This window comes from Populus alba, chromosome 5, assembly GCF_005239225.2.
Source record: "Populus alba chromosome 5, ASM523922v2, whole genome shotgun sequence".
NCBI classification, from domain to species: Eukaryota; Viridiplantae; Streptophyta; class Magnoliopsida; order Malpighiales; family Salicaceae; genus Populus; species Populus alba.
In genome coordinates this window covers 11650013-11704882 of record NC_133288.1, presented here as the reverse complement: position 1 = coordinate 11704882, position 54870 = coordinate 11650013, and the positions used below count along the sequence as shown (strand labels likewise).

The 54870-nt window shown below is 30.9% G+C and overlaps 4 protein-coding genes and 1 pseudogene across 4 annotated transcripts; 2 read left to right on the top strand and 3 right to left on the bottom strand.

The window, feature by feature from the left end:
• Positions 1-11256: 11256 nt before the first annotated feature.
• LOC118045821 (mitogen-activated protein kinase kinase kinase 20) lies at positions 11257-12583 on the bottom strand. Its single transcript, XM_035054537.2, has one exon. The coding sequence runs from the start codon at positions 12508-12510 to the stop codon at positions 11467-11469; it is 1044 nt and encodes a 347-aa protein (XP_034910428.1). The 5' UTR covers positions 12511-12583; the 3' UTR covers positions 11257-11466.
• A 5114-nt stretch (positions 12584-17697) lies between these two features.
• Positions 17698-19026, bottom strand: LOC118045820 (mitogen-activated protein kinase kinase kinase 20). Its single transcript, XM_035054535.2, has one exon. The coding sequence runs from the start codon at positions 18997-18999 to the stop codon at positions 17938-17940; it is 1062 nt and encodes a 353-aa protein (XP_034910426.1). The 5' UTR covers positions 19000-19026; the 3' UTR covers positions 17698-17937.
• Positions 19027-30732: 11706 nt separating this feature from the next.
• On the bottom strand, positions 30733-31137 carry LOC118045714 (protein RALF-like 34). The gene has a single exon (XM_035054407.2). It carries the CDS (start codon positions 31135-31137, stop codon positions 30733-30735), a length of 405 nt encoding a protein of 134 aa, XP_034910298.1.
• An 8011-nt stretch (positions 31138-39148) lies between these two features.
• Positions 39149-40274, top strand: LOC118045713 (transcription factor HEC2-like; annotated as a pseudogene).
• Positions 40275-50066: 9792 nt separating this feature from the next.
• On the top strand, positions 50067-52589 carry LOC118045712 (triacylglycerol lipase OBL1). Its single transcript, XM_035054405.2, has 5 exons — positions 50067-50523; positions 50657-50850; positions 50946-50979; positions 51274-51887; positions 52168-52589. Exons 1-5 carry the CDS (start codon positions 50223-50225, stop codon positions 52465-52467), a joined length of 1443 nt encoding a protein of 480 aa, XP_034910296.1. The 5' UTR covers positions 50067-50222; the 3' UTR covers positions 52468-52589.
• The last annotated feature ends 2281 nt before the right edge of the window (positions 52590-54870 follow it).

Sequence of the window (54870 nt, the reverse complement as noted above, 5' to 3'; positions counted from 1 at the left end):
CATTAAGTGAAGTAATCTATGTTTATTGAAAGGTTTTATAAGGAGATTAACTTATAGACCGAGTGTAAGGATTAAAGATGTTTTTCCTAAAGGCTAGGCTTGTTTAGTCAAGGTGATTCTTCTTATTAATGAGTTTTATATGCTTAGACCAATCATACTTCGCTTAAATAATAGGTTATTTCAGGTTATGGTAGGATAAGGCAAGGCATTTAATCATAGCCGATCATGAAGATGCTTTTACATGAAGAAGGATCTTGGATCCTGGATCCTGTAGAGGTGACTAGCCACAAAGACATGTTTTTTTTATGGAAAAGGATCTTGGATTCTTTAGAGGTGACCAGTCATGAAGATATGTTTGCATGAAGAAGGATTTTGAATCCTTTAGAGGTGATTGATCATAAAGACAAGCCTGTATGAATAAGGATTCTAGATTCTTTGGAGGTGACCATACAAAGATTTGTTTATATAAAGAGTGATACGGTTCAGCCATGTGATACGACCCAAGTAAGGTCAGATTCGGATTTTGGTGTAAAAAGCGCAACAGTCTAGGTTTACGGAAACAGTCATAATTCTCAATCTGACCGTTGGATCGGGATAATATTTTGTGTGGACTCTCCAGACATATCTTACTACCTTGGGTTAAAAATTTAGGTCAATCGGAGTTTGGGAAGAAACCGCAATACTGGTCAACGGAGGCTGTACGGATTTTGTTATTTACTTTCATTTGACTTGTGGACTTCCTATTTGGTTAGGATTATTTTCCTACAAGGATGTGGCAGCTGGCTTTGGGAATTTCCTAGTTCCATAAGGGTCTTTAATGAGATGCAATATAATCTACAAGTGTGGCAGTGATTCATTAATGTTTCAGAATCCTTTTCTTATAAGGATTCCTTATTCATCCTAGCTACACAAGAAAAGAAGGGATGGGGGTATTTAATGACATATTAGTTATTTTTATTATTTTCTTTAATGTTTGGGCTTAATTAAAACTTTGTTTTGAGCTAGGGTCCAAGGCTTGTTTGGATCAGATTATGGGCTTTTCAGTTTAGGGTTTTAGGCCAGTTTTGAGTGGACCTCATATAAGTCCATATAAGGGGTCCATTAGGGTTAACTTTTCAAGAACTATTTAAACTCATGTAAGCCACAATTTCGGCAGCTTTGATGAATATTATTCTAAATTTTTCAGTTTTAACGTGTGAGAGTGATTCTTGCATTCTTCAGTTCTTGAACGAACTGAATCTGACTTATCAAAGATTAACTGGCTTCGTGGCGTCATTCTACTCATTCCAATAGTGTTGGTGCCTTGGGGCAGGTTTCCATTGTGTCACACTCCTATCAGACCTATTTCGGCTTTCCGGGATCAGATCTCAATCTTGATTGTGGGTTGCGTGACCACGTGATCACGAGGTTCACATCAGTTGGTATCAGAGCTAGGCTCCGAAACAAGGTCATATCATTTTGTTATTTTCATTTTTTTTTCTTTAGTGTTTCCTTAAGTTTTTCAGTGTTTGTGTCCATCTTCTTGTTCTTCGAGTCTGCGTCATCTAAGAAAAAAAAATTATATTTTTTTTGGTTACTGTCTCTAATCATATCAGTTTATTAAAAAGAAAAAAAACAGAAAGAAATAGATAAAAGAGTGATTAGTTGAAATTTGAAGGATCATTCAATTTTTGCCGCAGAAACGCAAATCTTGGTGAACCATAAGCAAACCACCTCGGAATCAATTCAAACTTCATATTCAATCTATTGGGGGTGGGATAGCATAATATATCAAATTTGGGCTTATTCTGATATTATTTGCTTGAGGTTTTAATTCGAGGTTCAATTCTGCCGCAGAAACACTACTATTAGTGAACCATAAGCAAACCACCTTAGAATCAATTGAAACTTCATATTATGTGTATTGGGGATGAGATAGCACCATATATTAAATTTGGACTTATTTTGATATCAACTTCTGGAGGTTTTAATTGGAGGTTCAATTCTACCGCAAACTGATCATACAAGGAGTTTGGGTACCTAGAAATAAGAGAACGACCTATAAATTGAGTTTTGGTGTTTTCATAGTATTTTAATACTAGATATTAAATTCGAGATCATTTGGATATCAGTTTCTTTAGGTTTCTTAATTGGGTCTTGTTTTATCATAACGCGTCTGTTTGGTGTTATCTTTCAAAACTTGTTTTGTTTCTGTTGATTTTGTTCCTGCCATTATACTATCATCATACTTTGATATTTGGCTGTTGTTTGAGTCATTTTCATCACTTTCGTATTTTTTTTTTTTTTTTTCGATAAGTTCTGGTCCAAACAAAAGTCAGATTTGTAATCTCGAATCTAAATCAGTGTTCTTCCAGTTATAAACTCTATTCTTTTCATCATCTTCTTGTTTTTTTTTCCCTATCTGTGTCATGTATTCACTAAAGGAGAGGGAACAGAGAAGGATTGTAGATCAACGATGCGAAAAACTAAGCCATGGTTTGGGGGTTCTAGAACGACAAGTTGATAAATGTAGAAGATTAGTCTATGATCTTCAAGCTTCATGGAAAAAAGAGGTACAACGCTAAAAGGATGAAAGAAGAAGGGGAGTCGTTGTGGTTATCATTCAAAAGTATGTACGCAAGTGGTTAGTACGGCGTGCTTATTTGAAATTCTTGTCAGTCACTACTTCTATACAGTGTTGTTGGAGAAAGGAGTTAGCAAGAAAGGGATTCCGAAGGCTTAAATAAGAGGCTACTACAGTTATTATTAATCATATTCAAGATTTGAGGGTGAATCTTCTTGAAGAGGGAGGGAATGATACGGTCCAGCCATGTGATACGACCCAAGTAAGGTCAGATTCAGATTTTGGTGTAAAAAGCGCAACAGTCTAGGTTTACGACAACAGTTATAATTCTCAATCTGACCGTTGGATCGGGATAATATTTTATGTGGACTCTCCAGACATATCTTACTACCTTGAGTTAAAAATTCAGGTTAATCGGAGTTCGGGAAGGAACCTCAATACTGGTCAACGGAGGCTATACGGATTTTGTTATTTACTTCCATTTGACTTGTGGACTTCCTATTTGGTTAGGATTATTTTCCTATAAGGATGTGGCAGCTGGCTTTGGGAATTTCCTAGTTCCATAAGGATCTTTAATGAGCTGCAATATAATCTACAAGTGTGGTAATGATTTATTAATGTTTCAGAATCCTTTTCTTATAAGGATTCCTTATTCATCCTAGCTACACAAGGAAAGAAGGGCTGGTGGTATTTAATGACATATTAGTTATTTTTATTATTTTCTTTAATGTTTGGGCTTAATTAAAACTTTTTTTTGAGCTAGGGTCCAAGGCTTGTTTGGATCAGATTATGGGCTTTTCAGTTTAGGGTTTTAGGCCAGTTTTGAGTGGACCTCATATAAGTCCACATAAGGGGTCCATTAGGGTTAACTTTTCAAGAACTATTTAAACTCATGTAAGCCACAATTTCGGCAGCTTTGATGAATATTATTCTGAATTTTTCAGTTTTAACGTGTGAGAGTGATTCTTGCATTCTTCAGTTCTTGAACAAACTGAATCTGACTTATCGAAGATTAATTGACTTCGTGGGGTCATTCTACTCATTCCAATAGTGTTAGTGCCTTGGGGCAGATTTTCATTGTGTCACACTTCTATCAGACCTCTTTCGGCTTTTCAGGATCAAATCTCAATCTTGATTGTGGGTTGCGTGACCATGTGATCACGAGGTTTGCATCAAAGAGTTGATGGTAAGAAAAGTAAGATAAGTAATCAATGCCACATTTGGGTTAACCCAATATTATTTGTGGCAGCTTGCGCATAGCAAGTGAGAAATAAGAAGAGTCCTTTAATGCCTATTTAGGACACATGTAGTTGGATATAGGAGCACAAAGTATTAACTAGTTAGATCTCGTAAATAATGAAATGGATTCCACGCTTTTGGTATAGGCATGCTTCTAATAAAGATATAGATTGTTCCATAATGCTTGTCTTTGCATTTCCATTTAAAATGCGTAGACTAGATGATTTTGTCCCTAAAACATCATTATACAATTGTACAAAGACTAATTACATAGAAATAAACACAATCAATGAAACAAAAATGGATTTTACACATTGTTAAACCATGTTGAATTTTATGTTCTTTCTAGTTTCTCTCCTATTAAAATATTCATCAATAATTATCACAGGTTTCTTACAATAATTAGTATCAAAACCTGTCTACGATGTCAAGGATTTCTTCTGCAAAATTCAGCATGGTCAAGTTTGATGGATTTGGAAATTTTAGATTATGGCAAAGAAGAATAAACGATTTGTTGGTCTAATAGGGCATGACGAAGGCGTTATATGAAAAACAACTGGAAGGCATGAATGAAATATATTGGCAGGAACTGAAAACGAGGGTTGTGGCAACTATCAAACTTTGTCTGGATGATGACATAATTTATCATTTCATGGATGAGGAATCACCGGTAGAAGTTTGGAAAAAACTAGAAAGTCAACATATGTCCACGTCATTGTTAACAAACTTTATCCTAGGGATAAATTGTTTGGTCTTAAGATGTCGGAAGGCACAAATTTGAATAATTATATCAATGTGTTCAATTAGATCATTAATGATTTGAAGGGAAATGATATAAAGTTCGATGATGAAGATAAAGCATTGATGTTACTAAATTCCCTACCTGCTTCCTTTACGTTCAAAAAATTTGGTTACAACTCTGATGTGGGGGAAGGAAACCCTCGTACTGGAAGAGATCACAAGTGCCCTATTAAGCTTTAATTTAAGGAAGAAAGCTAGTGATGAAAATTCACAAGGCAAAAGGTTGGTGGTGAGCAGTAATCAAAAGTGTGGGAGAAATAAATCCTGAAATGAATTGAGAAACAATAAAGTTGGGTCCAGATCTAGGAAAAGGAAGGACATATAGTGTTATAAGTGCGAAAAAACAAGGCATATAAAATGAGAATGTCCTGAGAAAAAAAAAAAAAAAAAAAAGGGATACAAAGAATAAAGAGGGTTCATCAAAGTCTGTGAATATAGTGGAAAAGGACTTAGAGATCGGCGATAAAGATATGATTTCTATTTCATCTAGTTCAGATCATATCACATATTATTGGATATTGTTTTCAACATGTTCTTATAACATGAAACCAAATAAATATTGGTTATACACCTACAAGATAGTCAATTTTGATTCGGCTCTAATTGGTAATGAAGATCCACGCAATGTTTCAGAAATATAAAATATTAAAATTAAAGTATTTAATGGTGTTGTTAGAACTTTGTGTGATGTTAGGCATATACCAGATTTGAGAAAGAATTTGATTTCATTAGTCAGTTTAGATTGTAATGGGTTCAGTTGCAAGTTTAAAAATAGAGTATTGAAGCTGAGTAAATGTGTTATGACAATGATGAAGGGACATAAATTATTAGGAAATATTTTTAGATTACTGTCTCAAGGCAGCTCCAACGGAACAACCAAATGGAAAGCCAAACCTCATTTGCCTTTTATTTCTTCACTATTTGCATTCCAACCGAAGAGCTAAATGGAAAGCCAAAATGGCTATTTGTGCTCTTAACAGTCATTTCTACATTTAACTGTAGAAATGGCCAAAATGGCCAACGGCTATTTTTATAGCCGTTGGCCAACAACTCCTTTTTTTAAAAAAAATATAGAAAATTTTTTCTATAAATACATGAAGAAAAAACTTTTAGTTTTAAATTTTTGTATTGTGCCTCACCCTTCTTTCAAATTTTAAAAAACAAGAATCAATTATTCTCCGGTTAATTATTAACATCAGTTGTGTTAATTAGCTGAAATTAAAAGGTATGCTTGTTTAAAAGTTTTTTCTATTTTTGTTTTAATATCTCTTGATTTTTTAGACCTTTTGTTGTTAATTTAATATTTGTGATGAGTTTTATTTCTTTATTATTTTATGTTTTTAATATGGGTTAAGGAAGACAATTTTTATTTATGTTGTTATCTTTGATAAAATTGAGAGGAATTAATAATGGTAGTTAATATTGATAAAAAGATAGAATTGCATATTTAAAATTTATTTTTGATTGTCTGATTTAATTTGAGGTCAATTATATTTTGTCTTCTTGAAAATGCAATTAAACCAGTATATCAATTCTCTTTTAGTTCCAAAAAAATGGTCAAATTGTTATGTTAGAACAAGTAGAAGGCAATGCTTATTATTAATTCGCATGTATGAAAACTACAAAATTGTTAGACATTGAATGTGAGCTTCTTTTACACTTTCTTATAAGGTTTTAACTTGAGTTTTTTTTTTTTTTAATGTAGATGGATTCAAATTTTCCAAGCTCTTTTACCAACTTTCTTATGAGTGAGTCAGAAGATATTCTCTCTCAACCAAGTGATTCTAATCAATTAATTGATGACTTAACATGCTCGAATTTAAATGTTCATTCGTCAAAAAAATCACAAAGAAGTAAAAATTTCTCATTAGAGGAGGATTGTTTACTTGTCTCTGCATGGCTAAATACAAGCAAGGATCCAATTACAGGAGTTGATCAACAAACAAAACTGTTCTGGGCTCGCGTACATGCTTACTTTGTAGAGAATGGATGAAACTTGAATAATCGTTCACAAATAAGCATCTCAAGTAGATAGCAAGAAATAAATAGAGAAGTCAGTAACTTTATTGGATTTGTTACTCAAATTGAAAATCGTCAGCAAAGTGGAATGACCGAAGAATCAAGGGTAATGTTAATATTCATTTCTATCTTGAATTGTTTAACATATATTTTAACATTATTTAATTAATTTATTTTTTTACCAGATTAATGATGCTCGGCAAATGTATGCTTCTTGCGTTGGCAAACGATTTCAACTAGAACATTGTTGGGTTATCTTAAGAAAAGAACTCAAATGGCATTTTGAGCGTGCAAGTCAACATCAAAGGTCAAACAAGAAACAAAAAGGTCATGTCAATGCAAGTCCGGCTTCATCAACTCCATCTACCCCTGATTCTGTTAGTTTAGGAGAAGATAGTGAACCATTGATTTATCAAGATAGACCAATCGGTCAGAAGGCTGCAAAGGAACGACTTAAACGTAGACAAGGAAAAGATAAAGTTAGGGATGCAATTGTAACGAATCTGTTACAACAATTCAGGAATACTCTAGTTGAAATTGAGGATCAGAAGAAACAAGACAGAAAAATTATGTTAGAGCAACAAGCCATGCTGATTCAAAAAAGTCAAGAGAAACAAGAATTGGACAGGATTGAGAAAGAAGAAGAAATTATGAAAATGGATATTTCTAATTTGGATCCAATTTCTGTAGCGTATTTTCAAAATAGAAAGTTAGAAATTATGCAAAAGAGGGGTTTTGATTTTTAATTAACTTTGATTGATTTATTGTAATGTAATGTATTTTTAATTAAATATGTAGAAAATTCTTGGTTATTTTAAATACATTGTTATGAAATTGATATCAATTCGTAATACTTTTATAAGTTTGAATTTGAATTTACTTTTAAAAAATTAAATTTTTAACAATAACATATAAAACTTAAAATTAAAAATATTCATATAAATAAATTTTAAATTTAATTTTAAATTATATTTTTTAACTTTCATATTACTTCATTAATTTTATATTACTTTTATAAATTACTCATATTAATTATATAATTAATAACATCATAATTATATTATATATAAAATATCTAAATTAGTTATATAATTATATTAAAATTAATTTAACATGAAATATATTAAAATATAAATGACTTTTCTAAATAGCTTTTTACCATTGGAATACATATAATACAAAAAGCTATATTTATACTATTCAAAAAGTCATTTTCTTTATTTGGCTCTTCAAAATGGCATTTTCTATTGGAGATGCTCTTATAGTCATAGATGGAGTTGCAGTTAGAGGTGAGTAAAGCTTCTCATTTATGTAAATATAAGTATATTTTCAAACCGGCAAACTATAGTCTTTTCTAACTTGTAATATTCATCAATAATTATTATAGTTTTTTCACAATAATATTTGAACCGGCAAACTAGGTATTGCAGACAACTAAAGTTCTTTCAATCAAGAAAGAATAAATGCAGCTATCAATAAATATTCATATGGCAATCAGGCAAAATGAGTAAATCTGCAAAAAAAAAAAAAAAACCAGGCAGCTGGCAAAGTACCCGCAGTTGATTGTCAGAGAAGATTTTGGACCCATTAGAATCAGAAAATGAAAGAAAATGCGCGCAGGCTTCGTCGGTGGAATTTGCTATTAATTTATCTTTCTAACCACGATACTAGATTGATGCTTAGAACTTGTTTGTTTTCTGGAAAGTAGTTTTTGGGAAATTATTTTCCAAACTTTCCTGTGTTTATTTTTCATTAAGAAAGTTGGTCAACGGAAAACAATTTCCGATCAGCGGAAAACACTTTCTAGTCAATGAAAAACACTTTCCGGTCAACAGAAAACACTTTCCAGTCAATTTTAGTCAAAAAAAAATTTAACTTGGTTTTCAAGAAAGTGTTTTCCTTTTAGTTGTGTTTGTTTTCCGGAAAGTGGTTTCCGGAAAATCACTTTCCAAACTTTTTTGTGTTTGTTTGCCAGTAGGAAAGTTGGTCAATGGAAAACACTTTCCAGTAAAAGGAAAATTTGGCTTGGTTTTCAGGAAAGTGTTTTCCTGAAAAATTTGAGGGGAAAACACTTTCCGGAAGTTGTGAAAAATTTAGAAATGTCATTATTTGCTGATTATATCAAATTTGATCCTCAAACTTTTGATTGCTATATATATTTTGTTTTGAATATTTATTTTTCAATTTCATCTCTTAAAATTTTATTTTTATATTAACTTTGGTCCTTATTTTTATAATTGCTATTTGCTTTTTCCTTATCATTTTTTTATTAAAAACTTTTATTTATCAAATTTGATCCTCATTCTTTTGATTGTTACTTATTTTATTTGAAATAATTTATGAAATGTTGATTATTATTATTTTAATTTCTTCATTTTTCATTTTTTTTAATTTTTTAGATTTGATCCCTATTATTTTTGATTATTATTTATTTTATTTGAGATAATTTATGAAATTGTATTTTTTTTTTCAATTTCATTCTCATTCAACTTTTTAATTTGTAAGATTTGTTCCTCATTATTTTAATAAACTTAAGAAAAATAAAATATTAATAAGTTATTTTCCAGCTCATTTTTCATGACATAACCAAACACTGGAAAGTGTTTTTCAGTTCATTTTTCATAACACTACCAAACAACGGAAAATACTTTCCCGGAATTCACTTTTCAGGAATTCACTTTCCTGCAAATAAACGGAGCTTTAAATAAATTCATTGTCCGCTTCTTTTCTTTTAGTAAATCAAGAAATTTGTTTTTCTTGAAAGAAAGGAAATAAAAATGAGCAATGGAAACCACTGGCCCCAAAGGACTGCATTATATTCATATCCCACTACAGAATCCCACGTAAAGATCCTACATGTTCTTCACGAACATCCAGAAAATTAAATTAGATTTTATGTCTGATTGTCTTTTATAAAACAGTTTACACGAAAATATTTTATAAATTTCTCCATGTTTATTATTTCTTGAAATTATTTCTCTATATATATTAGCACGTTTTTTGTGCTTAGGCAATCCGGGCTGCACGTTTTTTGTGCTTAGGCAACGCCGCCCGATCGACCTGAATTTTTTGAAACCTCGGCATTACTCAGGCTTCACACATTCGGATTGGCCCTCTAGTTTTGTTCAAGAATATATATGTAGGGGATGATCAACACGTTTGAAAATAGTTCTGGCAGTGCAAAAATAATCCACAGAAAATAAAAATTCCCAAGATTTTCTTGGAAATATATCAAAATGAACTTAATACACGCAAAATAAGACGAAACATCCATCCCTCGTGTTCAAATAATAAATCAAAAGGATTTTAATTTTAATTTTAAATTTTTGTCAAAGAAATTAAAATTTATTTTATCTATTACGTCAAAGGGAGTGTTTTTAATTGAATAGTTTATATAAAACAAATCATTTATATTAATATAGTTTTTTATTTGAAAATGAAATTGCCGTCTATTTTGAAAAAAAAAGAATAACACTAAAAAACTTAAAATATCTAAAACACGAGGTTCCTCTAGGCAGGTTAGGCCGTAAACATTGCTTCGAACCTGTGTATAGATTTCGGGCTCTGTCTAGCTGAGGCCTCTAAAAGAGCAAGAAATCCATCCTTAAAAACCTATGAGAGAGTTCTCTGTCCTTTTCGACCTAAAAAAATAATAAAATAATATCAACGCAAAGAAAAGTCAATAGAAGTTGTTGTGACCAAACATTTTGCCCGATGTAAAGGCCCACGTGTGCACTATTGTATTTCAATTACCGCATGCTCAAAATGGCCTGGCGTCCTTCTCAAATCAATGCTGTTTACATCAATGGGCATCTTCCCTCGTGTAAAATGTGGAATATAAATTTTAATAATAAATAAATTGTTGTTTATATCACAAGCCACTGATTGATGCATTGCTTTCAAGTTTCCATCAGATCTATCATGCAGTTGGACGATCCCATCAAATCTTCTTAATCATTTATATTTGTTTTCTTCTTCTTTTAAATGGGGTTAGGATAATGGAAACTAAAGAGGTGGTTGTGACAGAAGTCTTCAGCAAACGCCGCCGGTCATGAACAAACTGCGGTGACTTTGGTGGCCTGTTTTTACGAAGAATATTTGGTCTCTTTCTGCGTTGCCTCAGTCTTTGGATTGGGAGAGAAATTACCACCGCTGTTCCTGACGAATGCCATTGGGTCACGACGACGGTGCCCGTCAAGGTATATCTTAGAGAACAATTTCCGGGATGCTTCCCGGATTCTTCATCAGGTCAGACAAGGTGGGCCTTCTCCCATTAGAAGACGGAAAGAAATAAAATAATTTTATTTTCCTCACTGGCAATAGGAAAGTTCCTAATTTAACCGAATTGGCAATTTCACATCGGATTAAGAAAAAAGAAAAGGAAAATACTTTCGAATCTAGTCAATCGATCGTACTAAATTCTCTCCAACCATTGAAAAGGAAGAATCAAACCTAAAAGATTTCTTTATGCCTCTAGTAAACACAGAAAAAGATCACATATCTATCATGTACTATACGATCATAGCTATCATGTGCTGGGCAGAGATTCATGCCATAAACTGTGAAAATAATTAACAAAAAATTGGATGACAGCCATATTCAATAATAACAGCTGTAAGGGAAAAAAGAAAAGAAAAAAAAAAGACCAACTTTCTTGGTGAATCAATTAAATTGTATTTCAAAGAAAAAAAAATTAAAAAAATCTGTACAGTGAGCTCAACAGGTTGAGCGTCCAATCATGACTGTAAAAAAAAATTAAATGAATAATATCAACATGTCGATGTTAATGAAAAGTTATCTTCCCAATTGCTTGCTTGAATCTCCTTCTCTGCTTTGACTCTGGCTCACCTAAGAGCGACCCAAAATCCAGAATCCGACCAATTGCAACATTGATCACTCGCCAGTTGCCGGATTCTGTCTGCTGCTGAGATCCAAGAAGAAGAATTTAATGAAGGAAAGACTAATCCCACTCCATCATCGGACAAAAACTCTGATCTTGGTGATGGTGATTGAATTGAAACCCAATCTGGGAAATCAAAATGGCATGTCGGTGAAGTTGATGACACTTCAATTTCTTCTCCCGATGGAGCAGTGCCCTTACCTTGATCAGCAACAAAAGGATGTTCCAGAAGCATGTCAGCAGTCCATCTTCGTTTAGGATCTTTGACAAAACACTTGGACAGAAAATCCTTGCCTTGTTGGGACAATTCTTCAGGTATTGTTGGCAACTCATCACCTTTCCCAATTCTGATCAACAATACAAACATATTGGTCCCTGGTTTGCAGCTCCACGCTGGTTTCCCTGTCAACATCTCAATAACAGCACACCCGAGAGCCCAAATATCAACCCCTGATTCGTACGCATTGTCGTTCACTGACTCGGGGGCCATGTATAGAGGAGTCCCTCTAATTTCCGCTCTCCCCTGTGCCTTTCCTGCTTTCCTTGCCAACCCAAAATCTGCGATTTTTACTTCTTCATTCTCAAACAACAATATGTTATCAAGTTTCAGGTCACAGTGAACAAAACCCTTGGCGTGGATATGACGCAGACCCTTAAGAATCGATCTTGCATAATCCTTGACATCTCGCTCTCGAAAGCAACCAAATTTGTTGAGTTTTTGTGATAAACTGCCTCCTTTAGCGTACTCCAGCAACAGATTGTATAGACGCTCGTTGTTTTCTTCAACAGTATGGCTGTCGCCGAAATATTGGATGATTTGAGGACAAGAACCAAGCTCCGTGACAACTGCCCTCTCGTTCTCGAGTAGACTAGTGTCAGATTCTGCGCAAGACTTCACTGCCAGCACCGAAGGATGTTGTTTGAGGGTTGCAAGATGAACCCTAGAAAAACTGCCGGATCCAATACACTGCCCTCTTGCCCACTCCATGACAGAAGGAAGGATCACAAGCGTGTGTTTTTGGAGTTTTTTTCTTTCTTTTTGTGGAAGGAAAAATCGGAAAGCGAGGGTTTATAGAGGGGAGGTCTTCCGATATGAACACGGACCGCGTAGTTAGAGATCAGCCGTGTCTAATATTAACTGTTTGTCGGGTACCCATAAAACATCAAACACGTGTTTTATATTTACTCGGATTTTTTAATATTACATCCGTTGTATTCAATTTCCTAAAAAAGAAAAGAAAAAAAAAAAGAAAGAGAGAGGAAATTCTAGCGTCAATCATTGAAGAGTTAAAACAATAAACCTTGCACGATTTATTTATTTTTTATTAATAATAAAATAGAAGTTAATCTTGAAAAAAATAGAAATAGTTCACCAGTTTAAAATTGAGAATAAATATTTCAGATTTCAAAAAACTTTACATTAGAATCTTCTTTTGTCCCTGTCGAAGTTATTGATAAAAACATGAAGAGAAAGTCTTTTATAATGATTGTTAAATGTGTTTAATAATAAACTATAATTAATAATCTAGAATAATTGCATTCATTAACATATTTATGTCATGTGTTGATTATATAGAATTCAGGTGTTGATTTTATGGAAAAGTCATGCATTTTGAAGATATGGACCGTACGTGGAATCAATTAAAGAAATAGATCAGGCTTGGGCGATTAGTTTATTACATTTTATCTTCTAATGTAATTAAATAATTAGAATAAATTCTACATGCAGTCCTTTTATTTTAAGATCTTCTAGTATGGATAATCACTTACAAAAACTAGAATATTTTTCATTTAAATCTTTAACAATAATATATATATATATATATAAAACAAATAAAATCATTCACCAATAAATCTAAACCCTCAAAATTAAATTCCTATACAACTATTAATATTTGGCATTACATTTCGAAAGCTTTTAAAAAAATTATATTTTTTTTGTTTTAAATTAATATATTTTTGATGTTTTTAAATTATTTTGATATACTAATGTCAAAAATAATTTTTTTTAAATATATATTATTTAATATATTTTAAATAAAAAATATTTTAAAAAATAATTAAAAACTATATTTCCAAACACATGTGTATAATAATCTGAAAACTATAATGAGTCACATCATGGAATCAAGAGAATATTCTCTACCTAGGATGCTTAGTAATTAAGAAATGAAAGGAGTCACAGACATTCATATAAGGGAGTATTTGAAAATATTGGTTTAAAATATTTTTTATTTAAATTATATTAAAATTTTATTTTTTTTAAAAATTATTTTTAATATTAACATCTAAAAGTATAAAAAATTAATTTCAAATAAAAAAAATTTAAATTTCTAAAAATTGCATCAATCCCACTTTAAATCATTTACCGTGGTTGTTTGTGTTTTATAAAATATATCCATAGCTTTTTCTATTATAATTAATTAAAATAATTACATTTAAGTAATATATTTATGCCATGCGTTGATTTTATAGAAAAGTCAAACACTTTGGGAACCTTCTTTAGTCCTCTGGAAGTCATATATAGAGAGAGGGAGTCTATAGATCAGCGGAGAGTGGAAGGAAGTTGACAATTACATGTGTTCATACGCAACCACATATACTGCTGCATATAAATTACTAGTTATATCACTATATGTCAGCTCGGAATTTTTTAAATCTATTTTTTATTTTATTTTATAATAATAAAGATAGATATTTATAAGAAATATAAAAAAATAAGATTATAAAGGAGAATTGTTTTTTTTCAAAATTATGTTTTTTGATTCATGTAATTTCTTTCCTTTAACAACTAAACAATTTTTTTTACATTAAATAAAAAAACCAGCAATAATAATAAAGAAATATTCGAAAAAAGCTATAATGATTTAAACTAAAAATAAAAAAAATATTTTTAATTAAAAACCTAACTTTCCTATTTATGCATTTCTTTTTGAACTTGACATAATTTTTTTATAAGTATTTTTTTTAAAGCAAAAACATTATTATAATTGTTAAAGCAAGTTTTAATTAAAAAATTAAAAAATCATCTGTTATTCCTTTTTTATGCATTTTTATGAAAATTTCTAAGAATAATAAATTTGAAGAAACTATATAAAAAATAAATATTTTACTTTTATTCGAATATTAATGAGAAAATCATTTTAAAAAATTTCACAAATTAGACTAATATATAATTATTCATAAATCACTCAATAATCTCATCATAAAATAAATATAATCTTCTTAAAAACAATGATGTAATTGGGAAGCTGTTAAAATATTCTTTTAATAATGTTTTTTTAAAAACCTTTTATTATTTTTTTAAATGAAAGGATGAGATGTCTAAGAAAAAAGTTCAAGCATGTCTAGCCCAAGAAAAAAGCCGAAAACACATGTTTGTGAAAGCAGATGTTCATGCATCTAATTTTTTTAATTAGTAGACAACATGTTCTCTGTTTTTTAAATTTTTTATACAACAGACATCTCGTTACCTACTTGGACAAGCAATGAGTCATCTATTGGTTGATTTTTTGGTAATCTTTGATGGCTAGAATGTTAAGTTCTAAATTATGAACCTTAAAAACTCAATTTTCAACATGTTTTTACTTAAAAAATACTTCAACAAAAAAAAAAAAAAACATCACAAGGCCCTCATTAAACACATTTAAAATACAAAAACAAATCTCTTATAATCACCCTAGAAAACCAAAATCCAAATAAATTCAAAGCAACTTTTCAAGTCATGATTTACTTTTCATAACATGTTTAAGAAAAATGTTGTCTTTATTAAATCTTTTTCTCCAAGATAAATTTATTAACATCAAAATCAGCATTTTAGTAGCTAAAATATGGTCTACCGAACACTTTCTCTTCTCTTTTATTTCTAGTGAATCTTTCTTCTTCCATACTCAATGGACTAAAATGTAAATCATATAAAGTTGAGGACTTAAATATGAGACTTTCTAAATATAAGGATAAAAAGTAAAAAATTCATGCATCAAATGGAAGTTTTTACTCCCATGAACATTAAAAAAAGAAAAGGGCCTTTTTCATTTGTGTTAAATTTGATCCTATTGTTTTAAATTTTTAATTGATAAAATTACATTATATTTTATAAAATCAAACATCAATTTAATATCAAGATATTTTTTTATATTACAAATATATCATAGAACATAAAATAAAACAAATTTAGATTTAAAATCATGAAAACTTGATGAAATTAAAAAGAAAAATTAAAGTAACCAAAATCTAATAATTATTCAAAAACTTAAAAAAAAAAAAAAGTCCAACTAAGTCCCTGTAAAATAAACTGGAATATACCTTGTTTTTAAATTTATTTTATAAATAATTATAATCATAATATTTACAATCTCAGAAATGGAGCTTCAACTCATCACTCTTACAAATATTGTATAATATTCTAACATCCATTTCATACTAAATTTTGATTTGATCACAAAACAATGGAATCACCTTGATCTACGAGGCTTCCTGAAGATCGTTTATGGAATCAATACAATAAATAGGCCTCGTTTGTTTGCTGGAAAGTAGTTTTTTTTTGGAAAGTAAATTCCGGGAAAAGTGAATTCCGAGAAAGTATTCGATGTTTGGTAGTGTAATAGAAAATAACTGGAAAATACTTTCCAGTGTTTGGTTATGTCATGGAAAATAAGCTGGAAAATAACTTATTAACATTTTATTTTTCTCAAGTTTATTAAAATAATAAGAAACAAATCTTACAAATTAAAAAGTTGAATGAGAATGAAATTGAAAAAAAAATATATAATCATAATTTCAAATAAAATAAATAAACTATCAAATCTAAAAAAATAAAATTAAATAATAATAATCAACATTTCATATATTATTTCAAATAAAATAAGTAACAATCAAAAGAATGAGGACCAAATCTGATAGATAAAAATTTTTTCAATAAAAAAATGATAAGAAAAAAAGCAAATAACAATTATAAAAATAAGGACCAAAATTAATATAAAAATAAAATTTTAAGAGATGAAATTGAAAATAAATATTAAAAACAAAATATATATAGCGATCAAAAGTTTGAGGATCAAATTTGATATAATCAGCAAATAATGATATTTCTAAATTTTTCACAAATTCCGGAAAGTATTTCCCCCCAAATTTTTTAGAAAAACACTTTCCTGAAAACCAAGTCAAATTTTTCTTTTACTGAAAACCATTGACCAACTTTTCTAATGGCAAACAAACACAAGAAAATTTGGAAAGTGATTTTCCCGGAAACCACTTTTCCGGAAAAACAAACACAGCTAAAGGGAAACATACTTTTCCTGAAAACCAAACCAAATTTTTCATTGACTAAAATTGACTGGAAAGTATTTTCGTTGACCGGAAAGTGTTTTCCATTGACTAAAAAGTATTTTCTGTTGACCGGAAAGTATTTTCCGTTGACTAACTTTCCTAATGACAAACAAACACAGGAAAGTTTTGAAAACTGGTTTCCGGAAATCAGTTTTCAAGGAAAACAAACGAGGCCTAGATCAGGCTTGGGAAGCCATGGGCGATTTGATATATATATATTTTATATTATTTTAAGATCTTAGTCATCCATATCAAAACTAGTGTATTCATAAATTATTTTTTATTTGTTTGAATTATTTTTTATATTTTTAAATTATTTTGATATATATATATATCTTCAAATAAAAAATACTTTTATAAAATATATAATATTATTTCTATTACAATAAGTTGGGTCTAAAAGAAGATTTACGCAGCCACATAGAAAGTTCTTAAGCAATCGTTCAAAGAGAATATCCCTTCTCAAGCAAGTAAGAAAATATCCCTTCTCACGTAAGTAACCTGAGGGATATAAAGTTTTCTTTCTCCTTCGTCTAGATGAGTTGAAACTGAAATTATCCCAACAAAGGAATTTACCTTAAAGCCACCCCCAAGCAAAGCTGCGACACATGAATAAATCCCTCACGTGCTGCCCTCTTCTGGGCCACTGACTATTAAAAACTTTGAATACAAATATATAACACTAACAAATGGAAAATATCAACTCTCTTTAACTATATTTCATTATAAAGATTTTGCTTCGTACTGTACACTAATTCTTTGAATGTTTTTTTTACTTGTTAATATAAAAACTATATTTTAAAAAAATTATATTTTTAAATAAAAAAATAATTTAAAACACAGCAGATATAACAAACAATACTATACCCAATTAGCTACCAATCATGACTGTTTTCATAAGCTAAAAATCAGTCTGCTAAATACATCTCTCTGCCTGGAATTCTAATACAAAATCTTTTCAAGGTTATATACATTTAATAATAATAATAATAATAATCGAATCTCGATGGTTTGATATAACTTATCAAAAATATAAAGAAAATATCTCCCCAGTTGATTGAATCTTTTTCTCTGTTCCGGCTCTATCTCATCTAACATTGACCCAACAACAAGAATCACACCAATTGCAACTCTGATCACCTGCCAGTTCCCGGATTCTATCCGCCGGTGAAGTCCAACAAGACGAATTTAACGAAGAAGATATCGATTCCACTTTCCCATCAGACCATAACTCTGATCTTGGCGAAGATGGTGATTGAGAGGAAGCCCACTCTGAGAAATTAAAATGACATCTCGGCGATGTTGACAGCTCTTTGCTTTCTTCTTTCAATGGAACATTTCCTTGAAATTTGTCAGCAACAAAAGGATGTTTCAAAAGCATATCAGCAGTCCATCTTTGTGTAGGATCTTTGACGAAGATCTTCGACAAAAAATCTTTGCCTTGTTGGGACAGTTCTTCAGGTATGCTTGGCAATTCATCTCCGTCTCCAATTCTGATCAGCAACCCAAACATATTGGTTCCCGGCTTACAATTCCACGCCGGTTTCCCGGTCACCATCTCAACAATGGCACACCCAAGAGCCCAGATATCGGCTCCCGACTCGTATTCATTATTGCTGACTGACTCCGGTGCCATATAAAGAGGAGTTCCTCTAATTTCCACTCTCCCCTGTTTCTGCCCTGTTTTCTTTGCCAGCCCAAAATCTGCAATCTTCACTTCACCATTCTCAAACAACAATATATTATCAAGCTTCATGTCACAGTGGACAAATCCCTTTCCGTGAACACAACTCAGACCCTGCAGTATCGATCTTGTGTAGTCCTTGACATCACCTTCTTGCAAGCAACCACCAGACTTCTTGAGCTTGTAAGATAAGCTTCCTCCCTTAGCATACTCCAACAGCAGATTATATAAGAATTCATTGTTTTCTTCAGTAGCTTGACAGTCGCCAAAACATTGGATGATTTGTGGACAGAAGCCAATTTCATTCAAAACTTCCCTCTCGTTCTCGAGCAAGGTGGTGTCCGATTGGTTGCAGGACTTCACTGCCATCACTGCAGGATACGTAGAGGATGAATTCTTAGATGTCGCAAGATGGACTGTAGATGAACTGCCATAGCCAAGGCAACCTCCTCTTACCCACTCCATGTTTGTTTAGCGTTTTTAGAAACTGGAATAACCGTGTTGAGTGAGAAGAAAAGAGGAAACGGTGGTTTATATAGGGATCTTTTCCCATGTGGAAACGGACAGCGTGGTCATAATGTTTGGGCCCAATTGTTTTTTTTTTCCTTCTCAAAACCGGATCCAAATCCAATATAATAATATTACAATTAGGATTCTGAAAAAATAAAATAAAATAAAATTGAAGAGTGCTACCGATAACAAAATCTTGGACAAAGGATATGCTACTACACCAACTATGCTTATATGCCAATCACATACCGGAATTAATTCTCTATTGGACTTTGAACCTATCTATTTTCTAGAATAATTTCGTATTAGAATTCATAAGAAAAATTCAATAACTGATATTGTGATAGCAATTTTTTTTAAAAAATAATTTTTATTTAAAAATATATCTAAATAATATTTTTTTATTTTTAATATCAGCAATAAAGTATGAGTAAATAATATTTTTAATAAACAAGCCACGTTTTCAAAGAAGCTCGTATTCAAATAGTAATGAGATAAAATTGTATCAATCTCTATATATATCCATCCATGTATATACATAATTAGCTAGATGCTTGCATTCATGCATTTGAAGTGAAGTTATTAGAATATTCTCTTTATCAATTACTCTATCTTTTGCACTTAAAACCGCAATCGCTTTTGCAAGCATTGCTTAGTTAATTACAAGAAAGCCACGGCTCATAAAATATGGGAAAATAATTTTTTTTTATTATGAAGAAAAAAAACCTCTACGGATACAGCACATACGCAATTTGTTCAAAATTATGAACAGATTATACGTAACATGTGGTAGAAGTATGAAGACCATATAAATAATATTCAAATTTCCTGTTTTCCTGGCGTTCAATTAAAGATTATACATGTTGCACGGTACCAAAATGTTACACTGGCAATTAAAGATTATATATAATATCACTATTTTATATTATGTTGATATGCCTTGCGTCAAAAATTATTAGAGGATAGGCTTATTTTTAAAATTTTCCCCATCTGCAGAGGTGCGAAAATCTAATTAATTGGAATGAATATTCATATTAGCCGTGTATGACTGCATCTCCTCTAGGACTAGCAAGAAAATAAAAAATAAAAATATTAAGGGAATATAGTTTAACTAATCAGATTTTAAGTTTGGTCTTTAAAAATCAATAATTCAAGTCTTACAAATCTTAGAACAACTGGAGACTTACGTAATTATTAATTTTATGACATTTAAAAATTAATTGAGATATTCATAAATTAGCTTAGATGTTTATATTAATAAAAATAATAATAAAAAAATAAAATTCCAGAGAAAGAGATTGGATATATCATATGCAGGTATTAATGTCAAGAAAAAGGTTGGCATAAATGCAGGCATGTTGCAGGATCCCTCGATTTCAGCTGCATGATAAAAGTACCAAGTTTCTGAAATAAGAATGCCAACTTGTGTTCGCAGTGGCCATCAATCTGTAAAAACATGCAGTAGAGAGAGATACCACGTTTGTATTGTATGGTCGATCTGCTGCAGCAGCCGACCTGAGGCATCACATGTTTTCACGTTGGACCCTACAATTATTATTATTGAAAGAAATTGAATGAGGCGGTGAAATTCCGGTACCCAAAAACACAATAGTTCAAGACTCGTAAGGATTATAGATTACAATCTATAGTGTTTTTTTTTTTCCTTTTGCTTAAGGGTTTTTTTTTTTTTTTTCAATTCTATTCTTTTCATGTGTTGATTGATTTAAAATTGGACCTTGTTTGCCACTTCACTTTAGATTCTCATGGGGCCGGGGGGAAAAATATGATGCTCCATTGGTGCTTGGTTTAGAAGAAAAAAAATCAATATAATTGATTTAAAGTAATTAAATTCTCGAGGGATGAATTCAAAAATTATTAATTCAATGATTGATTTGAAAAAAAAAAAAAAGTTATAACTCATGTATAGCATGTGCCAACACATAAAAGAGACCGTTGCAATTTAACGTCATGTTCGATGGCCTTCGACATCCAATTCCATCCTTCCTTGGTGTCACCCGACTCATCTCATTGTGGTCTACCTCCATGTGCGGTGCAAGTCAACGGAGACCTTTTGTTTTGCTTCGACAAACCATTATTCTTTTCTCTCTCTCTCTCTCTCTCTTCTTACCTTGATTTCCACGTCAAGCACTCTTTATAAAACAAAAATGGGTTGTCAAATCTTTTTTAGTATCAAATTTGATCTTTATTATTTTTACCAACCTTTTTTTTTCAAATCCGTCATTCAATATTTTATTTGTTGGAAATTGAGTTTTTTATTTTTTTTTTATTTGTCTTCTATGAGATAATCCTAGTCTTAATGACTCATTTCATTAGTTTTTCAAGTTCATCCAGGTTTGCTATGGTCATTTTTTTTTTTTTTTTTTTAAATATTTTTTTTTTCAATTTTATCCTTCCAATTTTGATTTGTTGGGAATTAATTTTTGTAATTTTTTTTTTATTTTTCTTCTATGAGATAATCACAGTCTCATAACCTGAATTATGAATTTGGAGAGTCCTCTCAAGTTGACTTGGGTTGGATTTTTTTTTTTTTTTTCTTTTAAAAAAATAATTTTATTTTTTAATTTTATTCTTCAATATTCATTAGATTGATTGAAAATTATGATTTGTCATGTTTTTTTATTCTCTTTTTATGAGGTTATTTGAATCTCATGACTTGGATTATAGATTTGGTAGTTGCCTCGAGTTGTCTCGAGTTTTTATTTGTTGTTTTTTTAAATAGAATTTTTTTTCTTTACAGTTTCATCCTTCAATATTTGGTTAGTTATTAATTAGGTTTTTAAATTTCTTTCATTTTTTTTATGAAGTTATTTAATTTTTATAAATCATGTTGCGGGTTTGACTAAAACTTTTTTATTGGTATTTTGTTAAATTAAACTTTTTTTTTATTTACTTTTCTGTTTAACATTGGGTTTACAGGGAATTAAAGTTCATACTTTCTTTTGATATTTTTATTCGATGTTATCTTGTTTAACATCTTGATTAAAATTATGTACCAATACACACACAGAGAGTACACACACACACAGAGTACATATCCACATAAGAAAAATCTGTATTTGTAGAAGAAACAGTGGAGGAGGTTTTGGTAACGAAATCCCAATTCCCAAAGCTTGAGTCACGTGCTTCAAACTATGCGTATCTTGAGGTTCATCACTAGTTGATGAAAGCGAAGGCAGATCAACATGAACTTGCAAGTCTCCGTGTGAACACATTATATACAAGTGTTGGTGGGACCAGATATTTTAACTATGCGTTCGCTGGACCTAACTAACTAATGCCATTCTTGGCTTATATGCATGCGGTCGCTTTCCCTTACACGGGAAGTTTGAGACACAGTTCCTTCACAAATATTCTAAAGTTTCGTTTCTTACTTCTCCTCAAGTATGCTCCAAGATTTTTTATAGACTAGGCTAACTAGACCAACCCCCGTACTAATGCGTGGAGCTCTAATTTAATTTCTAATGCAAGAGAAAGAGAAGAAGTCGATCTTGCTCTAGTTGGAAAATACGTAAATATTTTATTTTCAATGTTTTTTTAATTCTATTTATGTATTTATTTATTTATCTTAGAGGTTAATGATTTTGATTATTAAGTACATATGATCGTTTTTTTTTTGTAAATGTATCATGTAAATATAACTTATTTATTTAAAATCTAAAAGGAAAAATAAATTAAAGATAAATTATAATAATATCTTTGAAGTATTATGAAATTATAAAAACAATTCAAGATATTAATTACAATCTTAAAAATATTAAGCTAAAGAAAGAGGGTGTTAATTAAAATTAAATTTTAATGAAAAAAAAGATCAAGTGTTGTTGGACGGCCGCACTTTTGGTTATATTTTTTTAGAAAAAAAGAGTGCATGACCTCTATTGTTTTTTTTTTTTTTATATTTTAACGAATGATACATTGCCTGTTGAAGCATTTTTCGATCACCATTGGTGATGGAAAAATCAAGGACGAAATCACTTTAAAAACCCTTATCAAACCAAATTAAAAACAAAATTCACGGGTTTCAATTTATATTTTCTAGGCATGTTTAAAGGGAAAAATCACACTCATTAAACTATCATCTTTAAGTCGGGATTATTGATACCAAGCTTAAAGCATCTCCAATGAAAAATACTATTTTAAAAAGTTAAATTCATAAAATAGCATTTTGAATAAGTATAAATATATCTTTTTTTACAATATCTATTCCAATAAAAAAAAAACTATTTGAAGAGCCAATCATATTGTAATGGAAGAAGCTAGTGTTTTATTATTTTTTAATAAGTTTAATGTTATTTTTTTTCATATGACTATATTTAATTGGTTTATTTTTTTAGTGGTCCCACTTTGTTGGTTTTGGCTTTTTTGAAAGATATGTAGGAATAACACTTTGGGAAAAGAAAATGTATTTTAACATTTTGTTAATTAACTCTTCTTTTGGAGTGTGCAAAATAAATATAAAAGAGCTAAAATAATATTTTGCTTTCTATTTAGCACACCCATTAAAAGATGCTCTTAGCTTTTTTTTTTTTTTTTTTTTTTTTTTTTATGGCCAAAATTTGATCGATTTAAAACTTTTTCTCTTGTATTCTTTTTCAACGACTTTTTGTCATTTCCCTCGAGATCTAGTGTAACTACATGGCGAGAAGATGGAGTTTTGGACTGAAACATATAAATCTATAAAAACATGAATCATATATGTATTTTTTAAAACTTGAGGGATGAAATTACAGTTTTCCACACCTTTATGAAATAAACAACTTTATTATTTGTTTATTTTTTTGTTAATTTTGATTCTTCATTGAGAATAACCAAAATTCAATTCAATAAAACCAAACTTTAATTTAACATCATAATATTCCAAACACATCAAATATACAAGATCATGCAAATAGAAATGGATCTTAACATAGAAAACCATCGTCAATGATAAAATTAATGAAAACTTTCAAGTACCTAGAAAGGAAAAAATTAACTATGACTAGCGACATGAAGAGTAAAATCCACACTAAATCAAGAACTGAAAACCCAAACTTTTTAGTTTGTTTTATAACTATAATAATAGTTCTTATACATGTGCTGACAACAATGAGGAAGAAACATCTTTTTTTTTTTTTTTTGTAGATATCCTGTTTGTTTAAATAACATGGTGTGTGTGTGTGTATACTTGAAAAGAATGTAAATACTTAAGAAATTTTGAATTTATTTTAGATTTAATAAGAAGATATATAAAAAAAAATAAAAAATACACGTTTCACAAAAATCTTGCTAATACATGTTGGATGGTGATAGCATGCACGAAACAACACAAAACAATTTTTGCGTCCTCCCGAGGCTGAGCTAAACACTGAGTTTTTATATGGAAACATGAAAATACTTTTCCGTATGCATATTAACACTAGTAATTTTTTATAAATTTTTTGTGTAGAAGATGCATCATTACAATATTTGAATGAAGATACTTTTTATTTTAACACTTTCTACATGAACACCTAATACCACCTATAGTCAAATTTATGAGAATAGATGTTGCGAAATTAATAAAACCCTGAAACCCGTTACAATAATCCATCCTCCACAATCATTGGGGTGAATCTCGATACATCCATGAACGATCATCCATGATTTCTATCGAACCTCTATAAAATTATGATGACAACATGTAAATGTTAGGTAAATAAATTTGTAAAAATATTAGTTTACCTCGAGATTATAAAACAAACTAATTACAACTTCTCATAAATATTAAATATTCATTATCATTAATTATCAACATCCATACAAATTAATACATATAAATTTACGGAAATTACAACTCCACAATACTATTGATAAAAATTAAAATGGACTCATTAAACATGCTATTAATTATTTCAAAACAACACATGTAAGCGGTAATTCAAAAAAGTATAAATATACATTCATATACCACAAGTTTGTTTGATAAATAACAATAAAACATGTATATATACTAACAAAATACATATACTAAAAAAAATAATAAAATTAACATTTAAATGTTAAAATTTTAAAAGATAGAATTACTTATAAAAACTAATAAAATCCATCGGTAAATCAAAATACAGATGTTAGCTGTGACCACAAAACTTCAAAAAATATGACTTGTTGTGCTGAAAAAAAAAAGATATTTTTTAAAGGGTGATTGTTTGCAACAGGGAAGGGTTGAGATAGAAAAAAAGAAAAGAAAAAAGAAAAGAAAAGGATCAACAGAGTAAAATCCACACTAAATCAAGAACTGAAAACCCAAACTTTTTAGTTTGTTTTATAACCATAATAATAGTTCTTAGCTGCAACAACAAGGAAGAAATATCTTTTTTTGTAGATATCTTATTTGTTTAAATAACACACACACACACGTATACACACACACCTGAAAGGAATGTAAATTCTCGAGAGATTTTGAATTTATTTTAGATTTAATAAGAAGATATATAAAAAAAAAAAAATACACGTTTCACAAAAAATCTTGCAATACATGTTGGATGGTGATAGTACGCACGAAACAACACAAAACGATTTTTGCGTCCTCCCGAGGCTGAGCTAAACACTGAGTTCGTATATGGAAACATGAAAAGATTTAGCAGTTGAGCCAAAAAGAAAATCTGAATCGCCGCCAAAATGTCAATTTTAGCTTTGGGAAATCGAGGAGAAATGGTGGGATTCTGTTTGTCGGTTTAATGGATTAGTCACTTGAGCTGGTCAGATACATAGAACCGTTGGTTAAGCCGACGGTGTGACCTCGCTGTGCAGGTCAAACTCATGGGTGAATGAATGGGTCTAAAAATCCAAAAAAAAGGTAGCCAAAACCCGCCAGACATTGCAAATTCTAAGGCCACCAAATGAGGACTGCGATGCTGCAGCAGTCAATTTCCCATATCTGTGCTCCTTTTCAAGGTTCTCCTTTATGTTTACGTGATTTTTCTCAGCCTTCGAGTGGCGTAATACGTGCCTGTGACCCACTAGCCAGCCGTCTTTGATTTGACTCCCCAACACTGCACTTCCTCTGGTCTTCCTCTCCCTTGCTCATAACCAAAGGTTACCTTTTTTTTTTTAGTTTACCGTGGGTGTCTGGACCAGTTTGCGTGCACCTCGACCCAAAAGTTATCTCTTGAGCTAGGGTTTAGCTGTATTTACAAATTATCGGTAAGTTTTTTTTTTATTTTACGTGAATGTCTGGGTCAGCTTGCGCGCACCACGACTAATCCCACAGTTCACTGAATATCCTGCAAACTCAGTAAGCATGTAAGGCATCATGAAAATGACATGTATGCACAGTGAGGTTTGGAACCCTGATGCAAAGAAAAAAATAAATCTCTTTTACTGCTAGACTAAGACCACGAGTGCAGGGTTTTCGTTTTGCTTTGACTGGTGGAGCATCGTGCTTGAATGGGCCCAAACGGCGATTATTAAATTGAACGGAGGCAACTCTGGCTCGTACAAGGTGGATTTGATCCATCAATCATGGGGTCTTTCTGTAGTGTTATTGAGTATAATATATGCAGCCACTCGTGGGTTGAGCTCAAGTTTGAAAGAATTCTCAAGAAAATTAGAAAAGCAAGAAGGGATGGATCATGTCCATAGTTCTGGATTTGATTTTCTTTTCCAGTCAACAGAAGCATATATATTAAACAAAGTTTGCTGGAGACACTGTCCTTATTGAATATAAAGATTCCTTTTTCATAGTTGTTAGCAGCAGGGAAATCCAAACCAAGGTTAACATGAACAAATATACTAAAAAAACCAAGGTTTTTAATTACTAGATGCTTCTATGTTCATATTTCCTTCATTTTTTTTTTATTTCATCCTCATCCTTTTTATAATTTTTAATTTAGTCATTTTGTGGCCTAATTCTATGAGATACGTTTTAAAATTGTAGTAGAATTTTTTTATATCTTTATAAAAAATGAGACAACCACAATATAAAGCACAAAGAAAATGCATGGTAAATCTCAAAGTTTTTAAAATTTTTATTTGGATTCAAAAGTTTATTTTATTTATTTTTTAGTTTCTTAATTTGGAGAGATGAGAGAGAAAGTTACCTGAAAATAATGGTGAATGAGAAATAAAATTGTTGATTGACCATATTTCGACAATAAAAATGATCGATCTTGATGTCAAAAGGTTACATTCAACATGAAAAATTTGATGATAGTGGTTTTTTTTTTCTTATAAACATGTCTTAAAAAATAGATTGGTGTTAATTTAGATTTTTTTGATCTGGTTGATTTTAATTTTTTTAAGTGATTTTAGGGTGCTTGAGGTTGGTATGTGGTTTCTAAAGGTTTTTATGGTGTTATTAAAATGTTTTTAAGTGAAAATAGATGGAAAAATAGAATTTTAGACCAACATCCTTTGATGTACTAGCCAACACAATAATTATTAGATTTTAGGATAGCAGTTTAGTAGGCGACATGTTGCCTGCCACTGCAAGTGCAACCTATTGTCATTTAAAAAAAAAAATAACTGAACGACATATCGTCATTCGTTTCTTTAAAACAAAACCTAAGCGCAGGCTAGACATGCTTGGACATTTTTTTTATTTTAAGTATTTTCAAAAAAATTTCAATTAATACTATTTTTTGTACCTTTTATTCTTTTAATATTTTTTTTAAGGTTTTTAGTGCCTTTTTTTACTTATTATTATTATTATTATTATTATTATTATAATATTTCTAAAAGATTATTGAGATTTATCTTTTAAATTTTTTTTCTTTTATATTTGATATAAATAAATTATATTTTTATGATGCATTTATAAAAATAAAAATCATTCATCTAATATAAAAATATAATTTTATATTAGACAAGCCCATTTATGTTCTCTTAAGTGACTTTGAATCAAGCAACAATGGTAATCTTTGATCCTTGATCTTGTACTAATATCATGATCGAACGTGTAACACTAGTATATGTGTGTTTATTGTTAAATGTAAAAGACTATCATAATATAAAATAATGATATAAGATTCAAAATTGAAAGTAAAATCTAATCTTCATTTTTATAATAATATAAAAATAATTTAAAAAACAATTAATTAACATCGATGGAGCTAGCACCATTATTGGCCGCCAATCATGGTGTAGTGGCACGTATAAACGGTGGCTGTCGATACATGACAATGTGGGCAATGTTGCTTTTCTACCATTTTGCTCCTACTTTTTGTGAGGCCAGGGTGATGTGCGTGTCTATTTGTTTGTCAGGATATGGATGTGAAAATGTATTTACATGTGTCCGACGTCGTAGGACAATTTAGTTTGTTTTTTTTAAGAGAATAAGGCTGGGCAGACCAGCTCAGTGGCGCCTGGGCCTTGTACGAGGCCCAACACACTCATGCTTGTGCTATCTAACTTAGGCCCGTGACCTACTTTCTTTTTTTTTTTTAAAGATTTTCTTTTTTGGGACACAAATTGGGTGATGAAATAAACAAGCAATAGAGATGGCATCCTCTAATTGTAAGTGCACTGAGCTATAATGGAGGCTCTCACCCTCAGGAAACAGCTACCATGGCTCTCTATTATTCAGTTCTCAATCAATTTCTCACTTGGGGGATGCTTATGTTCTTATCAATTTCTCACTTGGGGGATGAAAATTGATTACGTTTGGAAAAAGAAAGTCCAGATACAATTATGGTTTGGTTTGAATTATAAAAATACGGTTTTGTTCAATTTGAAGCAACGGTGATTTGGTTTATTAGAGAAAAAACCATGTAATTTTCTCTTTAAATCCATAAAATTTCATCAAAATCATAACATAGAAAATATAAATTAGTTCAAGTACATATCCAATGTTAATATAAAATAAAAGGAACAAACTAAATTCAATCAAATGGATAAACAAGTTTTGCACTGTTTGGTTTGACAATTTTAAAAATATAAATATTCATAAAAAGAAAAAATAAAGCGCTCTTATGGTAGCGTTTTGTTATTGTTTCAGAACAAAACAGACAAAAACAGAAAGATAAAAGATACAAGAGAGAAAAAAAAGATAATATAATATATTGTGTTTAGTAATGATTTACAAGATAAAATAATTATTTTTATATTATATTTTGTTATAGTGGATAAAATAAAATAAAATCCTTTAATATGAGTGGTAAAATTAATAATATTATAATAATTCTAATTATAAAATCAGGACCAATTTAATGAGTTGACTCTCTCGATCATTGATTTAAACCTTGTCTCGGGTCAACTCTCTAGTTGGATTTTAAAACTATGATAATAATAATTTTTATCATATATTGACTCAAGTCAACCTTTGTCTCGGGTCAACAATTTTTCCTATACTCTCTCATTTTAGAATGGCTCTTTTTATCCTTTTTAAATTTTAATAATTAAAACTTAAAATAAATAAAGTTTAGTATTGAAACATGAATTTACAAAAAAAAGACAAAAAAAAAAAAGTGAAAATCACAAGGTTCAAAGTATAGTTTTTCCACGCCAATGAATAGTGAGAAAGGAAAATGGTTTTATTTTTTTCATGATTCTTGTTTTAATTTTTTAAAATTGATAAAATCAAAATTTACTTTACAAAATTAAATATTCATTTAATTTTGAGGATTTTCTTGGCATCATGAATACAATGTAGCATGCGAAAAGAAATAAATTATTAGGTTTAAAATTGTCTGAAGCATAAGGTGATAATGTTAACGAATGAAATTAAAACAAAAATAAGTGATCAAAACAAATAATATTTCAAGGGGAAAAAAGCTAGATGCAGGGACAACTTAGAAGTCGACAGGGCAACCGTTTCTAACGCCACAGTAAATGTTTTAGTTTATTTTTTTCAAAATAAAATCTTAAGCTTATAGAGATAAAGAGACTTATATCATATTTCTCTATTCCAAACCATTTCAGTTTGATTCTTATCAATGTGCTTGCAATCATGGATATCCTTACAAAAAGCACTTGGGAAATGCTAGTTAACACGACAACGCATTCATAGTCCCAAGCTAAAAAAAGCAGTATATATAGTTCTGCCATTGAATGATCTCCCCCGTTATGGTTGTGGAGTCAAGTGAAGTTTTCAGGGTGGTTGGGCACTTCAGGCCAGAGAGGCTACCACTCCCTCTCCCTTTTTCTCACGGACCTTCTCTAAAATAGTCTTGGACCGAGTAAAATGACAATTTTATTAATTTAAAGTAAAAGAAAAAAATATTTTTTAAATTTTTTAAAAATTCATTTAAAACACAAAAACCAACTTTACAGAAATAACATTCAATGGCAAGAACAAAAATTAGTTGTGCAAGGTTAGTGCCACATGACACCACAAATTCAACAAAATACAACTCCCAACCCACCAAAATGAAGCATAGTGAAAGACTAACATTTTCCAGATTTCGAAAAATACAAACTAAACAATATGATGTTTCCCATCAATAAGCAGCTTCGTTCTTGCGCAAATCGAGTAAAGGAAAAGTAGATCCAACAATTACGTTTTAATTACTATAATATAAACACTATTTTGGGCACATACAGAAATACCATTACAAACACTCCAAATGCATTTTAAGCATAATGCCAGAAAACGGTCCAAGCCCATAAACAATCGTACCTTAACAAACACGCATGATGCATACATACATATCACCACAATCTACTAAATAGCATTTAGCACTAAAAATCAAGCCCAAACTCAGTAAAACCTGCCTCTCATCTCCTGCAACGAGCGATCCTAGAACACCCTCTGGAATACGGATTCACCGGAGCTCTAGACGCGAAGCAATTGTGGCTGTAGTAGGATCGCCCGGACCTTGCTGGACAAGGAATTCTATTAGCAGACAAAGCTCCATACGAGATATAATAACGCGTTCTCCTCCAAAACAAAGATCTACGACTACTTTCTTCATCGTCAACAGCCCCATCGTCAAAACCCACTAACCCATCATCGAGACCGCTGCCTTCATCATAATACATGGACATTGGCCATTCCAGTGCATCTCTCATTGCCTTCAAGCTTGTTTCATCAACTTGAGCTTGGATTCTTGGACTGAAAGAAGCAATCACGAGAAAGAAGATGAAGAAGGCGAAATGGTATTGCAATGTAGAAGCTGCCATGGTGAGAAAACACAAACACTTGGAAGTAGAACTAGCTGCAAAGGCGTAAGCTATAACATCTGCTCGGTTTCTTGGTTTTGAGTAGGGAGGGAGGGAAGGGACATTGGTGGGGGTTGTGGGGACATAGAGTCACATGCGGGTTTTGGAGAGATATAGTTGTTTGGGTTACAGCTATGACTCATCAATGCAGCCGTAAACGCGTCTCGATTGCTTTGGTGCCCTTTTCTTTGTCCTTGTATGGAGACAATTATTAGGTGGTCTCAGGTTTATTGTTAGATTTCGGTGGATGGAAAAAATCTGTTTTGTTCTATGTTTTAAAAATTTTTAAAAAAATTTTAATTTTTTTTAATTTTTTTTAATTTCAAATTAATATATTTTTAGTGTTTTCAAATTATTTTGATATGCTGATATCAAAAATAATTTTTAAAAAATAAAAAAATATTATTAAGCATGTATTTTGGACACAAAAAGTTATTTTAAAAAAGCAATCACAATCATATTGTCAAATAAGCTCAAGTGAGGTACAGGACACGTGTATAAAATGTAGTAGCTATGATGTGATAAGGAAGTTTGCTGGGATGCAGAGGAAAACTTCCATGGACTATTTCGGTCGCTAATTGGAGCTGGGGGTGACGCATGAGACATGCGGCACATACGGCGGTTTGTCTTAAAAGACGCGGCTTGTCGGACTTCTTATGGCAGTGTTAGGAGATGTGAATTGTCTTTGATTAGAAAAAGGTTCGGTTTTATTTTACTCCAACAAAGCTGAAAAGATGAGCATCTTTCTCTTACTGTTTGGTAAATGGATTTTCTCTTGCTTCACTAGCTGCTGCGTTATAAGAAACTATGCTCAGCTGCAGGCCACATGTGTAATTTCATAAATTGGTTTAACTAATACATGTCTAAATATGAACCTATCGAAATGCATGGACGGAACATTTTCTTCGGTTATACAATTAACTAGCCATCACATTTTATTGGCCATAGCTAGTAAAGCTATCCAAAGAGTGAAACGTTAGGTAGGTATGGTGTAAAAAAATGAAAATAAGATTTTTATATATTTTTGTTAATGTATGTGTTAAGAAATATAGTTTATTTTGTTTTATTTATTAAGGGTAAAACGATATTTTTATTTTAGTGTGTGTGTGTAAAATCTCTTCATATCTCAAATATCCATCCTCATGTTCAACCAATTTGTACTGATCATTTTGTCAGTACTGACACTTTACTCTCCAACACACTTGAAGCTCTATTCTTCTTTATGGTCCCTCAAGTTCCATCTGAGATTGTGGAACCATTTTTATGTCAATCCATAAGCATTTGTAAGTCCATAAAGATACCAGATTTTGTTTACTCTTGTTATTTTCTATCATCTACTTTCTTTTTAGCTTCTATTCGTTGTTTTTCTAAGCTTTTTTTTTTTTTTTTTTTTCTATGAAGAGGCAATTCTTGATCCTCTTTAGCAACAAGCTTTGAACGAGGAGCTTTTTGCTTTGCATAAGATATATACTTAGAATTTTATTCCTCTACCTAGCTCATAGTAAGAGTATTGTTGGTTGTTGTTTGGGTGTATAAGATCAATATTAATTCTGATGGGTCTACTAAGGGATACAAAGCTATGTTGGTTGCAAAATGATACTCTCAACATTATGGTATAGATTATGAGAAGACATTTACCACTATTGCAAAAAATGACTATTATTCATACTCTTATTACAATAGCTTTGGTTCATTAGTGACATATCTTTCAACTTGATGTTAAAAATACATTCTTGAATAAAGATCTTTAAGAAAAAGTTTATATGACGCCCTTCCTAGTGCTTCACATGACTCTAGGTATGTTTGTAAGCTCAAGAAAACATTATACGGTAGCACCTCGTGCTTGATTTAAGATATTTTCTATTGTGATCTCTTCTCTCAGATTTGTTTCTAGTAGTGATGATTCTACTATTTTTGTTAAGTGCACTGATATAAGTCGTATCATTTTGTCTTCATATATTGATGACATGATTATTACTGGTGATGAGATTGATGTCATTTTAGTTTTGAAGATAAAGTTATCTAGATAGTTTGAAATGAAGGATTTAAGTTATCTACAATATGATAAACTTTCAATCATGGACGACCATGCCAATCTAAGCTAGGTAGCTGTTTGTGGTCTGTTTTTTAATTTATTTGTTTTTTTATTACCATACAAACTCTCTATCATTGCAAAAATTGGCTAAAATGATAGAGGAATAAGTCACAAGATGTTGCCATAATATATATAAGACGATCCATCTCAAATGAATGAGTTGTAATTCGATCAACATCCAACTTTTAACGTCATCACTTTAGTACACTTGGCCGATTAAAGCATGGTGCGTGTAATAATAAGTCTACCTATACAACGTTTTGATGAAAGGGCATCTTCAATGTACTTAATTTTTTTTTTTTTATGAAAGCAATTGTTATTACTCCAGTCCTTGTAGAGTTTAGTTAAATATATATGGAAATTGCGTTCTTCATTGATATTCATTGAAGCACACAAGGATATTATAGTTATAGGCCTCATACCGTGGTCCATTACCCTCACTGGCCATACGCTTTTATACGTCCTTCTTTCATATTTTTGTAGGGTATGAAAAGGTTCTTAGACAACAATATATGACGATAATATATAGAAATCGAAGTTAGACAAATTGAAAAGATGTAATTTTTAAGTGGCTATTGGTTTGCCAATTTTGAGGTGTTAATTGAAAAATTGAGAGAAAAAGAGGCAGAGGGGCCATAGTCTAAAAAATGCAATTAGATGCTTGGTTACAAGTATTAAAGAGAAAAGCTAAAACATGTAGCAAAAACCATATTGATCAAGACTCATGCGATTATGGATTGGAATAGTCCCTTAAACATTTTACTTTTAGGCGCATGGTTTCTTCAACTTGGCATGGCTGGGTCGGTTGTTGCAGCCTTGGTTTTTGTTTAATCATTATAGGATGTTGCTTGATTGGCTTGATTTGGGCTTTAGATTGGCTTTGTTTAGGTTTTGATTGTGGGATAAGGCTGGGTTGGCGTAATATTTCTTCTGCTTCGTGTGCTTGGGTGGGTTATCACAACATTGGCTTTCATTTTATGATCATGGGAATGGCTTGATTTGAGTTTTTATTGTGGAATGTCATTGGGTTGGCTTGCTTTGGTTTCTCATCATGCTATATGGTTGGGTTTTTATACGGTTATGTAACTCAACAGTCCTTTAAGCGTTCTTTCTTCTTAGTGCAAGATTTCTTTTGACTTGCATGGTTGGGTGGGTTATTTCATCTTTGGGATTTGTTTCTTCATCACGGTGCATTGCTTTTTATTTTTTTTGGTTCTTCATCATAGAACATGGTTGGGTTTGGTCTTTCATAGGCTTCTTCATTATTTCACACTAATTTATGTGTCTAGGATGAAATGTTTTTTTTTTTTTTGGAATTTTTTCTATTGGGATTTTGATTGCATTAGTTCTTGATCATGAGGTATTGCTTTTTTTTTTTTTTTTTATCATGGGATATGCCTTTTTTTGTGTTGTGTTGGTTTACTCCTTTTGTTAGGTTAGTTGACCATTATTGTCTCTTGGGTTTAGTAGAGATTGACTTAGCTTCCTTTATGGTGTTTCTATCATGTTGAGGGTTGGCTTTGATGGCCTTTGTGATCTTTTCTTCTATTGGTTTTTTAGTTTACTAGCCTTAGGAAGAGCTGCTTTTTAGTTGTGGCTCCACTTCTATTGTGGATTAAATGAATGAGATAATGCATCATTATGCATACTTGTTTTCCCTCACCTTGGGTCTCTCTCCAACTTTGGGAGAGCTGTTGTCATTTGTATGGGGAATAACATCTACTTTGTTTGAGACAAGAAGTTGCACTTTCGACCTTTGCTCCGATTCTTCGTTAAGTATTGCTCATGTTTGGGTGTAACCATACTTGGGATAAAGCATCAATCTTTTGGTCATGTCAAGGAGATACATCTCCAAAGGTTTCAACAATCTCATTTCTTTCATTTAAGAGATGCTACTTTTCATTTTCAACAATAAGAGTTCTTTCTCTTGCTTTTATATGTGGCAAATACCTAACTAATTTTTGTTTTAATTAATAGCTCTTAATTGGTTGTTGTAACTAATCCTCTATGTGAATTTGAATCACTTGACCATGGTCTATCTTCCATCTTTGAAACAAATGATGCACCAAGCAAACAACAATGTCCCTCTGAACTAGACCACAATTAAGTGATGCATAATTGTCCCTTAAATTGCTAATTTGAGATTTGAAAAAAAGTTTGCAACTTTACCCAACAAGAACCTTTTCTCGAAGAGTCAAAGTTATATATAATTGATCACCCCTACCCTATATGTCTATAATGACACACGAATGAGAAGTATAAATCACAACAAAGTTGATCAATCCTTCGAAGAGTTTACAAGTTCAATGAAGAACTTAGTTAAGAAATCACTCAACCATTCAAATAGAAATAGACACACAATATGCGGCCACTTGTAAATAAAAAATCATCAATTGAATAAAAATCCTTACATAAAGAATATTTATATGTAAACTCTAAAACTAATGGTCAGACATACACCCAATTTAAATAAAGCCCAAACTAATTAAAAAGGTTTAAAATAATAAAAATACATAAAAGAATAGTCTAAGATTATTTCTCACCTTTTTTGCAAATAATAGTAAAAATATCCAAGAAAAATAATTATTGAAGAATCCTTACTAAACAAAAGCCTGATGCCTTATAAATTAAAAACTAATTTTTAACCAATTAATTATTCTTATTTGATATAAAATCCTTGTAAAATAAGTAAGCAAAAGCCTATCACATAAGTTCTCAATACCATTAAGGACTCCTTATAATGGATAAAATTCATAACTCTTAAGGAAACATTATTTTTTTATGTTTTTGCACTTTGCTAATAGATTCTAGATATAACTTCAAACACGTTGTTCTTTCTCGTCCAAATAAATTAACAAACTTAACATATATCGTTAACAAGGTATAAATGTTTAGTTTCTGACCCAACTAAAATCACTTTCAAAATTCTTTTATAGCTCTATTTATGACGCAAAAATTAAATAAAGATCCAGAGTGTTAGATTTGAACTTTTTTAACCCAAATCTTTTGAATTAATCAATTGATTTTCTCTTTCATCTATTTTATTTTAGACCTTAGAATAGATCCAAAAAACACTTTAAATAAATCATTTGATAATCCAGCTAGTATCGCATCATTAGGTGATTTACTTTACTAAACCTACTATCATGCTTTGTTGAAATTGCTTTGTCAGCACAAACTATGACACCTACCTTCTCAACCCTTCTATAAAAAGACAGTTAATTGCTTTTTCAATAAACACCTCCGTATATACATATGCTTATGGGATTTCAAGACTTCTGCCATTCACTAAAGTCCACACAGCTAAAAACCCAAAATCTACATTTTGAATTGTACGAGAATGTCATTTTGATTGAAAAATTAAGTTTGATTTCTTCAAGCTAAACACCACCTCTGTCCCTAAATAATCCCGATATAATTTTGCAATTTTCTGACATTTAGACAGTAAAAATTGAGTTTGATTTCTTCATTGCCATTGACCCTTGATTTCTAGCTATTTCTTTGTGTCATTTTTATCAGTGCTTTCTGACTAAAATTTCTTGCTATTTGCTTCAACTTGACAACACATTGACTTCACCCTCCCTTCTTCTTCGCAAACCTTTTCCCTTCATTTAATCCTTAGCGCTACCGATTTTCCCAATTCATTTGCATGGTTTCTCCATCAACAGGATCACACATGCTTTATGTGTATGCAACACCTGCACAACCTGTTTTCTTGTCACTTTTGCATGCCCCTCTGGACTACCCATCAACATTTTGCTTGGCTCTCTTGCAATGCACTGCTGCTCTTCTTAGATTGTTGTGGCATCTTTTGATTAATTAATAAAATACATACATTTTGTGATGATTTTTTGTTGTTGCTAAATAGAACATTGCGTATCTTTTTTTTTCAACTTTTTCAAAATGATCAATGAAACGATCGGTGCCCTCCAAATATATTAGTTTTTGCTCTTGCAATTTCTTTACGATATGGATCTCTCTCACACAACAGATTCTTCTTGGACTCCTTCAATTTTGCTTCACCCCCGCAATAGCTTTAGCTTCACCCCCGCAATAGCTTTAGCTTCATGCATGATAAGCTCTATCATGCATTGCTTTTGCTTCTTCTGCATTGGTTCAAAATTATCACCATCACACACACATATATGGAGTGTATGAACATAATTAACATTAATTAATTACTTAATTGCAATATTCAGATCGTACAAGATACAATGATCATATCGAGTTTACCACCAAGTAAAAGAAAAAAGAAATCAGGCTCGAATATTGAACAATAGGCATGATCAATTTCTAGTGAGTTTTATATATTTCCATTCGAGCAGAGGTCCTGCGCGTGCATCTCTTAAAGCATTATGCTGTGAAGATAAGGCTTTTCTTTTTCCATGATAATAATTTAAGAGTATAGGAAGAACAACCTATACATACTTTTCATTTATATTTAATTAGATACTCTCTATGTCTAGTTGGGCACTTTTAAGACAGAACATGTTCTCTTATCAATTCCTCATTAAATCACAAATAAATTAAATTAATAGTAATCATAATCATCAACAATTAAATTAATTGTGGATCATATATAGATCAATTTTAGTTTTCCCTTAATGATTGCTTGCTTGCTGTAAGATTATAAATATAATGCACACAAGCCATGTGTTCCATTTCCTCACATATATTTCTAGGTAATTTTCTTTTTTTGAAGTGAACTGAAACTAAAACCTATTAATATATGAATCAAATGCCTTTTAATGTCATGAATATCACTTTTCCTACACGTCTAAAGACTAGATTTAGTTGTTGTCATGGATTTTTCATCAATTTATCATATTTCAAGATATAAAATCTTTGAAGGATTTGCAAGAAAATAATTTTTTATGCATGCACCAACAAATTTGGTAGTGGACAATGGAATGGACTCAAATTCAATGTATGAGAAGATATCTTTAATGCTGAAAAAAAAAAATTTGTTTTCCTTAATCATGCATATACAAGGTGTAATTAAAATCGACTTTCTAGCATCTCGAACGACATGGGGTTAAAATTCGAAGTAAGGAACCACTATATGTCTATTCTCTGCATTAAATTAAATTTTATAATCTCTGTTCAAATTCTAGCTAAATTTACAATTCCATGAAAACTGAAAGCAACTTTATACAGAAGTCAAGGCAATTTACAATTCCATCTCTTAATCCACTTTGGAAAGTGTGCCACAGAGGAAGCAACATGAGACCAGCATCATTAGGGACCCTAATGATCCCTAACCCACTTCAGCAATTTGAGTCTCGTGTACATGCTACAGCCACTGACACACCGGAATTCTTCACCGGCTGCCGGGCGGTCATCCATCACAAATGAAAGGGGTGGTCTGGCTGGTTGATCTTCTGACATATGTCATGTGAATGGTGGGGTTTCACGGGTCATTATTAATTGCAAAAATGTAAAATTTCTAGGCAAAGCAAAGCAATGCACTTGCGCAGCTCTGAATTAGATCAAAAGCACTTAAAAAGGGCCATAAAAGAGAGTTTCAAATTAAGTGGTTCATGCACCAAATCCCTTTAATCCTAGCCCTCTACTTTGTGGGCCTAAATCCATGTAAGGTCTATTTACCATTGATCTTTTATAGTTGCAGTTGACATTTTTGTCAGTGGTTAAGTTGAGACAGCTGTGAGTATATTATCTTCTGTTAGCCCTGTATAAAATATACCGTACAAGTTGCCATATAAAGCCTTCCACTTCCTGTAACCCTACTGAAATGGTGATGGGTTTCTGAAATAATCTTGCACACTTGTTTTTATAATATTTTCTTTCTCCCTTATCTCTGCAATATTTATCAAGCAACAAAGCCCTTAAAATCTCCCTCTTAAGCCTCTCTTCTACCTGCTCCTCCATACCTCTGTTGCTCAGTTGTTCAGTCTGTGAATATCAATTATCAACCCATTCCCTCCCCCGTCCCTCCCTAGCTCTTCTACATACACTTAACACACACTTTCTATTTTTTTTTACCTGATACCTTGGGGGGGCAGTTTCCAAGATTGTTAGAATCAATGGATGTGGACATGGTGAAATCATCATCAGGAGAGGAACATATGGATATGATGACAATGATGATGCAAATGGAAAAGCTTCCTGATTTTTGCAGCGAGCCTTTTTACAACACTACTAACACTTCAACACTACTACAAGAAATCCAGTTCTCCAACGGGAATCCTACAGCTAATACTGTAGCTTCGCCACCTATCTGGCATGATCCACATGCATCTTCACCACCACTGATAAATCCACCTTGCTCCATGCCATTTATGGGCACTCCAATCCAAGAACCAGTGACACCATCTCTTCAACACGCCATGATGGCCAAAAAATTCGAATATGGCACTCCATTCTCAAATGCAAACTCTTTCTTATCTTCAATGGAGAAGAAAAACTCAACTACAACAATTAGAGAGATAATCTTTCGCATAGCAGCCATGCAACCGGCACATATAGACCCGGAATCGGTAAAGCCTCCAAAAAGAAGGAATGTCAAGATATCTAAGGATCCATAAAGTGTAGCTGCGAGGCATAGAAGGGAAAGAATAAGTGAGAGGATAAGGATTCTCCAGAGATTAGTTCCAGGAGGCACCAAAATGGACACGGCTTCTATGTTAGATGAGGCTATACATTATGTGAAATTCTTGAAGATGCAAGTGCAATCTTTAGAACAAACTGGTGCTAACAGGCTAATGGGTGGTTTTGGCATCACCGGAGTTACAATGCCTAGTGTTGGTTATTCTTCTTTGGTAAAGAATTTCGACCCTGCTGCTAATATGGTGGGCACGATGCAGATGCTTAGATGAGAGATAGGATTAGCTGGGCAATTGTCTTTTTTCTGTACAAGTCAATAGTCCTTTTTTTGGGTTTTGTAATTAGTCATGATTTTCTTGTTATCTTGTTTGTGTGTTGTAATTGGGTTAAAGGATTCCAATGCATGGCTAGCTCCTTAATTCAAAACTTTTATGGAATATCCCGCACTCTTAATTAAAGTCTGCAAAAGAATTATAAACGCAAGTCCAAGTCTTATTAGAATACAATATCTTCAAGAGCAGAAGCATACCTTTCATGTTCATATAAAATTTATCGGGATTGAAACTAAATTGTTCAAAGGATAACTTGCTATTTGTTTTAACTACACAAGTCAAAATAATATTCCACTCTTCAAGAAATTCTTTAATATTAAGATAAGGTTTTTTTTTTAATTGTGCGAGGGTATATCTTTTTTCACCTAGAACTCTCTGGCTTTTTTTTTTTTGTTATTACATTCACAGGAAAAGATATTGATGAAGCTGGGAAAACTTCACTCGACATTGAGCTTTGTTCATGGATAATAATAGGCTTAATAGGTGAGTGTTATCAATAAAATAATCATCTGATGTTGTTGTGATGTCATGGTCATACAAATTAATTACCATAATTTAAACCAATAAGATAGTATAAAGCAAGTAAAGGATTGAACCCACGACGAAAATCTAGTTCAGGTCTTTATGCTAAATGATTTCAAGTTAGAGGTGGGTTGAGATTATCTAAGTTATATTAAGATAAAAGAAATAAAGTAATAAAACTAAATTAAACAAACTATAACTTATTAAGAGAAAAATCTTGGTATCAAATAAACATCTACCTTCAAAAATAAAAAATGATAATTAAAACAATACACCATTTTATATTCTTAAATTTATCTTTTTTAATATTAGTCAGTTAATCGATTTACAATATAACTAATCCTAACCATTACACAACCATAGTGTCTGCAATAAAAAATTAATTCAACGACAGTCTTAAAAACTAGATAGGTTGATAATCTAAAAAACATAATAAATTGGAAGAGCTTATTAACACAAGGATAAACCAGGACTTGCTAGGGCGCATATTGAAGAGATGCAACAGTCATTCTATATAATGTAGTATGAGCCATCGGTTCACCATCAATGAGATTAAGGATGGTGTTGGAAGCCATTGGAGTGCCTACTGGTTTGGCCTTGTCTATCATAATCCTGTGCAGCAAGTCAAAAAGATACTCATGTTGTGAAAGAATCATTGAATTAATTGTTCTCTTGACTTCAAGACCAATAAAATAGTGAAGATCCTGTAAGTGAACAGCTTCGAACTCCTTGGAAAGTTGCACTATAAGATGATGAACATCACTAGGATTGGTTTCCATTACAGCTATGTCATCCACATACACCAAAATATAGAAAACATCACCACCAGGCTTATGAATAAATGTAACTGGTGCTTAGCTGATCATATTTTATGTTTGTTTTTTGATATTACTAGTTTGAATTTTAAAAAATTCAAGGCAACTGAAGGCTTATATGGTCATTAATTTCAGGGCCTATAAAATTAGTCGAAGTGTGCGCAAGCTGGCCTGGACACTCACATTAATAATAATAATAATAAAAAAGTGTGAGAGCCATGAAATTGGATGCTAGTTGATTCTTCAAATTCACAATTTATTTAAGTTCTTTTTCCATGTTTTATGGTGAAGAATTATTGTTTTCTATACTTCACATGTGTATGTTTATTTTATTTGTAAAAAATACCCTTTGTGTTTTTGAATTTCTTAAACAAAGAAATGCTAACCTCTTCATACTTGCATTAAAATCGATTGATCATATTAACTAAGTATGATATGAAAAATAACATTATTTCTCTAAAATCATTTAATCTTGTTTTAAAATATATCTAAAATTTCAAATGTTTTGAGCCAATCAATTTAATTTCAAAACTACTTATTCTTTAGTTTTTAGACGTATTGTTTAGGTTTCTTAAATTGTACCTAATTTTTAATCTTTCATATAAAAAAAGAGATTTTTCTAAAAAATTTCAATCAAGAATATTAAGCACTACCTCCTTAAGATGAGAAGTTCACATTCCACTTCACATTCCACTGCAAAATCAATCTTTCTAGTTCATTGTTACAACTTCATTAAATGTTTTACTTTAAATGGTCTAATATGAATGCTAATTAAAAAAAAAAAAAGAGGCAATGACTTGGCCTATTTTATACAAAGATACCTTAGGGTAAGAAGATTTTTACTTTTCCCTAGTTATTGAAAAAAAAAATTGTTTTCAAGACAAAAATCATGTAAATTTACTTTGCCCTATTACAACTTCATTAAATGATTTATTTTAAATGGTCTCATATGAATTCTACTTGAAGTAAAAAAAAGAAAAAGAAAAAAAAAGGTATGACTTGGCCTATTTTATAAAAGAATACCTTAGGGTGAGGAAGATTTTTACTTTGCCCTAGTTATTGAAAACAAAAAACAATTGTTTTCAAGACAATAATGTAAATTTACTTTGTCCTATACAACTTCATTAAATGCTTTAATTTAAATGGTCTAATATGAATGCTACTTAAAGTGAAAAAAGAAAAGGAATGACTTGGCCCATTTTATAAAGGGATACCTTAGGGCGTGGAAGATTTTTACTTTGCCTTAATTATTGAAAAAAATAATTTGTTTTCTAGACAATCATGTAAATTTAAATGTTTGGAAAAAGAATATCTCATTATAGTCTAGTCCTGCTCCTGTAAATTACACTAGATAGCTCGACAACATGCAATACTATTTTGGTGCAAATTTTCATATTCAAGTATGGATTAAAGACCATTACTATTTATGAATTGGTCATAATTAATAGCCTTTACTAAATTAGTAAAGAGATCTATACAACTACAAAATTAATATCAGTTATTTGGAGGATTTAGTAAAAGATGAAGTAGAATTTATAAGACTTATAACCTCCTTTATAAGAGATCATATAACCTTTAATATATATATTTTTTGGAGAATATGTACAATTCTTCCTAAACCTCACTAATGTAAGCAACCTAATTATATCTCTTTTGGAATTAACTAAGGCAAGGTACAAAGAAGATTGAAAACCTTATCCTAAGGGACAAATCCTATTCTTGTGATCCTTATAATTCTCATCTAGTGGTTAAGCAATTAGGATTCGTCTAAGGAATTCTCTTTCCCATACTACATGGGGTAGATAATGGAGGTCCAAATAGACTAGTATTTGATATTTTGGACCATGTAAGGGAAGTTATAAAAATATCATTTCAATCATTACCACCTTAGAATTGTAATACAATGTTTTCTAAAAAGATATAATAGCAAAGTTGTATTTTGATGATCAACCCCTCAAGAAAAGAAGTAAGATAAGAATTACAACTAACCTTCCAACTAGATCGAGTAAAAGGTATATTCTTAAAGGCGTTGATAGTAACATTTGTTTCAAACTTATTTTTATTATAGTTTGTTGTTTATTTACATTCTCATAACTTTTCTTTATACAGTCTCACAACATAAGATTGATCCTATTCTTAGTGTTTATTACATAAACTAGTGACTCTATCTCTTCTAGAAATTTTACTCACTACTACTGCTATTTAAAGCCATGATGTCTCACTCACCCAAGCTATTAAAGTTCCTCTCTTATCTACTTGTGAAGTGCCATCAACTTGAATTACTTTTACCTAGCAATGTGATCCTATCAAAGTACCAGAAAAAACATAGCATGTTTTTAAGTTCTAATACAACCTCAACCTTGGTGATGGAACCTCTTAAGGTACCCTCTTTTCAAGTAGGTGTGTCTTGACCTTTGGAAGTTGTTCTTGTAGAAGCATGAGTATTAATTACAACTTGGTTATTCATTCTATGAAGGAAAAAAGCACACCCAGAGTACTATCATAGTCACCTTAGAAGTTATACCTTCTAACAAAGAAATGGGTGATTATATTGAGAGTAATCAAGGTGAATGATTAACACTAGTGATTGATCCAAGGGATAATATCTTTATGAGGCCAATGCAGATGCTCTTGCATCTCGTGTTGAAGAGGAAAAAATCATGGTGTTATATTAAATTTCTATAATGTCTCTACAAAGTTGGTATGTAAGTCCATGTTGTTATTTAAAGAAACTTTTAATTTCAATATTTCTAATTTTAAATGAAAATTTATCTTTTTATATCAAAGAAACTTAGATGTCCAACTCTTTTAAATCTATGCTCCTCCACTAGTGGACATTTCATATCTTAAAATAAACTCTAAAAAAACCAATTTTAAGAGTTATTACTAGTCATTCTTACCCTAGAGGATAGTGTTTTAGGAAATAAGCCTTTTATTGATGGTTTGAAGTAGTTTATGAAGGACAATCTCCCTAGAGCGCAAAGATTTATTTAGTCAAAATGTAAATAAAGTCTTAGTACAACTGCAAAAGGATATTGATTCTCTTATTAGTACCAAAGATATTGCAACAAAAGTATTATAGGACTATAAAACTATCTAATAATTTTTTAGAGCTTAAACATAATCATGAGAGGCTATGTATTCCACTATCCAATAGGTTAGCCAATCATTTAAAAATACTTCCTTACATGTCTAGTTTTAAGAAGCCAAGGTGACTCGTATAAGGGAAAAATTGGTTAGGGAGCTTTTCGAGGCTAAGTCTAATCTAGCCTTTAGAGAGACTAAAGTCATTATTCATGTACAAAAATGATCTCTTTAAAAGTTCTGTCAATACTACCTTCACTCTTTTCAAACAACAAAGACCATCATGAAAGAAGGCATTGAATGACCTTGATAGGGCTCATTCATCTAGGAAATCTTATAAAGTTATAATCATTAGTTATTTCGCAACTGAATAATGTTCATATACCGATATTTTTGAAAAATAATATTATTTTTTTATATTATATGATTGTTTAATAGTTTGAATTCATGATTTAAAGAGAAACTCAAATTTGAACCAATTTATAAATTCAAGCATAATTAATTATACTTGAGATGCAACAACAATAATCTTAGAGTAATCTTATGGTTGTTAATTCCAAGTCAATCCCTCAATTCCTTCAAGAACACCATCTTCTAGCTTAGTATTCTAGTGGCGATAATATTTCTTCAAATAACAATCATTGATTAATCAATAATGTATTTTCGTATCTTGGTTAGCTAAGTGATAAGAACCTCCTTTAAAAACATTGCAAATAAATTTTAGTCCCTTCTAGTTAGGTGACTATTTGTTATATTTTTTAATTCTCATAGACAATTAGGAGTATGGCCTTTCATTCCAAATCACTTTCTATTTAAGAAATATTTCAACTGAACACATTTATTATGTGCCTTCTTTACCTTTCTCATATATGCTAGAAAATAATCTAAAATATAAAGTGTTACCTCATCCAAGTCCTTTATATCAGCTAATATAGTTGATTGATAATCTAAGCTATCCATATTATATTACACAACCCTTTTAAGGAATTGTAATTTAAACTCTCTAGTTAATATGGCATCATGACCATATGTTAGAGTAAATGATAAGGTTCTTAAAATAGTCTTTGTTAAGTCCTATATGGTCACCATACCATACTTTAGGATTATTTATGACTAATTTTTTAATGTTGAGGGTAAGAGTTTTGTTGGTTAGTTTTTTTCTTTATTTATAAATAGTAAAATGGATTGTTTTAAGTCCATAATCCTATTCAAATCACTTCATATCCTTTCCAGTTCATACCAACTCTTGGTCAATTGTGATTGTTTATGGGGAACCAAATTTATATATGATATTCTCCTTAATGAATTTGATCAATTTTTCTTGATTGATCGATTGATAAAGAATATATTCCATCCTTTTGATGAAGTAATTCATGACTGATTAACTGTTATAATGTAGTTATGTCCTCTTGATTATTAAAGATATATCTTGCCAATTATGTCTATTTCCCTCCCTTTGAATAGCCATGTTTTGACCAATATATTGGATTTATTATAAAGTGCATGTTGGATTTGGCCAAACTATTAACATTCTTAGCGTTGTTTTTGCATAACTAATGCAATTCTTGGTTGTGGATGGCCAATAAAAGCCATTGTTTATGATAAGCCACTTCCATCTTAATTATAGATTGGTTAGCTCCACGAAGCCTTTCATGAACCTCAGACATGACCAATATGGCTTCTTATAGTCCTAAGCATCTAAATAATATTATCGTGAGGCATAACATTACTCAATAATAGGTTATAGAATGGAATAAAAATTTTATGGAGCCAATTAACTTATGGTTGTTTCTCTACTTGAGGAGTATGTAGAGTGTTACAAGTTATCATGCTCAGATTGGGTTGTGATTATTGCTACATCCAATATACTAAAAAATACCATATTGTGGAAGGTAAAAACATTCTAAACATCCCTACTAAAATGCTTATTATTGTAGATTTTCCTAGGATTTGTCCCTTAAATATGTACATGTTAGGTTTCCTAAAACTCTTAGATGCAGCAAAAATGGTAATTTAACTTTTTTTTTAAAAAAAAAATCTCAATGATCTAGTTACACAATAATTTAATTTTTTTAGAGTTCGAATAATATATCCAATTAGATATTGTAGGATCATTTATGATTTGAGCAAAGATTACTTTAGGATCAGATCTTTTTTCTAAGGTTTTATCAACTTCTTCAAGACTAGGATATCTCATGTCATAAGTTATCTAAGTGTCTGGCCTCTAAAACTAATCCACACGAACCACCAATGAGAAATATCCTAAAACCTTTTTAGAAAAAAGAGATCTATGTGCCTTAATTGCTAGCCTTTTCTTTTCTCTAACTCTGAATATTAGTATAGGTAGAGTGTGTACAATACATTGTACATACAAAACATTAGACATAACATTTTATTCATAGGAAAAACTTAATAACCATGGAAAAATATCACTTTGCCCTTAAATAATATCATACATATTATTTCAGAATAATTTTTCAAATTTATTCAATGAAGTCCCTACTTGATTTTTCTAAGTTTAGAATTATAATCCCTTGTATTAATTACATTTTAATTCTTAAACTCTAAAACTTAATTCATAATTAAGTCACACTTGATTAATTATTTCGATTTTATTTTTGATTAATAGTGTTTAATATGTGCGACTTATTAGGTTCCTAATAAGTTAGACCACATAAAAATCATAATCCTAAATAAACTAGGTTTAAACAAATTCAATAATTAATTGATCTATATTTATAGATCAAATGTACCGTCTAGCAACGTGTCATGATCTCTTAAATCTTAGAAAAGTCATGTGTGATTTGACTTAACTTTTTAATTAGTAATTTTTTAGAATTATTATTATCTTTTCATCAAGAATGTCTTAATCTCCTAAATGTTAAAAAAGTCATGTGTGGTTTGACTTAACTTTTTAATGAGTAAATTTTTAGAATAATTATTATTTTTTCATCAAGAATGTTTTGATTTAGATATTATAGCATGAAATGTGTTTGCTCTATTAAATTATATATGTTTTCAACATTATAATCATTGATAATTTGAATAAGAATTAAAACTTTTTTCAAATTTAATTCTACTTAGCACAATGATTTCATGATAAATAATATTTGAGAACATGTGGAATATTTTTTCTAATTCACCTAAGATGTTAAATCCTTTCTTAATCACTTAAATACCTTCATATAATTCATGTTATATCTAATATTTGCTCATTTATTACCCTTGATTAGGACAATATGTAGTTAAGATTAAAGTATAACATTTCTTATATAATATAACTTAATGATATTAAGTTTAAGGATCACTTCTTGAGCATTTTCATAGAAACATGTAATCTTTCCATATGAAATCCCAATACAGGTTAATTCAATGTATATTTCATGTAATATACACCTGTACATTAGTTTCAAATATTTCTGATGTCTCAGCTTATGAGAACAATTGCTTGCAATTATCTTAGGTGTAGACAATAAATAAAGTAATAAAAAAAGGAAATTAATAAATAAATCTAAAGAAATAAAACCTTGTAGGAAAAGATGGAATATAAATTGCAGAAATTTGAATATGTTGGGTTGGCCTTAGTTTATAGTAGCATTTGATCCTATTTATAATGTTACAGAGTTTGAATCCTACTATTTATATATATATATATATATATCAGATAAAAAATATTTATTATATTCTAATACAAGCTAAATTCTTTTTTTATTGATACATGGAAATTGTACTTTAATCTCCTACTTATTATTTATTTTATAGAGAACTTCTTCTCTTACTATGACCTTTTCTCTCTAGTTATGTGTTTATTCAAATATTATTAATTAATCATTACCTTTTAATAGATCATAACCTTTGATCAACTACTCATTCAACTTTTTTAGTTTGATAGATTCTTCAATTCATAAACAATGCTGCTTTATTTCCTTATTTTATGATCAACAATCACTAGTTGCTAAACTTGACATAGTTTTATTTTATATGTAACAACATGATTGTTTTGAGCTACATGGAAAGAACATGATTGATTTCTCAAGTGGTCATGGGTGGACTGAAATTAATAGTGGAAAGAGGCAACTCCTTTAAATATATATATATAACAACCAAATGGATATCAGTAAGTAAATTGATTGGCTGACAAGCTATGACTCACTTTTTTATCCAATAGTATCATAAATATTTAAGTTTCACTTAACTACTTATAAAATATCACCAATCCCACACACAATAAATAATTAATATATAAAGTAATATATAAAGTTGAAAATGAAAACCTACCGTAATGTTTAACTTTTTTAGATGGAACCAGACTCGATTATCAATTCAATATACTAGTGAAGCTATATTTAAGCCTATGTATACACACAATAAATAGTAAAGATCCTAGAGCCTAATCTACTTGACAAACTTGAAAAGACAGTTTACACGTGATGAGGAGTGTTAGAATAATAAATATCTAATTCAATATAATAATTGAGCCCAATATACTAGACATACCTTAAGCGACAGATTACAAGAGAGGAGTGTTAGAACTACCAATACCATATGAAATAAATGAACTGAATTTAGCGTGCGTGTGGCCTTATCTTGATAATCTGCAGCAGTACAGCAACAACGATGATATCTTAATAATAGTTCCCTAAGAAATCAATGAACTGAATTTAGCAATGTATTCCAATTTCATTCTTTTTTTTTACCATTTAGCTTTCTTTATATATATATTATATATATATACCAAACAAAGAAAAACTTATTCTAAACAATAAAAGTAATTTTATTAATTTAATCAGTTGACTAATTTTTAAAAATTAATTTTTTTTTTAATTCAACTGGTCGAGCATTTTTAATTTTTTTTAAAATCATAAATATAGTTTGTTTTCAACGATATCAAGTATTTAACCTAAAAATTTTCCATATTAAAATACGTGCATTATGATTGCAAATTAGCAATATATATATATATATATATTTCTCAAATTTGCATTATATAATATTTGATTTCAAGCATGCATCACGAAATAATATTATATAATATAACCGATTTCATTTGGCATCGGTTATGCCGATGAGGTATATATTTATTATTAATTTCTTATATAGAATAAACGTGCATCATGAAAGGTGCAGTCTTGGAACCATATGATTTACCTCAGAGACACTCATGGGATCTTATTCCATTTTTGTGGCGAAAAGAAGAGACTTTATATAAAAAAAAATCAGAACTAGAATCTCCAACTCTGCACGTCCAAGCAATTGGCAAATGGCATCTGTCCCACGCCAAATTAGAAAAATATTCTTCCCTTGAGCGAGTACTGTAACGAAGAACCTCCGCCATGTGAAGATTGTTCTTTTGGTTTCAACCTACTCTCATATAAATAACTCAATGATAATAATATTGTTCTTTTTGTTCCTATATTAATGTTTAATCAATCCTTAGTCAATAACAAATATTATTAACAAAGTAGTAGAGTCTTCACATTTACTTCCATTATTATTAACTTTTGTCTTCAAAAAAGTTAAATACTCATTTAGAGATGAGTAATCAGAAACAGTTGCTATAAATCTTCCCTTGAAAGGATTGAAAATAAAGTCTTCTGGGCAGATTCATGCTCCCAAGCGTATAAAATATATATTATGACTTCTGTAAATTTTTCTGGCAATTATTTGGTGTTGCGACCTGAAGAAGTGAGTTATCTGAATGTGTTTCGTATACTATGGAAAGACGACATCGAGAAAAAAGCATTTGTGGACTTCCCAGCTGGAAAGGAGGAGAATCTGCGTCGTCGATGGCTTATATTTCTCTCTCTGCTATCACAAAAAATCCTGCAATCTATAGCCAGGCCAATGGCATGGCTCGGAGCAAGAGCTGAGATGTGGCTAAACCTTATATCATGTAACCGTAATATTTTTGTGCTCTTCATAAATTCTTTACGAGGTTAGTTCCCGGCTATAAATGTCACTTAGTCCTCGTTTTCCAGGTTCAAACATGTTATGGACTTGATTCATCATTAAAAAGAAGAAGAAGAAGATTATGTGTTTATTAACCTGAATTTGATAATCATGTGCAGGTAGGGTGGAAAGACCAGTTAAGGAATCAAAAACTTTCTTATCATTTGCTGGACATTTAGACAAGCGTGTGGATTTAGACAAGAATATCAAACATGGTGATAGCAGATACTACAGTGCACTCTCTGTAATGGCTGCAAAGGTAGCTTATGAGAACAAAGCCTTTGTCGAAAATGCTGTTAGAAATCACTGGAAGGTAAATGGTGTGAAAACTCTTAAATTTTATGCTGCAAATCCTTATACAGACCCGCTAACCCATGAATTAACTAATGCTTACAATTGTTTTTGCAGATGGAATTAATTGGATACTATGATTTTTGGAATGGTAAGAAACGATCTTATTGGGAAAATTATTTCGACAATCATACATGCGTGTATATGAGAACTTCCATCCATAACTGGACAAGATCCATGATCACCTGATCACATTTTCACTGATGACTGTCCAAAACTTTCTTCATCATCATCTTATTCTAACCATTTTGCACAAGTTTCTTTCCTCCTGCATCTTTGAACTTTCCGTTTTCTCCATTAACCTTGATCAAATGCAGACAAAACCTTCATTTTTTTTCCCTCATCGCAAATCACTAGATAACAACGATCAATGGTGTGTCTGCAGATTTTCAAAAAAAACTTACAACACAAGGCTTCATGCTTCATGATAAAAATGCAGACCCTGACATGATTGTCGTGGCCTTTAGAGGTACGGAAGCCTTTGATGCGGATGCATGGTGTACTGATTTTGATATCTCCTGGTATGAGTTTCCTGGCATAGGAAAAATTCATGGTGGCTTTATGAAAGCATTGGGTTTATTAATGGACGGAGGCTGGCCTCCGGAATTTAAACAAGGCGCCGGTGGCCAACCGATAGCTTACTACACTATAAGAGAGAAATTGAAACAACTTCTTGAACAAAACGAAAAGACAAAATTTATATTGACTGGTCACAGCATGGGTGGCGCACTTGCAACTCTCTTCCCAGCTGTTCTAGCAATGCATGAAGAGACAAGGTTATTAGACAGGCTGGAAGGCGTGTACACATTTGGTCAGCCAAGAGTTGGAGATGGGGAATTCAAGAGGTTCATGGAGAGCCAGATGCAAAAGCACGGGTTTAAGTACGTGAGATTCGTTTATTGTAATGATGTGATTACCAGGTTGCCCATAGATGATTCGACATTTCTTTTCAAGCATTTTGGTACATGCGTCTACTATAATAGCTGCTATTGTGGGAAGGTAAAATGCTGAAACCTCTTCATGCAAAAGCATCAATATATACACACAATTATGCATGCCACTACACCAGCTATAACAAGATTGATTTTTAGCATTATTTTGAATGTTGCAGCTGCTTTTTTTTCCCTTTAAAAAGAAGAAATATCACTCTAAACATAGGGCACGATGTCTTTTCGAGAAATTATCATAATTTGCAATGAAACTTGGCAATAATGTTAGAATTCATCCTTGTTGTGCTGCCCTGAAATGTTCATGAACGTGAGTCCTTTCAATATTGCAGATAGTTTCAGAGGAACCACACAAGAACTATATATCGGTATTTGCTGCTATACCGAGGTTTCTAAATGCAATATGGGAGCTAGTAAGAAGCTTCATTTTACCCTACAGAAAGGGGGCCGATTATAAAGAACCATGGTTGCTGATACTGCTTAGATGGTATGGACTGATACTCCCAGGTTTGTCAGCTCACACTCCACAAGATTACGTTAATTTAACACGGTTGGGATCTGACACTTTGTACCACCGTCTTCAAGACCCAAAATGTGGAAGCGTCTCTAATTCGGATGCAACAGAAGATTGATGATCATGGCTGACGGTTTATTACTTCGGAGAAGTTGATTGAAAGAAATCGTAATCGTTTTTTATATATACTTTCTTTTCAAGATATGAATTATTGTAAATTAGTTTGTATTTATGACAATATATTTCATATGATTAAAACAAAAGTTTGCATTAGTTTGTATTTATGACAATAAATTTTGTAATATCTTTATCTTTGATTCTTTATAAAATTATTGAATAGAGGTTCTAGCAGTTTTTCTTCGATTTTTATTAATAAATAAACTGAGAATTTTTATTTTTTAAATCAAAAATAAAAAACCGATCAATTTCGGTTAATTGAAGTAAAGAATCGGGAAAAACCTATTCAATGAAACTATATATTGAGTGTTAGATTACCTGCTGCGAATCACTTCATTCTAATCTAGAAATAGCATATTATTCCCAACCTAAATAATAGGAGTAATAGCATAAAAAAACATATATATTTTTTCTTCCGGTGGAAGCTTAAGTTTCTTCAATAGGCTTGGTAAAGAAACAAAGTGAATGAATCTGATCTTTCGAAATAGTGTACCCATTTATAATATACTAGTTACATGCCCCGCGCGATGCCTCAGGTCAATTATTTTTTGCATTTCAAAAATAACCAAGATATAAAAGTAGTTTTTTTGTAAAATTATATCCAAGAGTCTTAGGTTTGGTTCCAATACCTGACCCAAGAGTAATATTTATAATATTAATAATAACATTAAACTTGGGCTAACTCTTAGCATAAAAGTGTCTGGACTGCAATACCAGACCCAATAGCATTGGACATGGCTTTGGTTGCAAGGTCATGTCATAAAAGTGTGATAATTAAATAGATTAGTTAAAAAAAAAAAAAAACAAAGAAAAAAAACCAACAGGAAGAAAAAAAACTAATGAAGAAAAAAAAAATGAATTAATTGGGTTAACCCTTCAAACCAAGTTGACCTGTCATACCTTGAATTCGCATCGTGAAAGTTTGATAATTAAAAAAGAAAAAAACAAATTAATGGGTTAATCCAGAATTAACTGGGCTATATAACTCATCAAATCAGGTTAACCTATCAAACCCGGAATCCGTGTCATAAAAGTTTGATAACTAAATAGAAAAAAATTTAACATTAACAATTTAAATTAAACAAAAAAAATTAATAAAAAAAAAAACAAAAGGCATCAGTCTTTTCACTGTGGACTGCACTGTGCAGTCCATAGTCAAAGACATAAAAACAACTAAAAAAAAAAAATTAAAGGCATCAGCCAAGAACTACTTAGAAAAAAATTTAATATTAATAAACTAAATTAATTAAAAAGAAAACATAAAAGAAAAAAAAACCTCTAAGAAGAAAAAAAAACTAAAGAGAAAGAAATTTAACATTAACAAACTAAACTAAACGAAAAAAATAATTAAAAAGAAAAAAAAAGCAAAAACAAAATTCCAGGTTAACTCGTCAAACCAAGTTAACCCGTTAAACCCGGGATCCGTGTCATGAATGTCTGGTAACTAAATTAAAAAAAAAATGAATATTAACAAACTGAACTAAACGAAAAAAATTAATGAAAAAGAAAAAAAAATATGGGTTAACTCGTCAAACCATGTTAATCCGTTAAACCCAGGATCTGTGTCATGAAAGTCTGATAACTAAATAAAAAAAAAAAACATTAACAAACTAAATTAAACAAAAAAATTTATGAAAAAAAAAGTTGACAGGTCAACCCAGAATTAACTGGGTTCACCCGTGAAACCAGGTTAACCCGTGAAACTCAGGATATGTGTCATGAAAGTCTAATAACTAAATAGAAAGAAATTTAACATTAACAAATTAAACTAAACAAAAAAAATGAATTAAAAAGAATAAAAAGCAAAAAAAAAAAAAATTAGGTTAACTTGTCAAACCAGGTTAACCCGTTAAATTTGGAAAACGTGTCATGAAAGTCTGATAACTAAATAAAAAAATTTAACATTAATAAACTAAATTAAACAAAAAAAATTTTGTTAAAAGAAAAAAAACCAAAGAAAGAAGCAAAAAAAATCCCAAAAGGCATAAAAAACAGCTAAAAAAAAATAAGACAACTTAAAAAAAAAAAAAAAACCTAAAGCATCAGTGTTTTACTGTGGCCCGCGCTATGTTGCGAGTTATTTTTTTTAAATAAAAAATATTCAAAAAAGTTAAAATTTAAAAATGTTAGGTTTTTCTACAAAGTTATACCTAAAAACATTGGGTCTATCTGTTACTCATGATCCAAAAGTTATATTTATAATATTAATAATAATATTAAACTTGCATGACCCAAGTTTAAGTGAGTTTTGTTGCAACATCAAACCCGGAGCCTTTGATATGAGTCTGGTTGCAAGGTTTTGTTATAAAAGTGTGATAATTAAAACGAAAAAAAAATTAATATT

Coding starts and splice junctions, on each gene's coding strand:
- LOC118045821 (XM_035054537.2), bottom strand. CDS start 12,510: ATGGAGTGGGCAAGAGGGCAGTGTATTGGATCCGGCAGTTTTTCTAGG.
- LOC118045820 (XM_035054535.2), bottom strand. CDS start 18,999: ATGGAGTGGGTAAGAGGAGGTTGCCTTGGCTATGGCAGTTCATCTACA.
- LOC118045714 (XM_035054407.2), bottom strand. CDS start 31,137: ATGGCAGCTTCTACATTGCAATACCATTTCGCCTTCTTCATCTTCTTT.
- LOC118045712 (XM_035054405.2), top strand. CDS start 50,223: ATGACTTCTGTAAATTTTTCTGGCAATTATTTGGTGTTGCGACCTGAA. Junction 50,524..50,656: donor CTTCATAAATTCTTTACGAG/GTTAGTTCCCGG, acceptor AATCATGTGCAG/GTAGGGTGGAAAGACCAGTT. Junction 50,851..50,945: donor CTGTTAGAAATCACTGGAAG/GTAAATGGTGTG, acceptor TTGTTTTTGCAG/ATGGAATTAATTGGATACTA.